Raw genomic sequence first — 72,089 nt, 5'->3', positions numbered from 1 at the left:
CGGTCACATCTACACAGAGTCAGTGTGTGTGTGTGACATTCCCTAAATACATATACGGACATTTCCATTTCTCTATACACCGTATAGAGGTGTCCGATTCTCAAACAGTATTGTATATCTACTGTTCTTATTACGGTCACATCTACACAGAGTCAGCGCGTGTGTGTGACATTCCGTAAATACATATACGGACATTTCCATTTCTCCATACACCATATTGATCTGTCCGATTCTCAAACAGTATTGTATATCTGCTGATCTTATTACGGTCACATCTACACAGAGTCAGTGTGTGTGTGACATTCCCTAAATACATATACGGACATTTCTATTTCTCTATACACCGTATAGAGGTGTCTGATTCTCAAACAATATTGTATATCTGCTGTTCTTATTACGGTCACATCTACACAGAGTCAGCGCGTGTGTGTGACATTCCGTAAATACATATACGGACATTTCCATTTCTCCATACACCGTATTGAGCTGTCCAATTCTCAAACAGTATCGGATATCTGGTGTTCTTATTACGGTCACATCTACACAGCGTCAGCGTGTGTCTGTGAGACTCTGTAAATACATTTACGGACATTTCCATTTCTCCATACACCGTATTGATCTGTCCGATTCTCAAACAGTATCGGATATCTGCTGTTCTTATTACGGTCACATCTACTCAGAGTCAACGTGTGTGTGACATTCCGTAAATTCATATAGGGACATTTACATTTCTCCATACACCGTATTGAGCTGTCCGATTCTCAAACAGTATTGTATATCTGCAGTTCTTATTACAGTCACATCTACACAGAGTCAGCGTGTGTGTGTGACATTCCGTAAATTCATATAGGGACATTTCCATTTCTTTATACACCGTATTGAGCTGTCCGATTCTCAAACAGTATCGGATATCTGCTGTTCTTATTACGGTCACATCTACTCAGAGTCAGCGTGTGTGTGTGACATTCCCTAAATACATATATGGAAATTTCCATTTCTCTATACACCGTATTGATCTGTCTGATTCTCAAACAGAATTGTATATCTGCTGTTGTTATTACGGTCATATCTACACAGAGTCAGCGTGTGTGTGACATTCCGTAAATTCATATAGGGACATTTCCATTTCTCCAAACTGTGACGACTCCTGGAGTGGACCCTCTGGGTCGTGACACCAACCCTCCCAGGGCGAGCTGACCTAGTGAAGACCACCCCCTATACAGGGAGTGTCAGGGGCAAGCCCCAGGGGGTGAGGCACCACGACTGCTGGCACCAGGCAGCCGGCTCACAGGAGACACGAGTGGGTGAGTGTGTCTGCAGGAACGTGTAAAGCGTGGACACGGGAACAGGTGGTATACAGACACTACGTTCGTCTGGGTGTGAGTGAAGCAGGATGCGTGCAAGGAGTACGTCAGAGCACTGAGGCAGGCAGGAGGTGTGCCAGAAGGTGTAACAGAGTACAGGAGCAGAGTGTGTGCCAGAGAGCACAACTGAGCATAAGACAGAGCGCAGGATTGGTATGTGTGCCAGGAGGCACAATAGAGTAAGAGACTGAGTACAGGATCAGAGCATGTGCCAGGAGGCACAACTGAGTATGAGACAAAGCACAGGGTCCGAGTGTGTGCCAGGAGGCACAACTGAGTAGAAGACAGAGCACGGAATCAGAGTGTGTGCCAGGAGGCACAACTGAGGATGAGACAGAGTACAGGGTAAGAGCGTGTGCCAGGAGGCACAACCGAGTATGAGACAGAGTACAGGGTCAGAGCGTGTGCCAGGAGGCACAACCGAGTACGAGACAGAGCACAGGGTCAGAGCGTGTGCCAGGAGGCACAACCAAGTACAAGGCAGAGTGCAGATTCAGAGCGTGTGCCAAGAGGCACAACAGAGTGCAAGGCAGGGGACCTGAATACAGCGCACAGCCAGGCAGGGACACGGCAGACCAAGCCAGGAAGCACAACAATAATCAGGCACTGCCCCTAGGGGGAGGTCGTCTGATATAGCACATGACTACTACTGGTTCCGGGTCAGGACCTAGCCAGAAAGCACATGACCACTACAGGTTCTGGGTCAGGTCCTCCATTACCATAGAGAGGACCGAGCCCTATACAGCACTGACAGGAGCGCGCAAGCGCAAACGTGACATGGAGGAGGAGACCCGGGGACAAGAGTTGCGCGTGCGCACCCGACGGGACCCCCGGAGTGACCGCAGCTCCGGAAGAGATGACGTCGGGACCGAGGTCCCGCCCCCAGGTGAGCGCGGCGTGACAATACCCCCCCCCCTTTACGCCCCCTCTTTCTAAAACTGGAGAGGAACTTAGACAAAATCTGGGGTGCGTGGATATTCTCCCTGGGTTCCCATGACCTCTCCTCGGGGCCAAAACCCTTCCAATCGACCAAGAACATGGATCTCCCCCTTACCTTCTTCATGGCCAAAATGTCATTCACCTCAAACTCATCCCCCATGCCAACAGGCTGGGGTGTGTGGCCTGGAGAAGGATGAAAACGGTTAAGAACCACAGGTTTAAGGAAAATATTCAGGATTGAGAGTCCTCAGTAGTTGATACCTTTTAATGGCTAACTGAAAAGACGGTAATACATTGCAAGCTTTCGAGACTACTCAGGTCTCTTCATCAGGCTAGACTAATACAAAATCTGAAGTCACATATTTATGCACAATACAGCCTAGAAAAAATGCAATAGATAAGACAAGTGACGTGAAGCAGAACTATCAATATGGGAGAGGGAGAAACATAAATATAAACATTGGACCAGTTCATAGATAAGGAGTCTGGATGTTTTATGGTCCTCTGATTGGGGTCTAGTTCTGTGTTGCCCCACAAGGTTTTAAAAGGAAATTCCTTAATTGATGTAAAAAGACATAAATCCATGCGACACATTCACTCCAGCACTGAGAGTGTCAAAGTTCGTCATAAATTTGTACTCCCAAACTCGTCTCTCTCTCTGAGATGTGAAGTTACCTTTCAATACCAGTAATTTCATATCCATGCTGCTGTGATCAGGGATACAGAAATGTTTTGCCACAGGTAGATCCATTCTTTTTTCTCTTATTGTGTGACGATGAGCATTCATCCTTGTTCTAAGCTTTTGCCCTGTCTCCCCCACATACAGACCCCCAGTTGGACATTTAGTACAAATAATTAAGTACACCACATTAGATGTAATGCAGGTGAAAGTACCAGGGATCTTGTAGTCCTGATGTGAGTTGGGGATCTTTATCTTGTCCGTGGTCATTATAAATGGACAGGTTTTACATTTTTTCTGGTTGCAAGGAAAGGTTCCTGCAGCTGTTGGAGAGGACAGGGAGCTTCTGACAATGATGCTTCTTAAATTTGGGGGCTGCCTAAAACACAGCAGTGGGGGGTCTGGAAAAATGGATTTTAATCGGGCATCTTTTTGTAGTAAAGGTTGTAATTTCCGTGCAGCTCCCCTTAGCACCTCCAGATTTGGGTTGTAGGTGACGACTAGAGGCACTCGGTTATTTTCTTCTTTAGCTTTGTAATGTAGCAGGTGATTCCTTGACAATCTGGTGGCTCTTGTAATTTGGTTTTCAATTGTTCTGCTTGCTGACAGGTTTAAGGAGAGACACATGGAAGGAATTAGGAATACAGAGTGAAGGAGGCAGCTTCAATTTGTAAGCAACATCATTAATCCGCCTGAGGACCTCAAAAGGACCAATGTAACGGGGACCCAGTTTGTAAGATGGTACCTTAAGGCGGATGTATTTGGTGGAGAGCCACACCTTGTCACCAGGGAGAAATGGAGGAACGTCCAGGCGCCTCTTGTCAGCGTGTAATTTCATTCTGTCCCGTGCTTTCTCGAGAGCGATTTTGGTCTCCTGCCATACCCTGGAGAACTCCACAGACAGAGAATCGGCAGCAGGTACCCCCGAGACAGGAAGTACCGGTAGAGGCACATTGGGATGCTGACCAAAGACGATGAAGAAAGGAGACTTGGTAGACGATTCACTGGAGTGATTATTGTAGGCGAACTCAGCCCAAGGAAGTAGACCGACCCAGTCATTCTGATGAGCATTAGAAAAATGCCGGAGGTAGGATGTAAGGATCTGGTTGGTACGTTCCACCTGCCCATTGGTTTGGGGGTGATAGGCGGAAGAGAAATCCAATGACACTTTCATGAGTCCGCATAGAGCTCTCCAGAACCGGGAGGTGAATTGGACCCCTCTGTCTGTCACGATGTGCTGGGGAAGCCGTGAATCCTGAAGATATGGGAAATGAAGATCTTCGCCAAGTCAGGAGCAGAGGGTAGTCCGGGAAGAGGAATGAAGTGGGCCATCTTTGAAAATCGGTCTACAACCACAAAGACAACAGTACAACCGTAAGAGCAAGGCAGATCAGTAATGAAATCCATGGCTATTTGCTGCCATGGAGCCGACGGAATGGGAAGCGGGAACAGAAGACCGGACGGTGGTTGTCTGGATATCTTGTTCTGGGCACAGGACGGGCAAGATGCTACAAAGTCTTTAACATCCTGGGAGAGTGAAGGCCACCAATAATGGCGAGAGATTAAGTCCAAAGTCTTTTTGACATCAACGTGGCCGGCAATCTTGGACGAATGTCCCCAATTTAGCACTCGTTTTCGGTTATTCTCAGCCACAAAGGTTCTTCCCGGAGGTAACGTGGTTAACTTGACAGGAGCCACAGTAATTACTTTGGATATATCAATGATATGAGAGGGTTCTTCCTCTGCATCAGATGACAGGAATGATCTCGACAACGCATCCGCTCTAACGTTTTTATCGCCGGGCCGAAAATGTAGCTCAAAGTCAAAGCGGGCGAAGAATAGGGACCACCTGGCTTGCCGAGGATTGAGCCTCTGTGCGGACTGGATGTACGCCAGGTTCTTATGGTCCGTAAAGATCTTGAATGGATGTATGGCACCTTCCAGTAAGTACCTCCACTCCTCCAAGGCCAACTTAATGGCCAATAGCTCTTTCTCGCCAATGGAGTAGTTCTGCTCAGTGGAGGAAAATACTTTAGAAAAGAAGCCACAGGTGACAAAATGTTCAGAAGAGGATTTCTGCAGAAGGACTGCACCAGCCCCGGTAGAGGATGCGTCCACCTCGAGAATGAAAGGTCTACTAACCTCAGGTCGGTGAAGCGCCGGAGCAGCGGCGAAGGCTTGTTTCAATGACTGGAAGGCCTCTTCAGCCTCAGAGGGCCAAGCCTTTGGGTTAGCTCCCTTGCAGATAAGGGACGAGATGGGGCGAACCAACGAGGAGAAATGAGGAACGAACTGTCGGTAGTAATTCGCAAAACCAAGGAAGCATTGGATTGCCTTCACCCCCATGGGGCTGTGGCCAATCGAGGACGGCGGACACCTTTGCCGGATCCATGCGTAGACCTGATTCTGAGATAATGTACCCCAAGAATGGCAGGGACGTTTGCTCGAAGGCACATTTCTCGAGCTTGGCATAAAGGCGGTTCTCCCTCAGGTGCTGGAGGACTTGACGCACGTTCTTTCTGTGGGCGGAGAGGTCTGGAGAAAAAACGAGGATGTCATCCAGATAGACTACCACGCAGGAGTGCAGCATATCCCGGAAGACGTCATTCACGAACTCCTGGAACACCGCTGGGGCATTGCAGAGGCCAAAGGGCATGACCAAGTACTCGTAGTGACCATCTCTGGTGTTAAAGGCGGTCTTCCACTCATCCCCGGAACGAATGCGGATCAAGTTGTAGGCCCCACGAAGATCCAGTTTGGTGAAAATTCGAGCTCCTCTAAGTCGGTCAAAGAGCTCCAGGATCAATGGCAATGGGTACTTGTTCTTGACCGTGATATCGTTCATGCCTCGGTAGTCTATGCAAGGACGGAGGGAGCCGTCCTTTTTTACAAAGAAAAATCCCGCTCCCGCGGGCAAGGAGGACTTACGGATAAAACCTCTCGCAAGGATCTCCTGGATATACTTAGACATAGCTTGGGTCTCAGCAAGGGATAGCGGGTATATCCTACCCCTGGGTGGCGTAGAACCAGGAATGAGGTAAATCGGACAGTCATATGGCCGATGGAGGGGCAGAGTCTCGGCCTCCTTCTTGTCGAAGATATCTGCAAAGGACCAGTAAGCCGACGGCAGACCTGTAGGTGCCGGGGATGGATCGGCAGACTTCATCGGATGGACGGGCAACAAGCACTTCTCCTGACAGAACGGTCCCCACTGGAGTATCTCGCCCGACCGCCAGTCCAGGGTTGGCTCATGAGTCCGTAGCCAAGGGAGGCCTAGAAGAAGGGTGTAAGACATGGTAGACAAGGAAGGAGATCTTCTCCCGGTGCAGGGCTCCGATCTGCAGCTCGATCTCTTCGGTGGCCTGGGTAACGGTCTACTGCACGGACGTACCATTGACCGAATCAATCAACCGAGGAGTCTCCAGGGATCTGACAGGAATCCGGTATTTTTTAACCGCCTCGAGTGTGATAAAATTCCCCTCCGCGCCAGAATCCAGAAAAGCCTCCTCAGAATAACGCTTGGCACCGAGATTCAATAATACGGACACGAGCAGGGAAGGAGAGGAATCACGTACACCTAGGGAGGCCTCTCCTATCAACCCTAGGCGGAGAAGTTTCCCGGCTTCTTGGAGCAGGAACGGAGGAGGTGAGAGGAGCTCCTCTCTTTGGCTAATTCACGGGCACGTTCCTGAAACCGCAGGTCAATGCATGTCGCCAGAGAGATCAGATCCTCTAAAGAGGTGGGAGTATCCCGACCTGCCAGTTCGTCTTTGATCCGACCGGACAGGCCACGCCAAAAGATCCCTACGAGAGCCTCGTTGTTCCAACCGAGTTCGGAGGACAAGGTACGAAAACGGATGGCATACTGTCCCACCGATAGCGTACCCTGATGGAGGTTAAAGAGGGACTCGGTGGTAGAAGCCAGACGACCCGGCTCGTCGAACACCTTGCAGAAGGTGTCAAAAAAGGTGGAAAGCTGAGATACGAGTGGGTCATTGCGCTCCCAGAGGGGGTTCACCCATGCTAACGCCTCCCCCTCTAAGTGTGAAACAATAAAGGCAATTTGGGCGCTCTCAGTGGGATAGTGCTGCGGCAAAAGCTCAAAATGTAACCGGCCTTGGTTCAGAAATCCTCGACAAAACTTAGGGTCCCCGCTATATCGGGGTGGCTTGCCGAGGCACGGCATCGGGTGCGGGACCGAGAACTGGGCAGAAACGGATTGTATGGAAAGAAGCCGACTGTCTACCGACGCCATATAGTTGAGGATATGGGCCTGGGTGTCGCGTTGCTGTGTGAGTTCTTTGCTGGAGGCTGGCCAGCTGGGAAGCATTCCCAGGGTCAGAGGACTGCATGGCCGACAAACAGGACTCCATGGATTTCAAAAAGGCCGTAATCCTGGTCTGACTCTCCAGTAGGAACACCAGTTCCTTTTGGATGGAGGCGGTGGTACAGCGGGGTCCATGGCATGATTATACTGTGACGACTCTTGGAGTGGACCCTCTGGGTCGTGACACCAACCCTCCCAGGGCGAGCTGACCTAGTGAAGACCACCCCCTATACAGGGAGTGTCAGGGGCAAGCCCCAGGGGGTGAGGCACCACGACTGCTGCAACAGGTGGCCGGCTCACAGGAGACACGAGTGGGTGAGTGTGTCTGCAGGAACATGTAAAGCGTGGACACAGGAACACGTGGTATACAGAGACTACGTTCGTCTGGGTGTGAGTAAAGCAGGATGCCTGCAAGGAGCACGTCAGAGCACTGAGTCAGGCAGCAGGTGTGCCAGGAGGTGTAACAGAGTACAGGAGCAGAGTGTGTGCCAGAGAGCACAACTGAGCATAAGAAAGAGCACAGGATTGGTACGTGTGCCAGGAGGCACAACAGAGTAAGTGACTGAGTACAGGATCAGAGCATGTGCCAGGAGGCACAACTGAGTATGAGACAAAGCGCAGGGTCCGAGTGTGTGCCAGGAGGCACAACTGAGGATGAGACAGAGTACAGGGTCAGAGCATGTGCCAGGAGGCACAACCGAGTACGAGACAGAGCACAGGGTCAGAGCGTGTGCCAGGAGGCACAACCAAGTACAAGGCAGAGTGCAGATTCAGAGCGTGTGCCAAGAGGCACAACAGAGTGCAAGGCAGGGGACCTGAATACAGCGCATAGCCAGGCAGGGACACGGCAGACCAAGCCAGGAAGCAAAATAATAATCAGGCACCTCCCCTAGGGGGAGGTCGTCTGATATAGCACATGACTACTACTGGTTCCGGGTCAGGACCTAGCCAGAAAGCACATGACCACTACAGGTTCCGGGTCAGGTCCTCCATTACCATAGAGACGACCGAGCCCTATACAGCACTGACAGGAGCGCGCAAACGTGACATGGAGGAGGAGACCCGGGGACGAGAGCTGCGCGTGCGCACCCGACGGGACCCCCGGAGTGACCGCAGCTCCGGAAGAGATGACGTCGGGACCGAGGTCCCGCCCCCAGGTGAGCGCGGCGTGACACATACACCGTATTGATCTGTCCGATTCTCAAACAGCATTGGATATCTGCTGCTCTTATTACGGTCACATCTACACAGAGTCAATGTGACGGACTCAGCTCCTGCTGAGCCCATTTTTTGAGTGGACCCTCTGGGTCATGGCACCCACCCACCGAGGGCGAGCTAACCTTGTGAGAATCCACCCCCTTTACAGGGAGTGTCAGGGGCAAGACCAAGGGGGTGAGCCACCACGACTGCTGGGACCAGACGGCCGGCTCAGGGGACACTAGACGAGTGTCTGACGACAAGGACGAGCAGGAAGCAAGACGAGACAAGACGTAGGTGCAAGGTATCTTCATTAGAATAACTCAGGATCACATACAGTGTAAACAAGCAAAACGTGCAAGGTGCGCGCGTGGGCACGCCAAGGTCCATAACCTGGTACGTGCCAGGTGGCACGCCTAGGCACATGTAATGGCATGATGGCATCGGACTCCGGACTGCTGGCAAACCGACAGGGTCCAGGGATCAGGCTGCGGACGTCAGCTCCGGACATCAGGCCGTAGTCATCTGGTTCCGGACCTCTGGCAACGGTCGGCAGGTTCCGGGCATCCGGCAGGCAAACCAGGGTTCAGGCAAGGAGGCACGACAGATATCCAAGCAGGGTGTGTGTTTAGGGAACACGCCAAGGTCCAAGGCTAGGTGCGTGTGTAGGGGACACGCCAGGGTTCAAGACTAGGTGCAAGGCAAGGTGCGTGTGTAGGGGACACGCCAGGGTTCAAAGCGAGATGCGTGTAGGGGACACGCCAAGGTTCACAAACGAGACAGGGTGCGTGTGTGGAGACACGCCAAGGCATGAGACAGAGTGCGAGTGTAGACACACGCCAAAGCATAAGATAAGACAGAGTGCGTGTAGAGACACGCCAAGGCACAAGGTACAAGACAGAGTGCGTGTAGAGACACGCCAATGCACAAGGTACAAGACAGGGTGCGTGTAGAGACACACCAAGGCACAAGGTACAAGACAGGGTGCGTGTAGAGACACGCCAAGGTTCAAGGCAATGTGCGTGCTAGGAGCGACGCCAGGGATCAAGGCAGGGTGCGTGCTAGGAGCCACGCCAGGGCACAAGGAAGGGCTGCGTGCTAGGAGCCACGCAGGGGGCACGCCACACTGGCCAGTGCACACGGCTGTACACAAACACGTGGCACTTACCACGGCACAGGAGACGGCCAGGGGGAACCCACGCCAGGGTTCAATGCAAGGACAAGGCAGGGAACAAGGCAAGGAACAAGCAGAAACAGAGCCAGGTCAGAGCGAGGACAGAGTCTAGCAGCGGAGCGTAGGCAGAAGTCCAGAGCCGGGCCAAGGGAAGACCTTGGGACTAGACATAGAAACGAGCACTAAGGAGAGGAGAAATGGTGCGTGTGCCAGGGAGCACTACAGAGCACCATAGGAGAGAGCGAGGCAGAGCAAGCAAAGACTGAGACCATAGGGAGGAACACAAAGCAAGGAATAGCAAGGCAGAGAACACAGGGAGGACTACAAGTCAAAGCATAGCAAAAGCAAGACATGGCAAAACAGGCGAGGCAGGGAACACCGGAAGGACTACAAGTCAAAGCATAGCTAAGGCGAGACATAGCAAAACAGACTAAGACAGAGAACAGCAGAAGGACTACAAGGCAAAGCAAGGCAAAGACAAACATGGCACCAGAGACAACACAAAACATGGCACAAGACAAGAGACGGAATACGAGCACGGAGCGTGTGCAGAGACGCATTACAGAGCAAAGTGCAAGGGCACAGAATAGAGGGAGCAACCCCACAGACCCAGAGCCTTGCAGGGAAGCAACACAATAATCAGGCCCTGAGCATAGGAAGAGGCGGCCTGATATAGGGCATAGCACCTCCTCCTCCAGGTCAGGACCAGGGGAGCACTTCCGGGATTCTAGACATGACGAGATGATAGCAGAACCAGACAGTGCAGGATCTTAGGAAACGTCACATGATCAGGGTTTCAGACATGACGAGATGATCACCGAACCAACTAGTGCAGGATCCTAGGAAGAACACATGATCCGGGATTCTAGACATGACGAGATGATTGCAGAACCAAACAGTGCAGGATCTTAAGAGATGTCACATGATCAAGGACTCCAGACATGACGAGAAGATCACAGAAGGCAGAGCAGAAACGCAGGCATCCTGCAGCTCAGACATGAGGTGAGTGTGCACACTGCTCTAGGGGACATGCAGGACAGCAGACAAAGCATGCGCATGCACATCACCCCAGGAGTTATTGAGACAAACAGACATGGCAGACGTGACAGTCAGCGTGTGTGTGTGACATTCCCTAAATACATATACGGACATTGCCATTTCTCCATACACCGTATTGAGCCATCCAATTCTCAAGCAGTATCGGATATCTACTGTTCTTATTACGGTCACATCTACACAGAGTCAGCGTGTGTGTGCGACATTCCGTAAATTCATATAGGGACATTGCCATTTCTCCATACACCGTATTGAGCTGTCCGATTCTCAAACTGTATCGGATATCTGCTGTTCTTATTACGGTCACATCTACACAGAGTCAGCGCGTGTGTGTGACATTCCGTAAATACTTATACGGACATTTCCATTTCTCCATACACCGTATTGATCTGTCCGATTCTCAAACAGTATTGTATATCTGCAGTTCTTATTACGGTCACATCTACACAGAGTCAGCGTCTGTGTGTGACATTCCCTAAATACATATACGGACATTTCCATTTCTCCATACACCGTATTGAGCTGTCCAATTCTCAAGCAGTATCGGATATCTGCTGTTCTTATTACAGTCACATCTACACAGAGTCAGCGTGTGTCTGTGAGACTCTGTAAATACATATACGGACATTTCCATTTCTCCATACACCATATTGATCTGTCCGATTCTCAAACAGTATCGGATATCTGGTGTTCTTATTACGGTCACATCTACACAGAGTCAGCGTGTGTGTGTGACATTCCCTAAATACATATACGGACATTTCCATTTCTCCATACACCGTATTGAGCTGTCCAATTCTCAAGCAGTATCGGATATCTGGTGTTCTTATTACAGTCACATCTACACAGACTCAGCGTGTGTCTGTGAGACTCTGTAAATACATATACGGACATTTCCATATCTCCATACACCGCATTGATCTGTCCGATTCTCAAACAGTATCGGATATCTGGTGTTCTTATTACGGTCACATCTACACAGAGTCAGCGTGTGTGTGTGACATTCCGTAAAATTCATATAGGGACATTTCCATTTCTCCATACACCGTATTGAGCTGTCCGATTCTCAAACAGTATCAGATATCTACTGTTCTTATTACGGTCACATCTACACAGAGTCAGCGTGTGTGTGCGACATTCCGTAAATTCATATAGGGACATTGCCATTTCTCCATACACCGTATTGAGCTGTCCGATTCTCAAACTGTATCGGATATCTGCTGTTCTTATTACGGTCACATCTACACAGAGTCAGCGCGTGTGTGTGACATTCCGTAAATACTTATACGGACATTTCCATTTCTCCATACACCGTATTGATCTGTCCGATTCTCAAACAGTATTGTATATCTGCAGTTCTTATTACGGTCACATCTACACAGAGTCAGCGTCTGTGTGTGACATTCCCTAAATACATATACGGACATTTCCATTTCTCCATACACCGTATTGAGCTGTCCAATTCTCAAGCAGTATCGGATATCTGCTGTTCTTATTACAGTCACATCTACACAGAGTCAGCGTGTGTCTGTGAGACTCTGTAAATACATATACGGACATTTCCATTTCTCCATACACCATATTGATCTGTCCGATTCTCAAACAGTATCGGATATCTGGTGTTCTTATTACGGTCACATCTACACAGAGTCAGCGTGTGTGTGTGACATTCCCTAAATACATATACGGACATTTCCATTTCTCCATACACCGTATTGAGCTGTCCAATTCTCAAGCAGTATCGGATATCTGGTGTTCTTATTACAGTCACATCTACACAGACTCAGCGTGTGTCTGTGAGACTCTGTAAATACATATACGGACATTTCCATATCTCCATACACCGCATTGATCTGTCCGATTCTCAAACAGTATCGGATATCTGGTGTTCTTATTACGGTCACATCTACACAGAGTCAGCGTGTGTGTGTGACATTCCGTAAAATTCATATAGGGACATTTCCATTTCTCCATACACCGTATTGAGCTGTCCGATTCTCAAACAGTATCAGATATCTACTGTTCTTATTACGGTCACATCTACACAGAGTCAGCGTGTGTGTGTGAGACTCTGTAAATACATATACGGACATTTCCATATCTCCATACACCGCATTGATCTGTCCGATTCTCAAACAGTATCGGATATCTGGTGTTCTTATTACGGTCACATCTACACAGAGTCAGCGTGTGTGTGTGACATTCCCTAAATACATATACGGACATTTCCATTTCTCCATACACCGTATCGAGCTGTCCAATTCTCAAGCAGTATCGGATATCTGGTGTTCTTATTACAGTCACATCTACACAGACTCAGCGTGTGTCTGTGAGACTCTGTAAATACATATACGGACATTTCCATATCTCCATACACCGCATTGATCTGTCCGATTCTCAAACAGTATCGGATATCTGGTGTTCTTATTACGGTCACATCTACACAGAGTCAGCGTGTGTGTGTGACATTCCGTAAAATTCATATAGGGACATTTCCATTTCTCCATACACCGTATTGAGCTGTCCGATTCTCAAACAGTATCGGATATCTACTGTTCTTATTACGGTCACATCTACACAGAGTCAGCGTGTGTCTGTGAGACTCCGTAAATACATTTACGGACATTTCCATTTCTCCATACACCATATTGATCTGTCCGATTCTCAAACAGTATTGTATATCTGCAGTTCTTATTACAGTCACATCTACACAGAGTCAGCGTGTGTGTGTGACATTCCGTAAATTCATATAGGGACATTTCCATTTCTCCATACACCGTATTGAGCTGTCTGATTCTCAAACAGTATCGGATATCTGCTGTTTTTATTACGGTCACATCTACTCAGAGTCAGCGTGTGTGTGTGACATTCCCTAAATACATATATGGAAATTTCCATTTCTCTATACACCGTATTGATCTTTCTGATTCTCAAACAGAATTGTATATCTGCTGTTGTTATTACAGTCATATCTACACAGAGTCAGCGTGTGTGTGACATTCCGTAAATTCATATAGGGACATTTCCATTTCTCCATACTGTGACGACTCCTGGAGTGGACCCTCTGGGTCATGACACCAACCCTCCCAGGGCGAGCTGACCTAGTGAAGACCAACCCCTATACAGGGAGTGTCAGGGGCAAGCCCCAGGGGGTGAGGCACCACGACTGCTGGCACCAGGCGGCCGGCTCACAGGAGACACCAGTGGGTGAGTGTGTCTGCAGGAACGTGTAAAGCGTGGACACGGGAACACGTGGTATACAGAGACTACGTTCGTCTGGGTGTGAGTGAAGCAGGATGCGTGCAAGGAGCACGTCAGAGCACTGAGTCAGGCAGCAGGTGTGCCAGGAGGTGTAACAGAGAACAGGAGCAGAGTATGTGCTAGAGAGCACAACTGAGCATAAGACAGAGCGCATGATTGGTACGTGTGCCAGGAGGCACAACAGAGTAAGAGACTGAGTACAGGATCAGAGCATGTGCCAGGAGGCACAACTGAGTATGAGACAAAGCACAGGGTCCGAGTGTGTGCCAGGAGGCACAACTGAGTAGAAGACAGAGCACGGAATCAGAGTGTGTGCCAGGAGGCACAACTGAGGATGAGACAGCGTACAGGGTAAGAGCGTGTGCCAGGAGGCACAACCGAGTATGAGACAGAGTACAGGGTCAGAGCGTGTACCAGGAGGCACAACCAAGTACAAGGCAGAGTGCAGATTCAGAGCGTGTGCCAAGAGGCACAACAGAGTGCAAGGCAGGGGACCTGAATACAGTGCACAGCCAGGCAGGGACACGGCAGACCAAGCCAGGAAGCACAACAGTAATCAGGCACTTCCCCCTAGGGGGAGGTCGTCTGATATAGCACATGACTACTACTGGTTCCGGGTCAGGACCTAGCCAGAAAGCACATGACCACTACAGGTTCCCGGTCAGGTCCTCCATTACCATAGAGAGGACCGAGCCCTATACAGCACTGACAGGAGCGCGCAAGCGCAAACGTGACATGGAGGAGGAGACCCGGGGACGAGAGCTGCGCGTGCGCACCCGACGGAACCCTTGGAGTGACCGCGGCTCCGGAAGAGATGACGTCGGGACCGAGGTCCCGCCCCCAGGTGAGCGCAGCATGACAAAACCCCCCCCCTTTAAGCCCCCTCTTTCTAAAACTGGAGAGGAACTTAGACAAAATCTGGGGTGCGTGGATATTCTCCCTGGGTTTCCATGACCTCTCCTCGGGGCCAAAACCCTTCGAATCGACCAAGAACATGGTTCTCCCTCTTACCTTCTTCATGGCCAAAATGTCATTCACCTCAAACTCATCCCCCATGCCAACAGGCTGGAGTCTGTGGCCTGGAGAAGGATGAAATCGGTTAAGAACCACAGGTTTAAGGAGAGACACATGGAAGGAATTGGGAATACGGAGTGAAGGAGGCAGCTTCAATTTGTAAGCAACATCATTAATCCGCCTGAGGACCTCAAAAGGACCAATGTAACGGGGACCCAGTTTGTAAGATGGTACCTTAAGGCGGATGTATTTGGTGGAGAGTCACACCTTGTCACCAGGGAGAAATGGAGGAACGTCCAGGCGCCTCTTGTCAGCGTGTAATTTCATTCTGTCCCGTGCTTTCTCGAGAGCGGTTTTGGTCTCCTGCCATACCCTGGAGAACTCCACAGACAGAGAATCGACAACAGGTACCCCCGAGACAGGAAGTACCGGTAGAGGCACATTGGGATGCTGACCAAAGACGATGAAGAAAGGAGACTTGGTAGACGATTCACTGGAGTGATTATTGTAGGCGAACTCAGCCCAAGGAAGTAGACCGACCCAGTCATTCTGATGAGCATTAGAAAAATGCCGGAGGTAGGATGTAAGGATCTGGTTGGTACGTTCCACCTGCCCATTGGTTTGGGGGTGATAGGCGGAAGAGAAATCCAATGACACTTTCATGAGTCCGCATAGAGCTCTCCAGAACCGGGAGGTGAATTGGACCCCTCTGTCTGGCACGATTTGCTGGGGGAAGCCGTGAATCCTGAAGATATGGGAAATGAAGATCTTCGCCAAGTCAGGAGCAGAGGGTAGTCCGGGAAGAGGAATGAAGTGGGCCATCTTTGAAAATCGGTCTACAACCACCAAGACCACAGTACAACCGGAAGAGCAAGGCAGATCACTAATGAAATCCATGGCTATGTGCTGCCATTGAGCCGACGGAACGGGAAGCGGGAACAGAAGACCGGAGGGTGGTTGTCTGGGTATCTTGTTCTGGGCACAGGACGGGCAAGATGCTACAAAGTTTTTAACATCCTGGGAGAGTGAAGGCCACCAATAATGGCGAGAGATTAAGTCCAAAGTCTTTTTGACACCAACGTGGCCGGCAATCTTGGACGAATGTCCCCAATTTAGCACTCGTTTTCGGTTATTCTCAGCCACAAAGGTTCTTCCCGGAGGTAACGTGGTTAACTTGACAGGAGCCACAGTAATTACTTTGGATATATCAATGATATGAGAGGGTTCTTCCTCTGCATCAGATGACAGGAATGATCTCGACAACGCATCCGCTCTAATGTTTTTATCGCCGGGCCGAAAATGTAGCTCAAAGTCAAAGCGGGCGAAGAATAGGGACCACCTGGCTTGCCGAGGATTGAGCCTCTGTGCGGACTGGATGTACGCCAGGTTCTTATGGTCCACTCCTCCAAGGCCAACTTAATGGCCAATAGCTCTTTGTCGCCAATGGAGTAGTTCTGCTCAGTGGAGGACAATACTTTAGAAAAGAAGCCACAGGTGACAAAACGTCCAGAAGAAGATTTCTGCAGAAGGACTGCACCAGCCCCAGTAGAGGATGCGTCCACCTCGAGAATGAAAGGTCTACTAACCTCAGGTCGGTGAAGCGCCGGAGCAGCGGCGAAGGCTTGTTTCAATGACTGGAAGGCCTCTTCAGCCTCAGAGGGCCAAGCCTTTGGGTTAGCTCCCTTGCAGATAAGGGACGAGATGGGGCGAACCAACGAGGAGAAATGAGGAACGAACTGTCGGTAGTAATTCGCAAAACCAAGGAAGCGTTGGATTGCCTTCACCCCCATGGGGCTGTGGCCAATCGAGGATGGTGGACACCTTTGCCGGATCCATGCGTAGACCTGATTCTGAGATAATGTACCCCAAGAATGGCAGGGACGTTTGCTCGAAGGCACATTTCTCGAGCTTGGCATAAAGGCGGTTCTCCCTCAGGCGCTGGAAGACTTGATGCACGTTCTTTCTGTGGGCGGAGAGGTCTGGAGAACAAACGAGGATGTCATCCAGATAGACTACCACGCAGGAGTACAGCATATCCCGGAAGACGTCATTCACGAACTCCTGGAACACCGCTGGGGCATTGCAGAGGCCAAAGGGCATGACCAAGTACTCGTACTGACCATCTCTGGTGTTAAAGGCGGTCTTCCACTCATCCCCGGAACGAATGCGGATCAAGTTGTAGGCCCCAAGAAGATCCAGTTTGGTGAAAATTCGAGCTCCTCTAAGTCGGTCAAAGAGCTCCGGGATCAATGGCAATGGGTACTTGTTCTTGATCGTGATATCGTTCAGGCCTCGGTAGTCTATGCAAGGACGGAGGGAGCCGTCCTTCTTTTTTACAAAGAAAAATCCCGCTCCTGCGGGCGAGGAGGACTTACGGATAAAACCTCTCGCAAGGTTCTCCTGGATATACTTAGACATAGCTTGGGTCTCAGCAGGTGATAGCGGGTATATCCTACCCCTGGGTGGTGTAGAAACAGGAATGAGGTAAATCGGACAGTCATATGGCCGATGGAGGGGCAGAGTCTCGGCCTCCTTCTTGTCGAAGACATCTGCAAAGGACCAGTAAGCCGACGGCAGACCTGTAGGTGCCGGGGATGGATCGGCAGACTTCATCGGATGGACGGGCAACAAGCACTTCTCCTGACAGAACGGTCCCCACTGGAGTATCTCGCCCGACCGCCAGTCCAGGGTTGGCTCATGAGTCCGTAGCCAAGGGAGGCCTAGAAGAAGGGTGTAAGACATGGTAGACAAGACGAGGAAGGAGATCTTCTCCCGGTGCAGGGCTCCGATCTGCAGCTCGATCTCTTCGGTGGCCTGGGTAACGGTCTCCTGCACGGATGTACCATTGACCGAAACAATCAACCGAGGAGTCTCCAGGGATCTGACAGGAATCCGGTATTTTTTAGCCTCCTCGAGTGTGATAAAATTCCCCTTCGCGCCAGAATCCAGAAAAGCCTCCTCAGAATAACGCTTGGCACCGAGATTCAATAATACGGACACGAGCAGGGGAGGAGAGGAATCACGTACACCTAGGGAGGCCTCTCCTATCAACCCTAGGCGGAGAAGTTTCCCGGCTTCTTGGAGCAGGAACGGAGGAGGTGAGAGGAGCTCCTCTCTCTGGCTAATTCACGGGCACGTTCCAGAAACCGCAGGTCAATGCGTGTCGCCAGAGAGATCAGATCCTCTAAAGAGGTGGGAGTATCCCGACCTGCCAGTTCGTCTTTGATCCGACCGGACAGGCCACGCCAAAAGATCCCTACGAGAGCCTCGTTGTTCCAACCGAGTTCGGAGGACAAGGTACGAAAACGGAAGGCATACTGTCCCACCGATAGCGTACCCTGATGGAGGTTAAAGAGGGTCTCGGTGGTAGAAGCCAGACGACCCGGCTCGTCGAACACCTTGCGGAAGGTGTCCTAAAAGGTGGAAAGCTGAGAGACGAGTGGGTCATTGCGCTCCCAGAGGGGGTTCACCCATGCTAACGCCTCCCCCTCTAAGTGTGAAACAATAAAGGCAATGTGGGCGCTCTCAGTGGGATAGTGCTGCGGCAAAAGCTCAAAATGTAACCGGCCTTGGTTCAGAAATCCTCGACAAAACTTAGGGTCCCCGCTATATCGGGGTGGCTTGCCGAGGCGCGGCATCGGGTGCGGGACCGAGAACTGGGCAGAAACGGATTGTATGGAAAGAAGCCGACTGTCTACCGACGCCATATAGTTGAGGATATGGGCCTGGGTGTCGCGTTGCTGTGTGAGTTCTTGCTGGAGGCTGGCCAGCTGGGAAGCATTCCCAGGGTCAGAGGACTGCATGGCCGACAAACAGGACTCCATGGATTTCAAAAAGGCCGTAATCCTGGTCTGACTCTCCCATAGGAGCACCAGTTCCTTTTGGATTGAGGCAGTGGTACCAGCGGGGTCCATGGCCTGATTATACTGTGACGACTCCTGGAGTGGACCCTCTGGGTCGTGACACCAACCCTCCCAGGGCGAGCTGACCTAGTGAAGACCACCCCCTATACAGGGAGTGTCAGGGACAAGCCCCAGGGGGTGAGGCACCACGACTGCTGGCACCAGGCGGCCGGCTCACAGGATACACGAGTGTGTGAGTGTGTCTGCAGGAACGTGTAAAGCGTGGACACGGGAACACGTGGTATACAGAGACTAGGTTCGTCTGGGTGTGAGTGAAGCAGGATGCGTGCAAGGAGCACGTCAGAGCACTGAGTCAGGCAGCAGGTGTGCCAGGAGGTGTAACAGAGAACAGGAGCAGAGTATGTGCTAGAGAGCACAACTGAGCATAAGACAGAGCGCAGGATTGGTACGTGTGCCAGGAGGTACAACAGAGTAAGAGACTGAGTACAGGATCAGAGCATGTGCCAGGAGGCACAACTGAGTATGAGACAAAGCGCAGGGTCCGAATGTGTGCCAGGAGGCACAACTGAGTAGAAGACAGAGCACGGAATCAGAGTGTGTGCCAGGAGGCACAACTGAGGATGAGACAGAGTACAGGGTAAGAGCGTGTGCCAGGAGGCACAACCGAGTATGAGACAGAGTACAGGGTCAGAGCATGTGCCAGGAGGCACAACCGAGTACGAGACAGAGCACAGGTTCAGAGCGTGTACCAGGAGGCACAACCAAGTACAAGGCAGAGTGCAGATTCAGAGCGTGTGCCAAGAGGCACAACAGAGTGCAAGGCAGGGGACCTGAATACAGCGCACAGCCAGGCAGGGACACGGCAGACCAAGCCAGGAAGCAAAACAATAATCAGGCACCTCCCCTAGGGGGAGGTCATCTGATATAGCACATGACTACTACTGGTTCCGGGTCAGGACCTAGCCAGATAGCACATGACCACTACAGGTTCCGGGTCAGGTCCTCCATTACCATAGAGAGGACCGAGCCCTATACAGCACTGACAGGAGCGCGCAAGCGCAAACGTGACATGGAGGAGGAGACCCGGGGACGAGAGCTGCGCGTGCGCACCCGACGGAACCCCCGGAGTGACCGCGGCTCCGGAAGAGATGACGTCGGGACCGAGGTCCCGCCCCCAGGTGAGCGCGGCGTGACACATACACCGTATTGATCTGTCCGATTCTCAAACAGTATTGGATATCTGCTGTTCTTATTACGGTCACATCTACACAGAGTCAGCGTGTGTGTGTGAGACTCTGTAAATACATTTACGGACATTTCCATTTCTCCATACACCGTATTGATCTGTCCGATTCTCAAACAGTATTGTATATCTGCAGTTCTTATTATGGTCACATCTACATAGAGTCAGCGTGTGTGTGTGTGACATTCCGTAAATTCATATAGGGACATTTCCATTTCTCCATACACCGTATTGAGCTGTCCGATTCTCAAACAGTATTGTATATCTGCAGTTCTTATTACGGTCACATCTACACAGAGTCAGCGTGTGTGTGTGACATTCCGTAAATTCATATAGGGACATTTCCATTTCTCCATACACCGTATTGAGCTGTCCGATTCTCAAACAGTATTGGATATCTGCTGTTCTTATTACGGTCACATCTACACAGAGTCAGCGTGTGTGTGTGACATTCCGTAAATTCATATAGGGACATTTCCATTTCTCCATACACCGTATTGAGCTGTCCGATTCTCAAACAGTATTGTATATCTGCAGTTCTTATTACGGTCACATCTACACAGAGTCAGCGTGTGTGTGTGACATTCCGTAAATTCATATAGGGACATTTCCATTTCTCCATACACCGTATTGAGCTGTCCGATTCTCAAACTGTATCGGATATCTGCTGTTCATATTACGGTCACATCTACACAGAGTCAGCGTGTGTGTGTGACATTCCGTAAATTCATATAGGGACATTTCCGTTTCTCCATACACCGTATTGAGCTGTCCGATTCTCAAAGAGTATCGGATATCTGCTGTTTTTATTACGGTCAAATCTACTCAGAGTCAGCGTGTGTGTGTGACATTCCCTAAATACATATACAGACATTTCCATTTCTCCATACACCGTATTGAGCTGTCCAATTCTCAAACAGTATCGGATATCTGCTGTTCATATTACGGTCACATCTACACAGAGTCAGCGTGTGTGTGTGACATTCCCTAAATACATATATGGAAATTTCCATTTCTCCATACACCACATTGATCTGTCTGATTCTCAAACAGTATTGTATATCTGCTGATCTTATTACGGTCACATCCACACAGAGTCAGCGTGTGTGTGTGACATTCCGTAAATTCATATAGGGACATTTCCATTTCTCCATACACCATATTGAGCTGTCCGATTCTCAAACAGTATCGGATATCTGCTGTTCATATTAAGGTCACATCTACACAGAGTCAGCGTGTGTGTGACATTCCGTAAATTCATATAGGGACATTTCCATTTCTCCATACACCATATTGACCTGTCCGATTCTCAAACAGTATCGGATATCTGCTGTTCTTATTACGGTCACATCTACTCAGAGTCAGCGTGTGTGTGTGACATTCCGTAAATACATATGCGGACATTTTCATTTCTCCATACACCGTATTGAGCTGTCCGATTCTCAAACAGTATCGGATATCTGCTGTTCTTATTATGGTCACATCTACACAGAGTCAGAGCGTGTGTGTGACATTCCGTAAATTCATATAGTGACATTTCCATTTCTCCATACACCGTATTGAGCTGTCCGATTCTCAAACAGTATTGTATATCTGCAGTTCTTATTACGGTCACATCTACACAGATTCAGCGTGTGTGTGTGACATTCCGTAAATTCATATAGGGACATTTCCATTTCTCCATACACCGTATTGAGCTGTCCGATTCTCAAACAGTATCGGATATCTGGTGTTCTTATTACGATCACATCTACACAGAGTCAGCGTGTGTCTGTGAGCCTCCGTAAATTCATATAGGGACATTTCCATTTCTCCATACACAGTATTGATCTGTCCGATTATCAAACAGTATCAAATATCTGCTGTTGTTATTACGGTCATATCTACACAGAGTCAGCGTGTGTGTGATATTCCATAAATTCATATAGGGACATTTCCATTTCTCCATACACTGTAATGAGCAGTCCGATTCACAAACAGTATTGTATATCTGCAGTTCTTATTACGGTCACATCTACACATAGTCAGCGTGTGTGTGTGACATTCCGTAAATTCATATAGGGACATGTCCATTTCTCCATACACCGTATTGAGCTGTCTGATTCTCAAACAGTATCGGATATCTGCTGTTCTTATTACGGTCACATCTACTCAGAGTCAGTGTGTGTGTGTGACATTCCCTAAATACATATATGGACATTTCCATTTCTCCATACACCGTATTGAGCTGTCCGATTCTCAAACAGTATTGTATATCTGCTGATCTTATTACGGTCACATCTACACAGAGTCAGAGCGTGTGTGTGACATTCCGTAAATTCATATACGGACATTTCCATTTCTCCATACACTGTATTGAGCTGTCCGATTCTCAAACAGTATTGTATATCTGCAGTTCATATTACGGTCACATTTACACAGAGTCAGCGTGTGTGTGTGTGACACTCCGTAAATACATATACGCAGATTGACAGTTTCACCAACAATGTATACAGCTGAACACCTCTGATACAGTACCATATAGCTGCTTGTTGGATTATGGTGAAATACATACTGGGTGAGCGTCTGTGACTCATAAAATATATACGGAGATTTCACTTCTTACATACACCTTACACAGCTGTCCGCTACTCATGCAGTACCATTTCTCTGCTGCTTTTTTTGGTACATTTACCCAAACATGAGGAAGTCTGGTGGAATAGGCCGTGGATGTGGGCAGGGGGGCGAGCTGGTTCTGATGGTGGTGGTGGTGCATCAGCAGGTTCTGGCAAAAGCACAATAGCAGCTAAGGCAGGGGAGGTGTTGAGCCTGCGTCATCGTCTGGCACAAGAAGACCTTTAAGGTTCCCTTTCTGGGAGGAGGTAAACTGCTTTTAAAGCCGGAGCATCAGGAACAGGTTTTGGCTTACATTGCCGAAACAGCCTCCAGCTCTGTTGCCTCCTGTTCTGAAGTTACAAAAACTGCAAGCACAGAGTTGTCAGTGCAGGCTTCTGGTCAGGAACAACACCTTTCCTTGTGTCCTTCACCCACACCAAAAGTGAAGCACACAATTCAGATTACTCCATGGAGCTCTTTTCACATACCATTCCTGGGTTATCAAGTCAAATCCTGAATTCCCCAGTCCAAGATGAATCTGACATGGAGTGCACTGATGCACAGCCACTGCTAGATGATTCTGCTGGTACATTCACCCACAGCACTACATTGCCCTCGCAGTCTACTGAGCCCGAATCAGACCCTGATGAAACTCAGGTGCCCCTTCCTGCATACTATAAAACCTTACACGGTGACACAGAGGAAGGTGCAGATGACATTGAAGACGAGGTCATCGATGACCCAGTTGTTGACCCGGATTGGCATCCATTGTGGGAAGAGGGTGTCGGTGACAATAGGTCAGAACAGGAGAAGGATCCGCAGCAGGCATCGTCATCGCAGCAGCGGTTATCCGGCAGGCCCGTAGCTGTCAAAAAACTTGTTAAGAAAACTAAAAGAGTTGCAGGACAGCTTTGCCAAATGGTCAAATTAGCACAGCGTGCAAGTCCTGAAAATTTGTACCGTAGTAGGAAGAGTGCAGTGTGGCACTTTTTTTAACAAAATCCTACTGATGACGCAAAGGTTATCTGTGAGAAGTGCCGAAGGACCTTTAGCAGAGGGAAAATCTATGAAATTTGAATACCAGTTGCATGCTTAGACATTTAACCTACATGCACTTGCAAGCGTGGACGGACTACAAAACCTCAGGTAGCACATGTGCACCTGCTCCAACTGAAGTTAGCCGGCAACGCTCCATCACTTCCCCCACTGTAAGGCCAACGCAAAGCACACCACCATCAAGAAATGTTGAGGTGTCGTCGCTAGGCCAAAGCAATCAGGCAATCACGATATTTTCATGAGGAAACACTGAATCTAGGCCATCAACACCCTCACCATCACCAACCCCTTCTCAGTCCATCATGTCCAATGCTAGTTCCCCCATATGCAGCTCTCAAGTCCAGCTCACCCTACCAGACACTCTGAGTAGGACAAGAAAGTACTCATCCTCTCATCCGCGTACACTGGCTTTGAACTCCTACATTACCAAACTGATCTCATTAGAGATGATGCCCTTCCATTTGGTAGAAAGCGAAGCTTTCCAAGAGCTCATGGCCCACGCTGTCCCACGCTATGACCTACCCAGTCGGCACTTCTTTTCTCGAAAAGCCATCCCTGCCCTCCACCGGCATGTGAAAGACCGCATTGTCCATGCACTAAAACAATCAGTGAGTGGAAAGGTGCACCTCACAACAGATACATGGGCCAGTAGGCATGGCCAGGGCCATTACGTGTTCATCACTGCACACTGGGTTAATGTGGTGGATGCAGGCTCCACAGGGGACAGCGGCAGTGGAACAGTGCTCCCTAGACCTCGGTTTAGGAAACAGTTGGCTGTAGGCGTTCGACCCTCCTCCTTCTCCTCCAGAAGCGAAAGCTCGTCGACAGAGCACACGAGGTGTCCCACTATCGAACAGCTAGTGGTAAGCGGCAGCAGGCTGTTTTAAAAATGATATCTTTGGGCGACAGCAGACACACCGCGGAAGTACTGGCCGACTACTTGCATCGACAAACTGAGTCATGGCTGGGCAGTCTACATCTTGAGCCAGGCAAGTTAGTCAGTGATAATGGACAGAATTTTGTGGCAGCCATAGCCCTTTCAAAACTCAGACACATACCTTGCCTGGCTCACACCTTGAACCTGGTGGTGTAGTGCTTCCTAAATAATTATCCGGAGTTAACAGCCCTGCTCCATAAGGTGCGAAGACTGTGCTCGCACATCCGTCGCTCAACCATCCACTCCAGTCGTATGCAGAAGCTGCAGTGATCACTTCACCTCCCCAAGCACCGCCTAATCATAAACGTTGCTACAAGATGGAACTCTACCATGCACATGGTTGGGAGGCTGTGCAAACAGAGGCAGGCTGTAATGCATTTGTGGGAGGATACCCAGGCAGGCAGTTTGAGGGCAGACATAGAATTTTCAGGTGTGCAGTGGTCAAAGTTGAAAAGTCCATCAGTGTTTTGAGGAATGCACACGGCTGGTAAGCTCAGACGACGCCATCATAAGCATGAGCATACCACTTATGCGTCTGCTCATGCAAACTTGGACGCACATTAAGGATCAGGCGTCTGCAGCTGAGGATCAACAGGAGGAGGAGGAGGAGGAGGGAAACCTTGATGACAGTCAGCCATTGTCTGTTCAGGGAACTGGCATGGACGAGGTGGAGGAGGATGAGGGGGATGATTATTTTGGGGAGGATGCTTCTCAGGGGGCAAGAGAAAATGTGGGCATGCCAAGGTCAGGTACAGGGTTTGTGCGAGACTGGAGGGATGTGGATTTGCCAGAAAGTGCTCCTCCACCCACCACTGGCAGTGCATCATTGGCACCTGGAACATTGGCCCACATGTGTGACTATGCCTTGCGGATCCTAAAAAGGGACCCCCGCATTGCTAAAATGATGAGGGATGATGACTACTGGTTGGCCAGAATCCTCGATCCACGCTATAAAGGCAAATTACACAGCATCATGCCACAGGAGAACCTAGAGCTAATATTGGCTAACAAAAAAAAGCAATTCTGGTAAACCGGTTGTTTGAGGCATTCCCAGCACACAGCAGCGGAGCTGGTTCACGAGCCATAGTGGGCAAAATGGAAGAGGTGTTCGTGGTGCACACAGCCAAACTGGCATTGGAGACAGGGTTTTCCTGACCATGTTGTGGTCTGATTTTGCAAGTCCCGCGCACACGACAGCTAATACAGAATTGATTGCAAGTGACAGGAGACAGCTGTTGTCAACTATGGTTACAAACTACTTCTCCTCCCATATCGAGGTTCTCCCTCACAGGTCATTCTCCTTTGATTATTGGGCCTCAAAACTGGACACATGGCCTGAATTGGCACACTATGCCTTACAGGAGCTCACTTGCCGTGCTGGTAGTGTGCTATCTGAAAGAGTCTTCAGTGCTGCTGGATCAATCCTGACAGAAAAAAGGACCCGTCTGTCGACCCAAAATGTTGATGATCTGACCTTCATTAAAATGAATCATGCATGGGTTTCCAAAGATTTTGTCCCACTCTCCCCTAATAACACACAGGTTGCCAGAAAAAAGGCTCGCTTTTGTCCTCTTCCTCTGGCTTCTCCAATTCCTCCATTTGCAGCAGCTGAAAGTCCAGCCTACACATCAACATATGCCATTTTTTTAACCTCCCTAATGGGCTGCACCCCCCACCCCCCACCCCAGGACCGGGGTCACCACCTGCCGCACCCGGGCAAGTGCTGTTGCCCTGAACACGTGTGTGGCCCCACCCTTGGGTGACGGCACTGGCACAGGGCCTCTCATAGTACAATAAAGTGTCTCTGACGGTGGGGGGCCCACTCGCCGTCAGACACACTGGCGTACTATGAGGGGCCCTGTTCCAGTACCGCCGCCCACAAGTGGGTGCCCCCTGCTTGCTCAGGGACACAACACTTGCAATACTTACCTCTCCCTGCTCCACCGCTGTGTAGTCTGGCCAGTTAAATCCTTCACAGGGACTGCCACTACAAATTTGGTGTACTGATCGATGATGGTTAAGATGTAGCTCTGTCCTGTCCAGGTGGCCTCTACCTTCAGATTACCAATGGCTCCCATTTGTAATAGACGTCAACTCCCAATTGGATGCAGTGGTGCTTTATGATCACCTTTCACATTTTTCATAGTCACAGACGTGTGACATTCCTGCCACCATTTTTCAATGTCTCCTCTCATGGCAATCCAATAGAATCCCCTACGGTCTGTGGCTTCTGTGTTTTGCACTCCAAAATGACCAGACAGGTCATGATAGGCAGTGTGGACCATGTGTACAGCTCTCTCTGTGTCACAATTTGAAGGAGACGAGTAACGGTGATGGGATTGACGCTACTGCGATACAGCAACCCTTTCTTCACTAATTTGCATTTTAGCTGTATCCACAATAAAAGTTATTGAGGGTCAGCATCGCCTCTGCGAATTCTCCCGGGAGGTTTTCCCATGAATAGTAATTCCAACACTTCTGAAATCACTCGACTTTACATCTGTACTTTTATCCAACTAGCTTCCTCTAGCGGAGAGTCTGGACTGGCTGACTGACACTGAAATATAAAAGAAGATCTCAAAATACTCCAACACTGTATACTGGTGTACGTTTCGAATATATTTCCCTTTTTCTCCTTTTTATATTCTGGTGTAATCCATACTGAGCCAGTGAGAGTTTGTGTCTTACTCTGGTAAAATAAAAGGAGATTTAAAATGACACCAACACTGTATGCAGCAGAACGCTTGTAAATCATTACCCTTTTTCAAGTTTTTATATTCTTATGTAATCCATACTGCGCCTGTGATTGTCTTTGTCTGAAGCCTGAAGTATAGATGGAGATTTACAATTACCCCTAGACTGGAAACACCTGGGATCTGCTGATACAGTACCTTTTTCCAACATTTTGTTTGACGGTTAAATCCATACTGACTGATAGATCGACCAAATGTCATGATCCAGGTTGGATTATGACAGATAAATGCACTAGTAACCTTTTTTTCCTTCAAGCCTTTGGCTTTAAGGTAGCTTTGCCCCCGGTGGCCATTAGGGTCATTGCACTCAGGTTACTTTAGTTTAGTGCACGTGATTATCGCTTACAGGTGAGATTGCCCTGGTTTAACTATATAGGTGTGTCTTGTTCTCTCACTCACTGTTGGTGATAGTGGTCATTTCAACCATTCTTGGTGGAGGAAGGATCGAGAGGGAGTTCCTTACAGCTCAGTCAGAGTCCTGGTGTGGAAGGAGCCAGAGAGGAGTTCCTTTCAGCTCTGACAAAGCTTGGTGAAGGAGCAGCTATTCAGGAGGAAAGCTGCTGTCAGAGACACCACACTGCACTTGCTCATAGAGCCAGTGTGCGTGTCCTGAGAACAGAAGCAGTGCTAAAAGATACCTGTAGAGACGGGCAGCAGAGGTGACCATGCGTGCTTCAGGCTAATAGTGTCAGGGTCCAGTCAGCGCTGGAAGGTAAAGAGGCATAGGACCTGCGGACACTGAAACTGAATAATCTGTACGTGACCTATGGTCATGTGACTGCAAGGGGGCGGGGCTTAGCGTCCTGTATTCAGATGGGACAGGACACCATACAACAACTCAGAGTCAGGCAAAACAGAGGTCACAGCAGTACGGGCAAACGAGGTACAGGAGGGACGAACAGACGGGTAGTCAGACAGAGCCAAAGGTCATACACAAGAGGGCGACGTGGTACCAAAGGGACGAGCAGAGACAAGTCAGGTCACAAGCAGAGAGTCATACACGAGAGGTAGCGCAGTACAAGAGGGTCAGGCAGAACTCGTAACAGGGACAGAACCAGATCACAACCGAACAAGCAAGCAAGATATCAGGCACAAGGCACACGTATACAAGAGATCACTTAACTCAGCCGAGGGCAGGAGTATAAATGACACTGGGCCCAGGTCCAGTGAGCACTAAATAGCCTCCTGCTGCCAGAGAGAGGCAGCACAATTAACCCATAGCCTAACCAGGACGGGTCAAAGCGAAATCCCGTCCTGGATCATGACAGTACTCTCCTCTCAATGGGGGGCCACCGGACCCCCAGGTCTCTCAGGGTACTTGGCATGAAAGGCTCGGATCAACCGATCCGCATGAACTGATCGGGCAGGAACCCACGAGCGTTCCTCAGGACCATAGCCCTTCCAATGTATCAGATACTGAAGGGCGCGACGGACCAACCTGGAGTCGACAATTCGTTCCACCTCGTACTCAGCCTGCCCATCTACCAGAACCGGTGTCGGGGAAGATGATGATCCCTCCCCACTGGACCTCACAGGTTTCAAAAGGGCCTTATGGAAAACATTAGGGATCCTTAGAGATGGCGGAAGACTCAACCGAAAAGCCACCGGGTTAACTGCTTCGGTAATTACATAGGGACCTATAAACTTGGGTCCAAGCTTCGCAGAGGGGACCTTGAGCCTTATATTTTTGGAGGATAACCATACCTTATCTCTGACCTGAAACACTGGACCCACGGATTGTTTTTTGTCCGCAAAAAATTTAAATTTGTCCTGGGCCTTCGTAATGTTATTCTGGACCTCTCGCCATACCTCCCCCAACCGCTGGATCGTCTCGTCTGCCCCAGGACACACAGAATTCAAGCGGGAAAATTCTCCAAAATGAGGATGAAACCCATAATTGCAAAAAAAAGGAGATGTACCCGTAGACTGGTTAGTGCGGTTGTTAAAAGCAAACTCAGCCAATGGTAACACAGAACACCAATCATCCTGTCGGGCTGAGGTCAAACAACGCAGAATTTGCTCCAGAGACTGATTGGTCCGCTCAGTCTGCCCATTAGTCTCTGGATGGTAGGCGGATGAAAAGGACAGACCAATACCCAACCTCCTACAAAAAGCTCTCCAAAATCAACCGCACCACATGCTTCACAAACAATCTGGACAATGTTTCCGCATTAGGTAGAGCTGCCAAAGGTACAAAATGTGCCTGCTTACTAAACCTGTCCACTACGACCCAGACCACGGTATTACCCTTGGAAGGGGGAAGGTTGGTGATGAAATCTATGGACAGATGAGTCCATGGTCTCTCAGGAATTGGCAGTGGTACCAATTCCCCGGCCGGCCGGTTATGGGGAGTTTTCGCACGGGCACAAACCTCACACGCAGACACATACTCCCCAACATCAGAGGCTAAAGAAGACCACCAGAATATTCTAGCAATGGCCTTCCGGGTCGCTGAGATCCCTGGATGTCCACCCAGAACTGAGTCATGGAACTCCTGGAGGACCTTGAGACGAAACTGAGCTGGCACAAAAAGTTTATCCACGGCTTAGCTGGAGGTGCAAGAGCCTGGGCTTCTCGAATCTCCCGTTCCAACACATTAGAAACCTCTGCCACCACCACCCCAGGCTGAAGAATGAAGGATGGAGGTTCCGGGGGGGACACCGGATCAAGACTGCGTGACAACGCATCCGCTCTGATATTCTTGGATCCTGGTCGAAAAGTGATCGAGAAGTTGAATCGGGAAAAAAAAGTGACCATCTAGCCTGTCTGGGAGTCAACCTTTTAGCTGACTCAATGTAAGCTAGGTTTTTGTGGTCCGTGATTACCGTTATAGGATGAACAGCCCCCTCCAAAAAATGCCTCCATTCTGCAAAAGCCAACTTTACGGCCAGAAGTACCCGATTCCCCACATCATAGTTTCTCTCCGCAGGGGAGAACTTCTTTGAGAAAAAGGCGCAAGGTCTTAAATTGGTCAAAGTGGCGGGTCCCTGGGACAATACCGCCCCCACCCCCACCTCTGAGGCGTCTACCTCAACAATAAATGGTTCAGAGGGGTCCGGTTGGATAAGAACCGGGGCCGACATGAAACATTTTTTCAAAAACTGAAATGCCGCTACCGCTGCGGTTGACCAATTCTTGATATCGGCCCCCTTTTGAGTCATGTCTGTGAGGGGTTTAACCACCTGTGAGAACCCCCTTATAAATTTCCGATAATAATTAGTGAACCCTAGGAAACGTTGCAGACCCTTCAAATCACACGGTTGAACCCACTCGAGAATGGCCTGCACCTTATTAGGATCCATGCGATACCCTTCAGCAGACACGATGAACCCCAGAAAGGACAGTTCCTGAACAAAAAATAAACATTTTTCAAGTTTATCAAACAGACAGTTCTCCCTGAGCCTTTGGAGAACTGCCCGAACATGACCAATGTGAGTCTGTTTATCAGGCGAGTAGATTAAAATGTCATCCAAATACACCACCATAAAACGTCCAATCAAATCGGAGAACACATGATTTATGAAATTTTGGAAGACCGCTGGAGCGTTGGTCAGGCCGAAGGGCGTGACCAAATTTTCAAACAACCCTTCAGTAGTGAGAAAAGCGGTCTTCCATTCATCTCCGTCCCGGACTCGGATAAGGTTATACGCTCCCCGTAGATCTAATTTCGAAAACCACTTAGCTCCGGACAACTGATTGTATAAATCAGGAATAAGTGGAAGGGGATAAGTATTCCTCACAGTTATTTTATTTAACTCACGAAAATCGAGGCATGGGCGCAAACCACCGTCTTTTTTTTTTACAAAAAAGAACCCTGCCGCCACAGGAGAAACAGAAGGACGAATATGTCCCTTACGGAGGCTCTCGGAAATATATTCCTTCATCGCAGCCCGTTCCGGACCCGAGAGGTTATACAGGCGGGCTTTGGGCAATTTAGCACCTGGAACCAGGTCAATGGCACAATCAAATGGGCGGTGTGGTGGTAAAACCTCAGCCTCTTTTTCGGAGAAAACGTCAGTATAATCTATCAGGCACTCCGGAATGCCTTCTAGACCCATGGACGACACAGACACAGAAACAAGACATTTCTCAGAGCAATAGGGACCCCATTTAACAATATCCCGAGATTCCCAATTAATCACAGGATTATGCAGCTGTAACCAGGGGAACCCCAACACCAGTCCCGCAGGCAGGTTGTTCATTACAAAACAAGAAATACATTCCTGGTGTAAGGAACTCACTTTAAGGAGAAACTCTTCAGTACAAAACACAATGTCATTCTTAACCAGTGGTGTTTTGTCAATAGCAACAAGGTGAATCGGAGTCTCCAACCTAACTGTCCCTAACTTACACCTGGCCACCAAGTCAGAGTCAATAAAGTTCAATGATGAACCGCAATCCACGAAGGCAGAAGTGGATGTGGAGACACCCCCACAACAAAGTTCCACTTGAAATGACATTTTAGAAAATGCAGAAAAGGGTACCTGAGAGCCTGGGAGACCTCCACGATAATCACCCGGGCTCAGTCGCTTGTTGGTTAGTGGCCGGGAGGGGCAATCCTTTTTCCCATGTCCAGACTCGCCACTGTGAACACAGCATTATCTCACGTGCCGTTGTCTCCTTTCTTCCTCCTTAAGGTTGATGGTTCCCATCTCCGTGATTTTCAATGAAGAACTGGCTCCCCTTCCTTGGGAGAATAATGATGTCTCGGTTTGTATCACTCCCCTTGCCCGTAACCTGCGATCCATTCGGACGGCCTGTGTCATAGCTTCCTCCAGGGCATCAGGTGGGGGGTGGATAGCCAAGGCGTCTTTCAGATGCTCAGACAAGCCTCTACGGAACAACCCCCGGAGAGCGCCGTCGTTCCAGCAGACCTCAGCAGCCCAGCGTCTGAACTCTGAGCAAAACCACTCGGCTGAGTGTTTCCCCTGGCAAACATTCATCAGCCTGTCCTCAGCCATACGCACCCGATCAGGCTCATCATAAGTATGCCCCAGGGCCTCAAAAAATGCATCCACAGTCATACGCTCAGGGGCCGTGGTAGGAAGGGAGAAAGCCCAAGCTTGGGGGGCTCCCCTTAACAGAGACATAATGACCCCCACTCTCTGACTTTCATCCCCAGAAGAGTGTGGTCTTAAGGAAAACAAAAGCTTACAGCCCTCCTTGAAAACTCTGAAGTCATTTTTATCTCCAGAAAAGGTATCTGGTAACTTCACTGGAGACTCAGGGGAAATTAATGTAACATCCCGAGCCCCCAATGAAAGAACCCCCTGCAGAGTGTCGGCGATCAGCTGCTGAGACTGAGCCAGGACTTTGTTCTCCAAAGAGTTTCTGAGACATCTGCGTCAGATGCTTAACCTGTTCAGAAAGAGCGTGCATAGGATCCATCACACACACAGGTGAATGGGAGCAGAGAAAAAAAAATGGTATGGGTCAGTTATAATGTCAGAGACACCGCACTGCACTTGCTCATAGAGCCAGTGCACGTGTCCTGAGAACAGAAGCAGTGCTAAAAGATACCTGTAGAGACGGGCAGCAGAGGTGACCATGCGTGCTTCAGGCTAATAGTGTCAGGGTCCAGTCAGCGCTGGAAGGTAAAGAGGCATAGGACCTGCGGACACTGAAACTGAATAATCTGCACGGGACTAGTGATGGGCGAGTCCTAAATTACTCGGAATCGCTTGACTCTAGCGAGTCCGAGCCCGGGACTCGCTACTCGTTGCGAGTCTAGCGAGTCCAATGTTAATGAATGGGGAAGCGAGTCTTAGCGAGTAATGTGCGATTTACAAATCGCAGATGTATCTCGGAAAGCGCTTGCATTGGCGATTTGTAAACCCCACTCGCAACAGTTTGTTGCTGCTGTGTCCGAGTCCAAATTCGCATTTGTTTGTCTTATTTAGCGCCGATGAGGCGAGGGAAGCGATTTTCTCTAGCACACACCATGCTTTGAGCAAACAGGAAATAATCCGAGTCGAGTTGACATACGCACACACACACAGAGCAATACAGAGCAATCATGGCCCGTGTCACTGTCAACACGCTGCAGTTGATTGATCTGGTGGAGGCTCGGCCCCTGCTTTGGCTCCCCACTGACCCTGCCAATGGGCATAACATCCAGCGGACTACAGCCTGGAGGGAGATCGCTCAAGTGATGTTCCCTGAACTGCTACGGCCACGACCTCATCCCTTTGCAACCTCTTTTTTGGGAAATTGTTGTTTTTGTGACATTGTTGACAAATGCACAGTCACCGAGATGGAGTTAGGTGGTGCTGTAGGCGTCACTTGCTGGCGGGTTAAGTGTGTGTGCTTCACCTAGCAGTGAAGCTGCACACTAGTCCCTGCACTGTGCACTGCACTGTAAGGCTTGATCCTCCCTGCCTGCCTGCCTACAGTCTACACAGTACTCCTCTGTCCTCCTGGTAGCTCTCAGAAGAGCTGTTTGGGTTTAATATAAGGAATCTTGAAGTTTCCCTACACTAACTGACAATCCCTATGATCTGCTCAAGCATCTACCTCACCCTGCTCTATCTCAGATCTCTCAGGAATGTGAGGAAATGGCGGTGGAAAAGGCTTATATACAGCCTCGCCTCTCATACATGACATAGGCATCACGATGGACAGAAGCCAATCATAGTCCTGCCACAACCAACATTACTGAATATGATTGGCTAACATGCTTGTCCATCTAAAAAAGTTTTCTGACCTAACACACTAGGCTGTCTCGGAAGCTTTGTAGGAACATAACAGATTCTATATTTGCGAGTCCCGAATCCAGTATACAGGACTCGGGATTCGTAGACTCGCTCAGACTCGCTCACAATCGCTGTGTGTTGACATAGGCTGTCTTGGAAACTTGTAGGAACATAACAGATTCTGTATAAGTGAGTCCCGAATCCAGTATACAGGACTCGGAATCGTAGACTCGCTCAGACTCGCTGTTGACAGCGATGTGATATAGCGAGTCTAGCGAGTGAGAAAAAAAAACTCTGACAAAACTAGGATTGCCATTGACGCATTGGACTCGTTACTGTGCGAGTAATCACTGGGAGACTCGCCGAGTAACGAGTCCAGCGAGTCCCTTACTATTCGCCGAGTAACGAGTCCTAGCGAGTAGACTCGCCCATCCCTACACGGGACCTATGGTCATGTGACTGCAAGGGGGCGGGGCTTAGCGTCCTGTATTCAGATAGGACAGGACACCATACAACAACTCAGAGTCAGGCAAAACAGAGGTCACAGCAGTACGGGCAAACGAGGTACAGGAGGGACAAACAGACGGGTAGTCAGACAGAGCCAAAGGTCATACACAAGAGGGCGACGTGGTACCAAGGGGACGAGCAGAGAGAAGTCGGGTCACAAGCAGAGAGTCATACACGAGAGGTAGCGCAGTACAAGAGGGTCAGGCAGAACTCGTAACAGGGACAGAACCAGATCACAACCAAACAAGCAAGCAAGATATCAGGCACAAGGCACACGTATACAAGAGGTCACTTAACTCAGCCGAGGGCAGGAGTATAACTGACACTGGACCCAGGTCCAGTGAGCACTAAATAGCCTCCTGCTGCCAGAGAGAGGCAGCACAATTAACCCATAGTCTAACCAGGACGGGTCAAAGCGAAATCCCGTCCTGGATCATGACAGCTGCATTCTGGTGTTGGACTCTGTTGCTGGGAGCAAGAGCAACAGAGCAAAGCTAAGTGGTGTTACCCCTGTTTTGTAACTTTCCTCTTGTGTGTTTCAGTGCAGTGGTGGGATTAGTTTCTGCACCGTCCATTTCATTAGAAAGGGCTAGGTGCAGGGCGAGCTAGGGTTCTTAGGTTCCAGCTCAGCGACAGGTCCGTAACCTGTATAGGGACTGTTAGGAGTGTAGAGACTGGCTCAGGGGAGTGCAGGATATCTCCACGTTCCCTATTGCAGGGCCCTCCATTGTATCGGTTTCCCTGGTGTTTCCCTTTATTATTTAAATTAGCACTGCTGGAGGCGGTGTATCCAGATACGCATGTAATTCTGAAATTCACCTGCTGGAGGCGGTGTATCTGGCTGCACGTTATATTATTTAAGTTCGCCCGACTGGAGGCGGTGTATCCAGGGTCACGTGTGCCATAGAAATTCACCCTGCTGGAGGTGGTGTGTCCAGTCACACGTTGACCATCACACCAAGTAATACTAGACAGAGATGCCCGTATGAAAGGTTCTTCAGCCCCGAGACCACCTTACAAAGCCCGGCAGGACTCAAAGAAACCCACTTCTTCCGCATCCGGGGACAATTACCGAAAACGCTACCACTCTTAACGAGATCAAGAATCAGCAATGGAATTCCTAATACCTGCCACCTGAGAAGCCGTCACATGAGCATTAAGCGTTAAACAAGTCAAAATTAAGTGCTGCAGGACTCGAATCACTGGAGGAGAGTACGCCGTCAAGCTGTTAATGGAACACACAACTCCCAGCTTGTCACAATTAAAACGGATCCTTCTGTCCCGAAACTCCTCCTTCCATAGGTTCACAGCCACCAGTATAGGCAAAATATCCAACAAAGCAATATTCCTAACAAGGCCCAGCTGAAACCACTCCTCAGGCCACAGGCCCCTAAAATATGACCCAAAACACACTCCATAACACGCATCTGTGAACAACTCCAAGTCATCATTTACAACTGCTTCCTCCATGAGCCAAAATCGTCCGTTGTATAGCTCTAAAAAATAGTCCCACAATTAAAAATCAGCCTTAAGTTCACTGTAAAGCCGAACAAAATGATGCGGAGCCCGCACTCCCGCCGTAGCGCTCGACAACCGTCGAGAAAAGACCTGACCCATTGTAATAATGCGACAAGGCAGGGGAATGTGGAGACCACATGAATCACGACCAATAGATCCGAAGGTCAAAAAATGGTAAATACTTTATTTGGAAATATACACAGAACAGGAAATGGGGAACATGTATACAGAGAATACAAGGTGCTGCAGTGCAAAAGGGACGCGCGGTACAACCCCAGCCATAATGTCTTTATATATACATCAATCTGTAGGTCCAAGAAATGGCACAATTACCAGCCCCACTCAGAACAGAGACTAACCTAATAGCCTCAGGTATGTTATAAATAGCATCCCTTAACCTACATGTGTATATATATATCCACATTATTTTAACAAAAAGATAATCAGTAATTCTTTATTATATATATAGGAAACGACTAAATCACAATGTGACTCAGTCATACATGCATAGGCAGTATGATCTGCAAGGGATTTGCAAATGAAAAGAGTATCCACCCCTATGTATCACCATCAATCCACCCACCCATAAAGGAATGAGCGGTACCAGGGCAGAACATACCTCAGAGTGGGGAGAACCAAAGTGGCCAGGCGGTCCGCGCGTCACCCCGACGCGCGTTTCGGAGAGGTTCTCCTTCGTCAGGGGGCATGTAAACAATTATACCGGCGTGTTTAAATATCCCCGGACCGGAAGTGCCCGTGACGCGGACCGGAAGTGACGCGGGCGCCGCCTTGGGAACCGAGAACGCTGGACGGCCGCGGCGTCATGGGGCAGGGAGGGACCTCCAAAGTCAGCCACTCCCACACCACATGGAGACGCTAAGATCAACCAGCGCACCGGGACATGGCCCACCCGCTTTCAAAGTCAGCGGCACGTCAGCTCCATTGACATGTAATGATGGAAGGGAATATCATGGGACACAGTAGAATTATCCCATACGCAAAACTGGCTCTGCTGCGTCCAAACGCCCATATGCAGTATATAACTACCGGACTTTTCCCATCATTATATTAGAAAATTATACCATTATAGTATCAAAGCCTCATGACACATGTAATACAATATAGTACCAAACATGGTAAGTGAATGAATAACTGCATCATACTAGAGACAAATATAATATTATTGATGAGGCAAAGATGGTATCCAAATCGGTATCTATCCATATATCATCATATAGGCGAGGGACAGAAGGAAAAAACAGAGTATATATATATATACATATATGTATACCTCCAAATGTCACTCATAGTAAACATAACTCATGAATATGCAAAAACATACAAAAAATATACAAAAAATATATGTTGCGGCTATCAAGAGAAACTTATTAACTATCAACTACATAGATGCTATAATGCTAGTTAATAAGTAAAGTATGATTACTGGGCCTCAGGCCACACATCAATTTGATATACGCAACACATGAAAAATGTAACATGTGATGGGGAGGGGGGTGGGGAGAAGGAAAGGGGAGGGAAGGGGAGGTGGAGGGAAACAGGACTGAGGGAGGGGAAGGAAAAATCTTCATCTGTGACAAAAGGATGAGAGCCAGGAACTTCCATATTGCTCCAATCCAGACCAAAGGAAAGATTCTAAAGACAACTGAAACACAAAAACATATTAAAATCACTAAAATCAAAAAACTGCTGCACACTGTATAACCATACACTGCTCTAAACAGAGTGGTGATCACAAAAATGGAACATATGATAGATTCTCATTTAATCCCAAGGGATGCACCGTGTCCAGTGTCCATATCCATCGTGTCTCTTTCTGGGCCAATCTTTGAGACACTCTCCCACCCCGAATCCCCACCTCAATCATGTCAATTCCCTTCACCTTTAGACCACTACCATCACAACCATGATGGATTTTAAAGTGTCTAGGTAGGGTTTTCAATATATTTAGATCATCTTCCTTCGCCGCAGCTTGTATGCCTAGCACGTGCTCCCTGATCCTCACTTTTAATTGTCGAGTGGTCAACCCTACATAAATCAAGGAGCAGGGGCAGGTGGCATAATATATAACATTGCGAGAGGTGCAAGTAATGGATTGCCTGATCTTAAATTCCTTATGGCCAGAGGAATCTACAAAAGTATCCCCCTTAACCATATTGATGCACACCACACAATGACCGCAGGCCTTACTTCCACCCCTATCTTTTGGGGCATAATCATACAAAAATGTTCTGGGTGGTTCCCCTGTATAGTGGCTGCGCACCATGTGGTCACCTAAGTTTTTAGCTCTCCTAAAGGTGATTTGCGGTTTGTTCGGGATGATCTTAGCAAGGATGGGGTCCGTTTTCAAAATGGCCCAAGAGTTATTCAGAATCCCACGCATCTGTTCTGATCGTGCATTAAAATTGGTGATGAATCTCACCATGTCTGACTTCCCATTTATATCCTTGCTTTTATACAAGAGGGAATCCCTATCACTATGCTTGGCACGAAGATATGCTCTTTTTATTGAGCGATTGCTGTATCCCCTTTCCACAAAACGATTTCTCAGATCAGAGGCCTGGGATTCAAATTCCTCTATTGTTGAGCAGATACGTCGAATACGTAAAAACTGTCCGACTGGTACAGATCGTACCATGTGTGCTGGATGGGAGGAAGTTGCATGTAGGAGTGCATTCGTAGATGTCGGTTTACGAATTACAGATGTTTGAATCAAACCTTCTTTTCCCCTCATTAGAGAGACATCTAGAAATTCTGCCCTATCTCCATCAATTGCGGCAGTAAGATGAATGTTCCGGTCATTGTCATTAAGTACTTCTATGAAGTCTTCCAATGATATGGTATCACCCTGCCAGATAACCAGAATGTTGTCTATGTAGCGCGTCCACAAGAGGATGCGCTCCATAGACGACAGACGGTCTGACATAAGGAGATCCCTTTCCCACAGCCCCAGGAACAGGTTAGCATAGGAGGGCGCATAGGCCGCTCCCATGGCTGTACCCTGGAGCTGCAGGAAAAAGGACCCCCTAAAAACAAAGAAGCTATGCGTGAGAGCAAATTCCAAAACCTCTAGGATAAGAGCCTTTAATCCCAAAGGAAGGTCAGACGTGGACAGAAAGAATTCCGTGGCGGATGCTTGTGTACAACGATTCCACGTCCATGGTGACCAAAAGGGTATCCCTATCCAAGAAGAGACCATCCGTCTTACGCAGCAGTTGGTTGGTGTCCTTTAGGTATGAGGGCATAGTCTCAACCAACGGCTGCAAAAGTGAGTCCAGCCATTTATTGACACACTCCAGATAGCTCCCCCGCCCTGAAACTATGGGCCTACCCGGTGGCGTTTGTATATTCTTATGGGTTTTAGGGAGTAAATAAAAAGTAGGAATCGTTGGTTCTGCTACAATTAGGGCAGAAAAAAGCTCTTTAGAGATAACATTGGCTTCCATGGCCCGCGTCAGGATCTCCCTGAGTTGTCCACAAAAGGCGGACAGGGGGTTGAATGTCAGCTTCTTGTAACAGGTATTATCTGAAAGCTGACGCATGGCTTCTTTCTCATAGAGCTGTTTGGGCCATATAACAATATTCCCCCCCTTGTCCGCCGGCTTGATCACAACCCCAGGGAGACTCTTCAGATAGATAAGACGCCTTCTCTCCTCCAAAGTTAAGTTATCTCTCTGAATATATTGAGGTACTTTTAAGAACTCCTTACTCACCACTTTTACAAAAAGATCTATAGCATTACAGCTTGAGAGAGGGGGGAATTTTTTGGAGTGTGGTCTGATTGACGGAGGTATCTTACCTCCCACTGATGTTGAGTGCTCATCAGACAAGTCCTCCAATATCCTCAAAGCTGAACGTTCTTCCTCTGTAGGAAATAATTCATGCACATTATTGTCAAAGAAGAAACGTTTGAATAAAAGGGACCTGGCAAAAATGTGTAAGTCCTTAATAGCTGTGAACCTATCAAAACCCGCCACTGGTGAAAACGACAGGCCTCTATATAAAAGTGTGCAATCCGCTCGTGTAAGAGTGTGAGTGCTAAGATTAATTACCTTCTTGCCCCTATCGTAGCCTCCAGGTGACCGATTCTTATTCCTTTTATACGGATGGAAATTATGACTCCTTATCCTTCCATGATTAATCCCAGATCGGGTGACTATTGAAGAGGCCGAGACATCAGACTGCGTACTATATGATGACATCGAAGTGTTGGACACACTACGATGCATAAGAGGTAGTTGTGTAGTAAATTTCTTCCACTGATATACTGATTTGTTTTGATAGTCCTTTTGATCCCTATTGAATTTTGAAATCTGTGTCTCGTTGATTTTCTTTACGGTTGCATCAACGGCTTTATCAAGAGTCTCTTCATACATTTTCAGTCGTTCGACTGAACAAGTAGTCCGGAGATCAATCAATGCCTGATCAATCTCTTTATCCAAACAATTAATGGATTTGGTGTTATGTCCCACCAACAGCTTCATAAGAGAAGATGAGCAAGTCCCACATGCATCCTCCCATCCAGCCACAAATTCTGCATCATCAATAGGAAAGGTGGGCAACACACGGACACGGAGACCCCGTGGTATCATATTTTTTGTGATATATTTCTCTAGAAAGATTCTATTCCACCATATCTTCGTACGTTTAATGAGCATTTTCTTTATAGAATCAAATAGTGCATCATTATTAAGATCACCAGCCTGTACACCACTGATCCCGTCCTGACCAAACACATCATCGATTTTTTCCCAGCCAGGATTTTTCTCTGGCCTTGTAATCCATTTGACCTATGCCAAGACCTGTGCAGAACACAGAATAGTAACAATAGAAAAAATAGAAAAAACAGGCAAAGGTATAAAACAGCATTCTGTATCTACACTGCTGATATTAATGGATAATCATAGGATCGGTCGTACATAATACATAGCAGGGGAATGTGGAGACCACATGAATCACGACCAATAGATCCGAAGGTCAAAAAATGGTAAATACTTTATTTGGAAATGTACACAGAACAGGAAATTGGGAACATGTATACAGAGAATACAAGGTGCTGCAGTGCAAAAGGGACGCGCGGTACAACCCCAGCCATAATGTCTTTATATATACATCAATCTGTAGGTCCAAGAAACGGCACAATTACCAGCCCCACTCAGAACAGAGACTAACTTAATAGCCTCAGGTATGTTATAAATAGCATCCCTTAACCTACATGTATATATATCCACATTATTTTAACAAAAAGATAATCAGTAATTCTTTATTATATATATATAGGAAACAACTGAATCACAATGTGACTCAGTCATACATGCATAGGCAGTATGATCTGCAAGGGATTTGCAAATGAAAAGAGTATCCACCCCTATGTATCACCATCAATCCACCCACCCATAAAGGAATGAGCGGTACCAGGGCAGAACATACCTCAGAGTGGGGAGAACCAAAGTGGCCAGGCGGTCCGCGCGTCACCCCGACGCGCATTTCGGAGAGGTTCTCCTTCGTCAGGGGGCATGTAAACAATTATACCGGCGTGTTTAAATATCCCCGGACCGGAAGTGCCCGTGACGCGGACCGGAAGTGACGCGGGCGCCGCCTTGGGAACCGAGAACGCTGGACGGCCGCGGCGTCATGGGGCGGGGAGGGACCTCCAAAGTCAGCCACTCCCACACCACATGGAGACGCCAAGATCAACCAGCGCATCGGGACATGGCCCACCCGCTTTCAAAGTCAGCGGCACGTCAGCTCCATTGACATGTAATGATGGAAGGGAATATCATGGGACACAGTAGAATTATCCCATACGCAAAACGGGCTCTGCTGCGTCCAAACGCCCATATGCAGTATATAAATACCGGACTTTTCCCATCATTATATTAGAAAATTATACCATTATAGTATCAAAGCCTCATGACACATGTAATACAATATAGTACCAAACATGGTAAGTGAATGAATAACTGCATCATACTAGAGACAAATATAATATTATTGATGAGGCAAAGATGGCATCCAAATCGGTATCTATCCATATATCATCATATAGGCGAGGGACAGAAGGAAAAAACAGAGTATATATATACATATATGTATACCTCCAAATGTCACTCATACTAAACATATAACTCATGAATATACAAAAACATACAAAAAATATACAAAAAATATATGTTGCGGCTATCAAGAGAAACTTATTAACTATCAACTACATAGATGCTATAATGCTAGTTAATAAGTAAAGTAAGATTACTGGGCCTCAGGCCATACATCAATTTGATATACGCAACACATGAAACATGTAACATGTGATGGGGAGGGGGGTGGGGAGAAGGAAAGGGGAGGGAAGGGGCGGTGGAGGGAAACAGGACCGAGGGAGGGGAAGGAAAAATCTTCATCTGTGACAAAAGGATGAGAGCCAGGAACTTCCATATTGCTCCAATCCGGACCAAAGGAAAGATTCTAAAAACAACTGAAACACAAAAACATATTAAAATCACTAAAATCAAAAAACTGCTGCACACTGTATAACCATACACTGCTCTAAACAGAGTGGTGATCACAAAAATGGAACATATGATAGATTCTCATTTAATCCCAAGGGATGCACCGTGTCCAGTGTCCATATCCATCGTGTCTCTTTCTGGGCCAATCTTTGAGACACTCTCCCACCCCAAATCCCCACCTCAATCATGTCAATTCCCTTCACCAGCTTCTTTGTTTTTAGGGGGTCTTTTTTCCTGCAGCTCCAGGGTACAGCCATGGGAGCGGCCTATGCGCCCTCCTATGCTAACCTGTTCCTGGGGCTGTGGGAAAGGGATCTCCTTATGTCAGACCGTCTGTCATCTATGGAGCGCGTCCTCTTGTGGACGCGCTACATAGACGACATTCTGGTTATCTGGCAGGGTGATACCATATCATTGGAAGACTTCATAGAAGTACTTAATGACAATGACCGGAACATTCATCTTACCGCCGCAATTGATGGAGATAGGGCTGAATTTCTAGATGTCTCTCTAATGAGGGGAAAAGAAGGTTTGATTCAAACATCTGTAATTCGTAAACCGACATCTACGAATGCACTCCTACATGCAACTTCCTCCCATCCAGCACACATGGTACGATCTGTACCAGTCGGCCAGTTTTTACGTATTCGACGTATCTGCTCAACAATAGAGGAATTTGAATCCCAGGCCTCTGATCTGAGAAATCGTTTTGTGGAAAGGGGATACAGCAATCGCTCAATAAAAAGAGCATATCTTCGTGCCAAGCATAGTGATAGGGATTCCCTTTTGTATAAAACCAAGGATATAAATGGTAAGTCAGACATGGTGAGATTCATCACCAATTTTTATGCACGATCAGAACAGATGCGTGGGATTCTGAATAACTCTTGGGCCATATTGAAAACGGACCCCATCCTTGCTAAGATCATCCCAAACAAACCGCAAATCACCTTTAGGAGAGATAAAAACTTAGGTGACCACATGGTGCGCAGCCACTATACAGGGGAACCACCCAGGACATTTTTGGATGATTATACCCCAAAAGATAGGGGTGGAAGTAAGGCCTGCGGTCATTGTGTGGCGTGCATCAATATGGTTAAGGGGGATACTTTTGTAGATTCCTCTGGCCGTAAGGAATTCAAGATCAGGCAATCCATTACTTGCACCTCTCGCAATGTTATATATTATGCCACCTGCCCCTCCTCCTTGATTTATGTAGGGTTGACCACTCGACAATTAAAAGTGAGGATCAGGGAGCACGTGCTAGGCATACAAGCTGCGGTGAAGGAAGATGATCTAAATATATTGAAAACCCTACCTAGACACTTTAAAATCCATCATGGTTGTGATGGTAGTGGTCTAAAGGTGAAGGGAATTGACATGATTGAGGTGGGGATTCGGGGTGGGAGAGTGTCTCAAAGATTGGCCCAGAAAGAGACACGATGGATATGGACACTGGACACGGTGCATCCCTTGGGATTAAATGAGAATCTATCATATGTTCCATTTTTGTGATCACCACTCTGTTTAGAGCAGTGTATGGTTATACAGTGTGCAGCAGTAGAGTTGAGCGAAACGGGTCGAACAATTTCAAAAATCGCCGACTTTTAGCAAAGTCGGGTTTCATGAAACGAAACCCGACCCTAGGATGAGGTCGGCCACGAGGTCGGCGACTTACGCGCCAAAGTCGCGTTTCAAAAGTTTGTTTAGCGCTCTTTTTCAGCCAATCAGGATCCACGGACACTGTGGGCAACGTGATGACATAGGCAGGGGTCGCCACCATCTTTCAGAAGGGCATGCAAGTGATTGGCTTGCTTTGGTGGGCATCACAGGGGTTATAAAAGGGCGTGCACGCCGACCGCCATCTTACTTCTGCCGATCTTAGCATAGGGAGAGGTTGCTGATTCTGTAGGGAGAGCGTTAGGCAGGGAAGAAGAAAAAAAAACTGCTTCTGCTGCTAGCGATTTTGCCTGTGCAACACACCAGTCACTGTGTGTGCAGTGCAAGGGGAGGCTATATTGTGGTGGATCAGCGGTGATGGTTGTTAGGCTGCCTTCTAAGGCTTCCTGACAGCTGCATTGCTGTTTCCCCACTGCTCTGCAAACTGCTTTTTTAAAAGCAATCCCAATTTTTTTTTTGTCCTGCTAAGGTACTGAGCGTGCATTTATTCACACCATACAGCGGTGTACGCTCCTCACACAGTACCGTGTAACGGCTGTTATCACAGCCACAGTGAAGCTATCTGTGTGTCACTGTGGAGGACTTGTTCCGTTCTTACAGACCTACACTCTAGGGAGATTCCTATTCTGCCCAATTCTACAATTCACTTTTTTCACACCTGTGCCATCGAGCCTGTGACATAGCGCTCTGATATTCAGTGGGCCTCACACAATCCAAAAGTGTCCAGTGTCTGCAGAAATTCAAAATCTCCCTTATCCTGTAGTCACTTTTTTCACACCTGCTGCATCGAGCCTGTGACATAGCGCTCTGATATTCATTGGGCCTCACACAATCCAAAAGTGTCCAGTGTCTGCAGAAATTCAAAATCTCCCTTATCCTGTAGTCACTTTTTTCACACCTGCTGCATCGAGCCTGTGACATAGCGCTCTGATATTCATTGGGCCTCACACAATCCAAAAGTGTCCAGTGTCTGCAGAAATTCAAAATCTCCCTTTTCCTGTAGTCACTTTTTTCACACCTGCTGCATCGAGCCTGTGACATAGCGCTCTGATATTCATTGGGCCTCACACAATCCAAAAGTGTCCAGTGTCCACAAGTGTCTGCAGAAATTCAAAATCTCCCTTATCCTGTAGTCACTTTTTTCACACCTGTGCAATCGAGCCTGTGACATAGCGCTGTGATATTCAGTGGGCCTTACACAATCCAAGTGTCCAGTGTCCACAAGTGTCTGCAGAAAATCTAAATCTCCCTTATACTGTAGTCACTTTTTTCACACCTGTGCCATCGAGCCTGTGACATAGCGCTGTGATATTCAGTGGGCCTCACACAATCCAAGTGTCCAGTGTCCACAAGTGTCTGCAGAAATTCAAAATCTCCCTTATCCTGTAGTCACTTTTTTCACACCTGCTGCATCGAGCCTGTGACATAGCGCTGTGATATTCAGTGGGCCTCACACAATCCAAGTGTCCAGTGTCCACAAGTGTCTGCAGAAATTCAAAATCTCCCTTATCCTGTAGTCACTTTTTTCACACCTGCTGCATCGAGCCTGTGACAGCGCTGTGATATTCAGTGGGCCTCACACAATCCAAGTGTCCAGTGTCCACAAGTGTCTGCAGAAAATCTAAATCTCCCTTATCCTGTAGTCACTTTTTTCACACCTGTGCCATCGAGCCTGTGACATAGCGCTGTGATATTCAGTGGGCCTCACACAATCCAAGTGTCCAGTGTCCACAAGTGTCTGCAGAAAATCTAAATCTCCCTTATCCTGTAGTCACTTTTTTCACACCTGTGCCATCGAGCCTGTGACATAGCGCTGTGATATTCAGTGGGCCTCACACAATCCAAGTGTCCAGTGTCCACAAGTGTCTGCAGAAATTCAAAATCTCACAGAAATTCAAAATCTCCCTTATCCTGTAGTCACTTTTTTCACACCTGTGCCATCGAGCCTGTGACATAGCGCTGTGATATTCAGTGGGCCTCACACAATCCAAGTGTCCAGTGTCCACAAGTGTCTGCAGAAATTCAAAATCTCACAGAAATTCAAAATCTCCCTTATCCTGTAGTCACTTTTTTCACACCTGTGCCATCGAGCCTGTGACATAGCACTGTGATATTCAGTGGGCCTCACACAATCCAAGTGTCCAGTGTCCACAAGTGTCTGCAGAAATTCAAAATCTCCCTTATCCTGTAGTCACTTTTTTCACACCAGCTGCATCGAGCCTGTGACATAGCGCTGTGATATTCAGTGGGCCTCACACAATCCAAGTGTCCAGTGTCCACAAGTGTCTGCAGAAATTCAAAATCTCCCTTATCCTGTAGTCACTTTTTTCACACCTGCTGCATCGAGCCTGTGACATAGCGCTGTGATATTCAGTGGGCCTCACACAATCCAAGTGTCCAGTGTCCACAAGTGTCTGCAGAAATTCAAAATCTCCCTTATCCTGTAGTCACTTTTTTCACACCTGCTGCATCGAGCCTGTGACATAGCGCTGTGATATTCAGTGGGCCTCACACAATCCAAGTGTCCAGTGTCCACAAGTGTCTGCAGAAATTCAAAATCTCCCTTATCCTGTAGTCACTTTTTTCACACCTGCTGCATCGAGCCTGTGACATAGCGCTGTGATATTCAGTGGGCCTCACACAATCCAAGTGTCCAGTGTCCACAAGTGTCTGCAGAAATTCAAAATCTCCCTTATCCTGTAGTCACTTTTTTCACATCTGTGCCATCGAGCCTGTGACATAGCGCTCTGATATTCAGTGGGCCTCACACAATCCAAAAGTGTCCACTAGTGTGTGCAGAAAATCTAAATCTCCCCTGTCCTATAGACACCTTATACCTTGTTTTACATTACTATATAGTTTGTTGGATTTTGTCTACATTTCTACCAAAAATGAGGAAGGCTGGTGGAAGAGGCCGTGAAATTGGGCGGGGGTTGGCAGCTGGTAATGATGGTGTTGGTGGTGGATCTGATGGTAGTGGCAAAAGCAAAATAGGACCGAATGCAGGAGGTGTTGAGCCTGCGTCATCGTCTGGCTCCATAAGGCTTCGAAGGCTTAGTTTTCTAGGAGTTGGCAAACCGCTTTTAACGCCAGAGCATCAGGAAAAAGTTTTGTCTTACATTGCTGACTCAGCCTCCAGCTCTATCGCCTCCTCTTCTGAAGTTGTAAAAAGTAAAAGCACTGAGTCGTCATTGGAGGCTTATGTTCATGAACCACACCTTTCCTTGTGTCCTTCACCACAACCAAGATTGAAGGATGACGCAGGCCATACTACTGATTACTCCATGGAGCTGTTTTCACATACCATGCCTGGATTATCAAGTGAAATGGTGAATTACCCAGGCCAAGATGAATCTGACATGGAGTGCACTGATGCACAGCCGCTGATAGATGATTCTGCTGGTACATTCACTCAGAGCACTACATTGTCCTCGCAGTGTACAGAGCCAGATTGTGACCCTGATGAGACTCAGGTGCCCCTTCCCGCACACTATACCACCAAACACGGTGACACAGAGGAAGGTGCACATGACATTGAAGAGGAGGTGATGGATGACCCAGTTGTTGACCCAGATTGGCATCCATTGGGGGAAGAGGGTGCTGCTTCCAATAGCTCAGATGAGGAGCATCCACAGCAGACATCAACATCGCAACAGCTGTTATCTGGCAGGTCCGGAGCACTCCAAAGACAGGTTCCAAAAATCAAAAGAGTTGCTGAACAGCTTGTCCAGAGGGTCAAAACATCACAGCGTGCTAGGCCGCAAAATGTCTGCCAAAGTAGGAAGAGTGCAGTGTGGCACTTTTTTGAACAAAATCCTCATGATCAGGCCAAGGTTATCTGTAAGAAGTGCGCAAAGACCTTTAGCCGAGGGAAAAATCTGAAAAATTTGAATACCAGTTGCATGCTTAGACATTTAACCAGCATGCACTTGCAAGCGTGGACACAACACCAAACCTCAAGTGCCACATGTGCAACTGATCACAAAGAAGGTAGTCAGCAATGCTGCATTGTTTCCCCCACTGTAAGCCCACCGGTTAGCACAGCAGCAAATGTTGAGGTGTCGTTGCAAGGCCACAGCAGTCAGGGAATCCCACTGTTATATCAACGAAAGACTGATTCTAGGCCATCAGAAAGAACACCAACTCCATCACCATCATCAACCCTCTCTCAGTCCGCCCTGTCCACTGCTACTTCCACCATATGCAGCTCTCAAGTCCAGCTCACCCTCCCAGACACTATGAGTAGGTCAAGAAAGTACTCAGTCTCTCATCCGCGTACACTGGGTTTGAACGCCCACATTGCCAAACTAATCTCGTTTGAGATGATGCCCTATCGGTTGGTGGAAAGCGCATCTTTCCGTGAACTCATGGCCTATGCAGTACCACGCTATGACCTACCCAGTCGCCACTTCTTCTCTCGCAAAGCCATCCCAGCCCTCCACCATCATGTGAAAGACCGCATTGTCCATGCACTCAAGCAGTCAGTGAGTGGAAAGGTGCACCTCACAACTGATGCATGGTCCAGTCGGCATGGCCAGGGCCGTTACGTGTCCATCACTGCGCACTGGGTTAATGTGGTGGATGCAGGGTCCACAGGGGACAGCGGTGGTGGGACAGTGCTGCCTAGCCCACGGTATAGGAAACAGTTGGCTGTAGGCGTTCCACCCTCCTCCTCCTCCTCCTCCTCCAGAAGCGAAAGCTCGTCCACAGAGCGCAGTTGTACGAGCACTCCATCTGCAGCTGCCGCTGTTGCACACGAGGTGTCCCCCTATCGAGCAGCTAGTGGAAAGCGTCAGCAGGCTGTGTTGCAGATGATGTGTTTGGGCGACAGACACACCGCCGAGGTGCTGGCAGAGTACTTGAAGCGACAAACTGAGTCATGGCTGGGCTGTGTACATCTTGAGGCAGGCAAGGTAGTTAGTGATAACGGCCGTAATTTTGTGGCAGCCATAGCCCTTTCAAAACTCAGCCACATACCTTGCTTGGCTCACACCTTGAACCTGGTGGTGCAGTGCTTCCTCAAAAATTATCCGGAGTTAACAGCCCTGCTCCAGAAGGTGCGAAGACTGTGCGCGCACATCCGCCGGTCGCCTGTACACTCCGTTAGTATGCAGAAGCTGCAGCGATTGCTCCACCTTCCCAACCACCACCTCATTATCGACATTGCAACAAGGTGGAACTCCACCCTGCACATGGTGGAGCGGCTGTGCGAGCAGAGGCAGGCCATAATGCATTTGTGGGAGGATACACGGCCAGGCACTTTGAGAGCAGACATGGAGTTGACAGGTGTGCAGTGGTCGAAGCTGAAAGACCTCTGTAAAGTGCTTCAGTGTTTTGAGGAATGCACACGGCTGGTAAGCGCAGACGACGCCATCCTAAGCATGAGCATCCCACTTATGCGTCTGCTCATGCAAACTTTGACGCACCTTAAGGAGCAGGCGTCTGCAGCCAATGTTGACGAGGAGGAAGAGGTGGAGGGAATCCTTGATGACATTCAGCCATTGTCTGCTCAGGGACCTCTCCTGGACGAGTTGGAGGAAGAAGAGGAGGAGGAGGATGATGATGGGGATGATTACTTAGGGGAGGAGGATACATCTCGTGGGGCAAGTGAAAATGTTGGCGTGGCAAGGTCTGGTACAGGGTTTGTGCGTGACTGGAGGGATGTGGATTTGCCAGAAAGTGCTCCTCCAACCAGCACTCGCAGTGCATCATTGACACCGGGAACATTGGCCCACATGTCAGATTATGCCTTGCGGATCCTAAAAAGGGACCCCCGCATTGCCAAAATGATGAACGATGACGACTACTGGTTGGCCAGCATCCTGGATCCACGCTATAAAGGCAAATTACAAAACATCATGCCACAGGAGAACCTTGACCTAATATTGGCTAATAAACAAGCAACTCTGGTAAATCGGTTGCTTGAGGCATTCCCAGCACACAGCAGCGGTGATGGTTCTCACACGAGCCGTACGAGCCGGGGGCAGCTTGGCAGAGGTGTTCATGGTGCACACAGCAGAAGTGGCGTTGGAGACAGGGGTTTCATGACAATGTTATGGACTGATTTTTCAAATACCGCTCACACAACTGGTAATACTGCATCGATGGAAAGTGACAGGAGACAGCAGTTGTCAACTATGGTTACAAACTACTTTTCCTCCCATATCGATGTTCTCCCACACAGGTCATTCCCCTTTGACTATTGGGCTGCTAAACTGGACACCTGGCCTGAATTGGCACAATATGCCTTACAGGAGCTCGCTTGCCCAGCTGCAAGTGTGCTATCGGAAAGAGTCTTCAGTGCAGCTGGATCAATCCTGACAGAAAAAAGGACCCGTCTGTCAACCCAAAATGTGGATGATCTAACCTTCATTAAAATGAACCATGCATGGGTTTCCAAGGATTTTGTCCCACCTTCCCCTGATGACACATAGGGTGACAGAAAAATGGCTTGCTTTGGTCCACCTCTTCCTGGGACTTGACCTATTTCGCCTTTTGCATCAGCTGAATGTCCAACATCAGCATATGCCACTTTCTAAAACTCCCTATCTGTGCTGCCTCCCCCCCCCCATGGCCGGGGTCACCACCTAGCGCACGACACCGTGCGAGTGCCGTTGCCCTGGACAGGTGGGTAGGCCGACTCCTGGGCGCGGGCACTGGCACAGGGTCCCTCATAGTGCAATCAAGTGTCTCTGACGGTGGTGGTGCACACCCGCCGTCAGACACACCGCCGTACTATGAGGGGCCCAGTGCCAGTACCGACGCCCACGAGTGGGCCCCCCTTGCTTGGGCAGGGCCCCAGCATTTGCAATCTTTACCTCTCCCTGCTCCTCCGCTGTGTAGTCTGGGCCGTCAAATCCATACTGGGCCTTACACCGTCTGAGCCTGCCTCCTGATGTATAGACATATCTTTTGAATGTGTACGCTATCCATACATGTTATCCGGGGATACGGTACCCTTTCTCACCTTTGTGCAATCACTTGCAAGCCATACTGGGCCTAACACCGTCTGAGCCTGCCTCCTGATGTATAGACATATATTTTGAATGTGTACGCTATCCATACATGTTATCCGGGGATACGGTACCCTTTCTCACCTTTGTGCAATCACGTGCAATCCATACTGGGCCTAACACCGTCTGAGCCTGCCTCCTGATGTATAGACATATATTTTGAATGTGTACGCTATCCATACATGTTATCCGGGGATACGGTACCCTTTCTCACCTTTGTGCAATCACGTGCAATCCATACTGGGCCTAACACCGTCTGAGCCTGCCTCCTGATGTATAGACATATATTTTGAATGTGTACGCTATCCATACATGTTATCCGGGGATACGGTACCCTTTCTCACCTTTGTGCAATCACTTGCAAGCCATACTGTGACTGACACCGTCTGAGCCTGCCTCCTGATGTATAGACATATCTTTTGAATGTGTACGCTATCCATACATGTTATCCGGGGATACGGTACCCTTTCTCACCTTTGTGCAATCACGTGTAACCCATACTGGGCGTGAGAACGGCTGGCGAGCTGTTAAGCAAGTTACAGCACCTGTGGTTTGCACACGTAAGTTTTTCATTTTTTTCAGGAATGACGGTTAGGCCTAATTCCGGAACTGCGGTTGACCTGCACTTACTGGGAAATCATCGTTCGCAAGTAATAATTGTAATCAGTGATCCCCATCACTAACGTTGTTCAGCGGGTTATCTGCACCTGTAAGCGACAAACGCTGGCCTTTTCAGTGTAGCGCACATGCAGCCACGGACATGTAAGGGCATGACACACAAGTTATTGGCCCATCTCATGTGCCAGAGCCTCACGTGTCCCTCTAATAAGCCGGACTCGGACCGCGGGGCATGACGGAGTCTCGTTCGTTAACGGAATTAAGCTTGCAATGTGTGCATCTGTTCTGTAGCTGGCATGGTTGAGGTTTCCCAGGTGGAGTCGAATTTAACCGTATGCTCCACTCCTGGTGGTGCCCTTCTGGACATTCCTTTAAGGTTCCACTTTGCAACCATACTGCCCACATAAAACAAACACTTTGCCTTCATGAACGCTGTTTGGAGGGTCATGACTCGTGGGAATAACGCCGCCCAATCAGTTAACCTGCTAGAGAGATCCTTCGTTGCTCCCAAGCAAGACATCACACTCCCTAGGAGGAAGGTAATGCCACTGTGGCGACCGTACTCCTGGGGGCGACACAAGTGCACTAATGCCCAGCCACTGCTCGATGAATCTGCTGGTACATTGACCCAGACCACTACATTCCCCTCGCACGCTACACGGCCTGAATCTGACCCTGATGAAACTCAGGTTACCCTTCCCATATACAGTTCCATCTTACACGGTGACAAAGAGGAAGCTGCAGATGAAAGTGCAGGTTCGGCCCACCCGCCATCAGACACACCACCGTACTATCAGGGGCCCTGTGCCAGTGCCGTCGCCAACGAGTGGGCCCCCCCTGCTTGCTCAGGATCACAGCACTTGCAAGGTTGAAATACTGTGCAGTGAGATGGAAGATGGGGACGACGAGGAGTCCAGACTAGTACATGGATTCCCTAGCGAGGAGACTTATTTGATTGTTTTCAATGTTGGGACAGCAATTTTTGGGGAGCACTATACTCTGGAGAATGATAGATGGGGCCCACCATACACTGGAACATTCCAAAGGTGGACATCAGACACTGGAGCAGCATTTACAGGGCCCATTATACACTAGAGCATTAGAAATGGGGCCCATTATGTTTGGAACATTATTTGGGCCCATAAGACAGTGGAGCTTCATCCATGGGGACCAACATATACTGTAGCATTATGTGGAGCTCATCATATACTGTTTCAAACATTATATGGGACCAATGATTCTGTATGGAGAAATAGATGGGCCTCGTCATGAGATGTAAAAAGTGAAGTATTTTTCATTGTACTATACCGCTATTTCTCTGCCGTATCGGAGCATAATGAGTTGTGGTATTATGTGTTAAAGGGGCGCTCTTTCGCCCAGGGCACATGAAAACCTGGAGCCAGCCCTACCCCCCCACAACTTTAGCCAAATAACCCCCATTTTTCAGTGCGTAACTTGTATTATGAAGTTAATTAAGGTTGACCAGCTTAAGTAAGAAGAATTGATGCTTTTGGCATTCAAATGAGCACTGTAGGTGTGTTTCCTGTCCTCCTCTCACTGCCGACTTTTATTCCCCATTGACTTACATTGGGTTTCGTGTTTCGGGACGACCCCGACTTTTCCCTATAATCGGCCGATCTTGCTCGACCCGACTTTTGGAAAAGTCGGGTTTCACGAAACGAAACTCGACCATAAAAAACCAAAAGTCGCTCAACTCTATGCAGCAGTTTTTGGATTTTAGTGATTTTAATATGTTTTTGTGTTTCAGTTGTTTTTAGAATCTTTCCTTTGGTCCAGATTGGAGCAATATGGAAGTTCCTGGCTCTCATCCTTTTGTCACAGATGAAGATTTTTCCTTCCCCCCTTCGGTCCTGTTTCCCTCCACTTCCCCTTCCCTCCCCTTTCCTTCTCCCCACCCCCCTCCCCATCACATGTTACATGTTTCATGTGTTGCGTATATCAAATTGATGTGTGGCCTGAGGCCCAGTAATCTTACTTTACTTATTAACTAGCATTATAGCATCTATGTAGTTGATAGTTAATAAGTTTCTCTTGATAGCCGCAACATATATTTTTTGTATATTTTTTGTATGTTTTTGTATATTCATGAGTTATATGTTTACTATGAGTGACATTTGGAGGTATACATATATGTATATATATATATACTCTGTTTTTTCCTTCTGTCCCTCGCCTATATGATGATATATGGATAGATACCGATTTGGATACCATCTTTGCCTCATCAATAATATTATATTTGTCTCTAGTATGATGCAGTTATTCATTCACTTACCATGTTTGGTACTATATTGTATTACATGTGTCATGAGGCTTTGATACTATAATGGTATAATTTTCTAATATAATGATGGGAAAAGTCCGGTATTTATATACTGCATATGGGCGTTTGGACGCAGCAGAGCCCGTTTTGCGTATGGGATAATTCTACTGTGTCCCATGATATTCCCTTCCATCATTACATGTCAATGGAGCTGACGTGCCGCTGACTTTGAACGCGGGTGGGCCATGTCCCGGTGCACTGGTTGATCTTGGCGTCTCCATGTGCTGTGGGAGTGGCTGACTTTGGAGGTCCCTCCCCGTCCCATGATGCCGCGGCCATCCAGCGTTCTCGGTTCCCATGGCGGCACCCACCTCACTTCCGGTCCGCGTCACGGGCACTTCCGGTCCAGGGATATTTAAACACGCTGGTATAATTGTTTACATGCCCCCTGACGAAGGAGAACCTCTCCGAAAAGCGCGTCGGGGTGACGCACGGACCGCCTGGCCACTTTGGTTCTCCCCACTCTGAGGTATGTTCTGCCCTGGTACCGCTCATTCCTTTATGGGTGGGTGGATTGATGGTGATACATAGGGGTGGATACTCTTTTCATTTGCAAATCCCTTGCAGATCATACTGCCTATGCATGTATGACTGAGTCACATTGTGATTTAGTCGTTTCCTATATATATATAATAAAGAATTACTGATTATCTTTTTGTTAAAATAATGTGGATATATATACATGTAGGTTAAGGGATGCTATTTATAACATACCTGAGGCTATTAGGTTAGTCTCTGTTCTGAGTGGGGCTGGTAATTGTGCCATTTCTTGGACCTACAGATTGATGTATATATAAAGACATTATGGCTGGGGTTGTACCGCACGTCCCTTTTGCACTGCAGCACCTTGCATTCTCTGTATACATGTTCCCCATTTCCTGTTCTGTGTACATTTCCAAATAAAGTATTTACCATTTTTTGACCTTCGGATCTATTGGTCGGGATTCATGTGGTCTCCACATTCCCCTGCTATGTATTATGTACGACCGATCCTATGATTATCCATTAATATCAGCAGTGTAGATACAGAATGCTGTTTTATACCTTTGCCTGTTTTTTCAATAATGCGATAAGCTAAAGTCAAATTCACAAGTAGTGACTGCACCTATGTCAATGACAATTTCTTCAATCATCTTGCCCAAGACACCTCATCCCGCAACGCCTTCACCTTATCCTCTGTCAAATGGAACTCACATTTTAACAAATCAATCATGATTCACAAAAACGATAGGCACGTACAAGGCCCCTCTGTTTTACCGGGAGCAAGCGGTACAACGAAACGCTCCGCCACCCATTCCACCGCTCTAAGTAACCTCTCCCAACAACCAGAATTAGCCCAGCCGATACACAAACAATCATCCAGGTAATGAATCAAGAAATCAAAAGCCGACACTTCACGGACAACCCATTAGAGAAAAGAACTGAATGCCTCTAAAAACGCACAAGACACTGATCAATCCATTGTCAAACACCTATCAACCCAAAAGGCATCACCCCAGTAACACACCAACAACTTAACACTATCCGGATGAACATGGATCAACATAAACGCTGACTCAATATCCGTTTTAGGCAAAAGCGCCTCCTTCCAACATTTCTGGACAAACTTTTCCGACTCCTCAAATGACTTATAAAACAAAGAGCACAACTCCGGGTCAATTACATCAGTCACCGACCTACCACGAGGGAAAGACAGATGATGAATGAGCCTGAACTTATGCTGCTGTTTCTTAGGCACTACACCCAGGGGCGAGACTACCAAATCCTCAAACAGAGGATCCCTAAACGGCACAGACATCCTTCACAACTTAACCTCCTTCCCCAAACTGTTACGACACCACCCCAGCATATTGGTCAGCTGACCTCAGATTGTTAATCACTCGTGGTATCTGAAAAGGAGGGGTGGGAATTTTAAACACGTCACTGAAAACGGACAACAACAGTTCCTACTTATCCCCATCCGGAAACCTACTTACATAACGGACCATCACGGCCAGTTTCAATGGCGTCTACCCCTTTTGAATTAGCACTCTCACTCTACTTCTCCTTTCTGCTTCCTAAAGCATATGGAAGCACCATGAGAGGTTCCTTTGCAATGGGATCAAAGGTGCTTGAATTTGCCGCAATGTAGCCCCAAATTTACAGTGGCCATCTTTGAACTGCCAGCAGAGACCCTGCTTCTGACTGACCGATTGCCCCGACTGACCCCCTTGCCCCTTGTCCACTGCTTTGTGCATTTCACAAACTGGCACCCCTGGCACCCCCAGGAAAGGAATGGCCGAACTTAGTTGGTGTCATAACCTTCAACCACAGACGGATGTCTTTCTTTTCCCACTGAATTGCCGGACGAACCGCCTTCCTATGCCTAAACTGTTTGTCATAACGGAGCCAAGCCTGAACCCCCTACACCCTGTAAGCCTCCCCAATCGAATCCAAAAAAACAAAAAAGAGGAGAAGAATTGTCAGGCGTCTTCTCTCCAAACACGCTAGTCAAAATATCAAATGCCTGTAGCCAATTAGATAATCTGTGCGGAATCAATCGCCATCTCCGTTTTTCCTCCTCCTCTATTTGGCTATCATCCTTCTTCCCTTCGTCAAAGTTCAACTTTTCCTAAGGAAACAGTGACAAAATCACGACATATTCGTCCTTCTATATCATTTCCTGCACCTCCTTCTTGCGATGAGCGCCCAGTGGGCCCTCAAAGCATCCATATACCTCCCCATGCGCCCTGTCATCTACATTGATCTGACATTCTTTTTCCTTCTCAGTCTGAACTGAAACAGACACAGGGTCAGCTCGGCCAACTGACACCCCGGTAACCGCCCCCGACAAACTGGTCCTTCGCTCCTGCGACACCACCAAAGCTGCTAAATGTGCCAGGAGCGCTCCAAATCACTCCATCCGCGCCAACAAATCCCGCATGGAAGTCAACATCTCCCCCAGCCCCCCAATCCATGAAGGAACTTGGTCCACAACTTCTGACCTAACGCCACCGGCCGGCCCCCCAACCCACTCCCTACCACAGGGGACCTCACTACACTGTGTTCCAAATTATTAAGCAAATGATATTTTTCTCTGATTTTCCTAAATAGTCAGTACAAATGACAGTCAGTCTAATAAAGGTCATCACCGATTAGAGTATACATCAAATTATATTGACGAAACCTCTCAATGATAACAATATAATCTCCAAAATGAATAAAACCTCAAATTGCACTGTTCCAAATTATTAGGCACATTAGAATTTCTAAACATTTGATATGTTTTAAAGAACTGAAAATGCTCTTTTGTGGAATTTGCAGCAGTAGGAGGTCACATTCACTGAACAAAAAAGCTATTTAACTTCAAAACATCCTAACAGGCCAAGTTACATGTTAACATAGGAACCCTTCTTTGATATCACCTTCATAATTCTTGCATCCATTGAAATTGTGAGTTTTTGGAGAGTTACTGCATGGATTTCTTTGCATGAAGTCAGAATAGCCTCCCAGAGCTGCTGTTCTGATGTGACCAGCTTCCCACCCTCATAGATCTTTTGCTTGATGATACTCCAAAGGTTCTCCATAGGGTTGAGGTCAGGGGATGATGGTGTCCACACCATGAGTTTATCTCCTCTTATGCCCATAGCACTCAATGACTCGGAGGGATTCTTTGCAGCATGAGATGGTGCATTGCCATGCAGGAAGATGATTTTGTTGCTGAAGGCATGTTTCTGCTTTTTATACCATGGAAGACAGCTGTCAGTCAGAAACTCTATATACTTTGCAGAGGTCATTTTCACACCTTCAGGAACCTTAAAGAGCCCTACCAGCTGTTTCCCCATGATTCCGGACCAAAACATGACTCCTCCACCTCCTTGCTGACGTCGCAGCCTTGGTGGGACATGGTGGACATCCACCAACCATCCACTACTCCATCCATCTGGACCATCCAGGGTTGCTCGACACTCACCAGTAAGCAAGACTGTTTGAAAATTAGTCTTCGTGTATGTCTGGGCCCACTGCAACGCTTTCTGCTTGTGAACACTGTTTAGGGGTGTCCGAATAGTAGATTTATGCACCACAGCAAACCTTTGAAGGATCCTACACCTTGAGGCTCAAGGGACTCCAGAGGCACCAGCAGCTTTAAATATCTGTTTGCTGGTTTGTAATGGCTTTTTAGCAGCCACTCTCTTAATCCGATGAACTTGCCTGGCAGAAACCTTCCTCATTCTGCCTTTATCAGCACAAACATGTCTGTGCTCAGAATCAACCACAAATCTCTTAACAGTACGATGATCACGTTTAAGTTTTTGGGAAATATCTAATGTTTTCATCTCTTGTCCAAGGCATTGCACTATTTGATGCTTTTCAGCAGCAGAGAGATCCTTTTTCTTTCCTAAATTCCTTGAAACCTGTGCCCTGCTTAATAATGTGGAACATCATTCTTAAGTAGTTTTCCTTTAATTGAGCTCATCTTGTAAACTAATTATCACAGGCGTTTGAGATTGATTTCGGTGGTCCAAAGAGCCCTGATACACAATACCATCTATGAGTTTATTTGAAAAACAAAAAATTACATCTTTAGGACACTTAAATCCAATTTGCATAAGAATTTGGAACACAGTGTAGAGATAAGGACAAACAAGACATGGAGCCATACTCACCGGGCTGCAATGACGCTGTAACTCCTCCAGCCGCCAATCCCGTATCCCGCTGTGCGTCGACAACGGAGCTTCCCCTCAGATCCTCTGTCCCCAGAGGTCCGCCACCTTGTGAAACAGGCTTTCTCGACGACGACACCCTCACGGGGAACTCCGTTCAGGGCTGTTTGCTTCTCTGGCCCCTGCTGAGGCAAGCGGGATGCACAGCCATGGGGGCTTCCGCCTGCGGACACCCACCCCCCACAACGCCCACTGACTGCCTGACGCACCGTCCTTGCTGATCCACCGCTGTTGTTCCGGTCAGGGTGCCCGAGGAACTGGGCATAGCTGGCAGCTTCGGGAGACTGGGGCTGCTGCCCAACGACCTCCCCTCCGAGCTGAAACTCTGCTGCAATGCGCAGCCTCTCCAATCCAGCTGATATGGACTCCATGCCGCCTGGGCATGGGACAGTCTCTGCGGCTCCGTAGCGGGAACTGAGGTAACCGCCCCATAAGCCGACTTCAAATACCCCCCCTTATTTCCATACTCCACCCCCCAGGGACAGTTAACCCCCTCCCTCCAACCCACTGTCATGTGGGCCTCTACTTACGCCTCTGGGGAGGGGGGGTTTTGGCTCGCTCTGGCCCCTGTCTTTCAGGAGACACTTAGGCCTGTAAACAGAAGTTCTGATGTGCTTGTGCTGAATGCAATTGGGTACAGTTAGGGTGCAGTCACAGGGCAGTATTTTCTTGTGTGCAGTAGCGCCGAGTATTAGCCTGCCTTATAGAAGTATTGCTGAGTGTGTACAGTGCTGTGCAGACAGCTTTTTACACAGCACTAATACTTTTATTCTTTTTTTCTGCACAGTGAACAAACGTTCATTATTTCCCACACCGTATACAGCTGTACGCTTGTGATAACTTACCCATTTACTGTTTTTATATAGTGGTCTAATCAATACTGAGCCAGTGTGAGCCTGTTTCTGAATCTGGAAATATATACTGAGCTTTACAATGACCCCTACACTGTATACAGCTGTACACTTATGATCCATTACCCTTTTACTGCTTTTTATATTGTGTAATCCATACTGACCCTGAGAGCGTCTGTGTCTGCCTCCTGAAAAAAATAAGGAGATTTATAATGTTTAAACAATACTATATGTACCTTGTATCTGGTGATACAGTAACCTTTTTTATACTTTTTATATTCTTGGCTAATGCATACTGGGACTGAGAGTGTCTGTGTCTGCCTCCTGAAAAAAAGTAAGGAGATTTATAATGTTTAAACAATACTATATGTACCTTGTATCTGGTGATACAGTAACCTTTTTATACTTTTTATATTCTTGCCTAATGCATACTGGGACTGAGGGCGTCTGTGTCTGCCTCCTGAAATGTCTATGGCGATTTAGAATGTTTAAACTATACTATATATACCTTGTATCTGGTGATACTGTACCCTTTTTCAACTTTTTAGATTATTGTGTAATCCACGCTGAGCCTGTGAGCATATGTGTCTGCCTCCTGAAATACATACGGAGATTTTTTGTAATTTAAGTATACTATATATACCTTGTATCTGTTGATCCAGTACCCTTTTGTGCCCGAAATTCATCTACACCCACCACTCAAAGTGCATCATTGACACCTGGAACATTGGCCCACATGTGTGATTATTTCTTGTGGATCTTCTTTTTATATTATGGTGTGATCCATACTGAGTCTGTGCGAGACTGTGTGTTACTCTTGAAATATATACGTAGATCGCCAAATGACCCCAACACCGTATACAGCAGTACACTTGGGATCCATTCCCCTTTTACTGCTTTTTATATTGCAGTGTAATCCATACTGGGCCTCAGAGCGTCTGTGTCTGCCTCCTGAAATAAATACGGAGATTTTGAATGTTGAAACTATACTAAATATACCTTGTATCTGGTGATACTGTACCCTTTTTCAACTTTTTAGATTGCTGTCGAATCCATACTGGCCATGACAGCGTCTGTGTCTGCCTTCTCAAATATATACGTAGATTTTTAATGAAACTATACAAAATATCCCTGTTATCTGGTGTTAAAATGAAACTCCACGCAGGGCCGGGGGTTACTCAGTACCGGGCCTTTCAGGCTCTTTAAGGGGGAAGTATGTCACGGTGGTGATTGGGACCCGGTCCGTGGCCCTGGGTGTCCAATAAAGAAGATGACCATTCAGATGAGGGGGAAGATGATATGATAATTTGGAAAAGGGGGATCATGACGGCACCCGTGGTACTCGGCTAGGGTAGCCGACGCTGCAATGCAGATCCTCTGGGCCTGTGTTAAAGCAGACAAGATGATGGTGAGTGTAGCATGTGTAGCAGGCGAGTTGTAAAAGACACCAAGGACACAGTTGGGTGCAGTTTCTGAGTTTTCCTCAAAAGTCTTTTGCACAAGGTGTCCCGCTTGGTACTGTGTCATCTGAGGGAGGGTTCCGGCAAACTCCAAGGTAGATCAGAAACACCTGTTCAAGACTCCTCCTTGTGTATCCTTTCTAGGCCGTGTCTCTGCGCTGATCTCTCCCTTCCTTCCTGCTGTGTGCCTTCGCAAACTGTGTCCCAAGCCAACAGCCATGGTTCACACCGGTCGACATGGGTCAGGCTCCGGGGTCCTTTATTCCAACTGCTGCCTTTTTGAGTATTGAATGCGGCTATGACTGAGGCGCTTAAAGTTACCTCAGCCTCCGTCTTTCTAGCTGAGCCCTGTATTTCTCCACTACCTTCAGGAGCCACCTTCCCAACGAGGCCTGGTCCTTCCTTCTCCTGAAACGGTCTTCACAGGTGGCTTATTGCACTTCCCGTGCCCCAAGGACCCTTTCCTTCCAGTCTAGGAGCTTGGACAAGATTTTTCTCTCTTCTCTGACCCTCAGCCCTCTCACTGAAATCCTGCTCTTACTGTGTCCTGTCACCGACTGACAACTCTCTAGAAAGATCCATTTACCTCAGACTAGCTCCACCCTCCAACTGTCACCTTGCTCTCTCTGATTGGATGCCCACAATCACTCCACTACCTAAGGTCCTCCCACTGTACCTACCTTCCACACTATCCCCCAGCACCCTTTCCTAGTCAGTATGGGATGAGGCCATCCTCCTGCCGGGTACACCCAGAAAGCACTGACTAACTAGTGTGTGTGTTGAATGCAGGGTAAGAAGTCCTGAGTGGTGATCCCTCCTTACCTGAGGGTGGGATACCACACCTTTCAATGAGGTGCAGTACCTCTGTGGCGACCATTCCCTCAGGGGCGCCATAGTACCCTTTCTCAAATTTCTGTATTGTTGTCGGATCCATACTGGGCCTGAGGGCGTCTGTGTTTGCCTCCTGAAATGTATTTGGAGATTCAGTATGTTTAAACTATACTATATATACCTTGTATCTAGTGATACTGTACCCTTTTGCAAATTTTTATATTATTGTCTAATCCATACTGAGCCTGTGACCGATTTGTCTGACTCATGAAATATATACAGAGATATACAATTATCCCTAGACTGTATAGAGCTGTCCGCTTCTGAAACAGTACCATATATCTGCTGGTATTTTGAGTCCATTTTCCCAAAAATTATTAAGTATGGTGGAAGAGGCCACGGATGTGGGTGTGGGGGGGCCAGCTGGTACTGATGGTGGTGGGAGTGCATCTGCTGGTAGTGCCAAATGCACAATAGCAGCTAAGGCAGGAGGTGTTGAGCCTGCCTCATCGTCTGGCACAAGAAGGCCTTTAAGGCTCCCTTTTCTGGGAGTAGGTAAACTGCTTTTAAGCCGGAGCATCAGGAACTAGTTTTGCCTTACATTGCCGAAACAGCCTCCAGCTCTATCACCTCCTCTTTTGAAGTTTAAAAAAATGCAAGCACTGAGTCTTCAGTGCAGGCTTCTAGTCAGTTACCACCCCTTTCCTTGTCTCCTTCACCCCCACTAAATGTGAAGGATGCGGCAGCCCACACTTCAGATTACTCCATGGAGCTCTTTTCACATGCCATGCCTGTGTTATCAAGTGAAATTCTGAATTCCCCAGTCCAACATGAATCGGAGATGGAGTGCACTGATGCACAGCCACTGCTAGATGATTCTGCTGATACATTGACCCACAGCACTACATTCCCCTCGAACTCTACAGAGCCAGAATGTGACACTGAGGAAACTCAGGTGCCCCTTCCCGCATACTATACCACCTTACAAGGTGACACCGAGGAAGGTGCAGATGAAAGTGCCGGTTCCCTGAGCAGGTGGGGGGGTCCTACTCGTGGGCGACGGCAGTGGCACAGGGCCCCTCATGGTACAATAAAGTGTCTCTGCCGGCGGGAGGGCCCACTCGCCGTCAGACATACCATCATACTATGAGGGGCCCTGTGCCAGTGCCGTCGCCCACGAGTGGGCCCCCCATGCTTGCTCAGGGCCACAGCACTTGCAATACTTACCTCTGCCTGCTCCACTGCTGTGACGAATTCCGCCTTTCCTGACAGTGACATTCAGGTTAGAGAGCGCGATGACAGCACATCTGTATACCCTCTACTGAAACAGTACAAGTGCAGAGAGCTTGAAGATGGCAATGCTGAGGACTCCAGAGTAGAGCAGTGCCCAGCGAGGAGAGCTATTTAATTTTTTTAAATGTTGGGAGGATTTTTTGGGGATCAATATATACTGGAGAATGATATGTGGGGCCCATCATACACTGGAGCATCATCCATTTGGCACATCATATACTGGAGCATTCAAAATGGGGGACAGCAGACACTGGAGCAGCAATTACGGGGCCCATTATACACTGGAGCATTAGAAATAGGGCCCATTATATATGGAGCAAAATTCGGGCCCATAACACACTGGAGCTTCGTCCACGGGGACCAACATATACTGGAGCATTCCAAATTGGGGACATCAAACACTGGAGCAGCATTTACGGGGCCAATTATACACTGGAGCATTAGAAATGGGGCCCATTATATATGGACTCTATGGAGCATTATTTGGGCCCATAAGACAGTGGAGCATCATCCATGGGGACCACCATATACTGTAGCATTATGTGGAGCTCATCATATACTGTAGGGAACATAATATGGGACCAATTATTCTGTATGGAGAAATATATGGGGCTCATTATTCTGTATGTTGCACTAGGTGTTGGCCATAATACTGTATGGAGTAATATATTGTCCGTTTTTGGAGCTATTGTAGAGTTTAAAATATATATCAGGCATGTCATGTAAGCAGTGAAGTATTTTTCATTGGACTATACCTATATTTCCGTGCCATATCAGAGCATTATGAATTGTGGTATGTGTTAAAAGGGCGCACTGACATTCTTTGGCCCAGGGCACACAAAAACCTGGCACCAGTCCTACCCCCCCCACAACTTTAACCAAATAACCCCCAGTTTTCAATGCGTAACTATTATTATAAAGTAAATTAAGGTTGACAAGCTTAAGTAATAAGAATTGATGTTGTTGGCATTGAAATGGGCACTGTAAGTGGTTTACTGTCCTCCACTCCTTTGCTTCCCCATTGACTTGCATTGGGTTTCGTGTTTCAGTCGGACCCCAACTTTTCCCTATAGTCGGCCAATTTCGTTCGACCCAACTTTTAAGAGATTTGGGTTTCATGAAACCAGACTCGACCAGAAAAAAAGGCAAAGTCGCTCATCTCTACAGATGAGCGATTTTTTTTCACCAACCAAATCTGCACGTGAAACAAAAAATTGCAGCATGCACTAGCCTCTTTTATGTGTCGGATAAGATTCATCAAGTCTATGGATGCATGAAAAAAAATCAGATGCCATACGGAGCCATTGTATAACATCCAATCCTTACATATACATTGCATTTCTGTAACATAGGAATCTGTTAATGGGCCTGAAAATGATTAAAGGGAATTTGTCACCCCATTTTCGGCCTATAAGCTGCAGCCACCGCCATCAGGGGCTTATCTACAGCATTCTGTAATGCTGTAGATAAACCCCCGATGTAACATGAAAGATAAGAAAAACAAGTTAGATTATACTCACTGGGGGTGGGTGAGGTGGGTGTCACAGTGTGGTCCGGCGCCTCCCATCTTCTATAGATGACATCCTCCTTTTTACTTTTGCTGTGGCTCTTGTGCAGGCGTACTTTCTCTGCCCATTACAGGGCAGAGCATTGCGCTTGCACCAGAGCCACAACGGGAAGCAAAGAAAAGAATGTCATCTCTAGAAGATGGGAGGTGCCGGACCAGACGGTGACACCCATCGGACCGGACCGGACCCGGGACCGCCCCTGGATGAGTATAATCTAACTCGTTTTTCTTATCTTTCAGGTTACATCGGGGGCTTATCTACAGCATTAAAGAATGCTGTAGATAAGCCCGATTGCTGTGGCCGCATCTTATAGGCAAAAAATGGGGTGACAGATTCCCTTTAATGGCTGCTACTGTAAAAAAAAACTGTATTGCAAAAGGACTGCATAAGGCTATGGGCCCACGTAGCGTTTTAAAATGCACAATGAAAACCGGACTCCTTCCCAGAAATCGCGCATCTTTTTCCGCGCGGTTTTACCCCGATTCTGTTCGCGATTTTGCCGCGATTTTCTCAAGCACTTTCCAAGCGATTTGAAGCATCGCTTGGAAAGTGATTGACAGGTTGGTCACACTCGTCAAACATAGTGTTTGGCAAGTGTGACCAGCTTTTTTACTATTGAGGCCGCCTATGCGGCATCAATAGTAAAAGATAAAATGTTAAAAAAGAATAAAAAATAAAAAATTGGGGTATATTTACCTTCCGACGTCCCGCGCTGCCATCCCGGGCCTCAGCGTTCCCAGCGATGCCTTGCAAGACCTGTGATGACGTTGGTCTCGCGTTACTATAGCGATCTCGTGAGACCGCTAGAGTCACGCGAGACTACGTCATCACAGGACCTTGCCGCAAGGCATTACTGGGAACGCTGAGGCCCGGGAATGCAGCGCGGGACGTCGGAAGGTAAATATACACCGATTTTTTATTCTTTTTTTTACAGGGTATGGTACCCAGGGCCTGGAGGACAGTCTCCTCTCCTCCACACCGTGGGTACCAACCGCACATGAGACGCTTAACTTCCCGCATGGTGGGCATAGCCAATGCGGGAAGTAAGCGATTCTCATGCATTCCTATGGGTGCGGAATTGCGGCAATTCTTTGCGATTCCGCACAAAAGAACGATCATGCTGCGATTTTTTCCGCGATGCGATACCGCCGCGGAAAAAAGCGCAGCATTAGCACAGCATGTGCGGAATGCCATAGGAATACATGGGGTGCGTCATGTACAAGATTTTTAAACTTTTTCGCAGCATTTTCACGCCGAAAATCGAGGCAAAAATGCTTAAAAATCGCATCATGGGCACACAGCCTAAGGATGACAAGTGAGAAAAAAATCTTTAGAGTTTTTTTGACGAAACCATTGATTTTTATTATACGTTCTTATGCACTTAGCCTAATGCCACAGCCTACACATATTGGTAGGAATTGTGGTTCTGTGCTCTCACCTGGGAATGGATTGCGTCCGGTGCTCTCTACTCCAGTCACAAGAGCCGCCATTATCCTGACCCTTGAGGAGGAGCTACCATGCGCGCAGGGAAAACATCACAATCTTATGGAGTGTTGCGTTCTGGAGTAGTAGGATGTGTGGGGATGCGGGACACAATATCTTCCACGGATTTCACTGTCTGAGGAACATGGGATACTGTGTTCCCCGGTTGCCAGGCAACATAGGACACTGCTGTGTCTGTTACTAGGCAGTGGAGGAATTGTATCGCTGTGCAAGTTAGCAGGGACTGGTTGTCTGGGGATGCTTGCAGGGTATCCAACACCTGATTATTTCCTTCAGCAGGCGGCCTTTGTAACCCTGCTCCCAGCTCAAGTCGTTCCTGTTGTTTATTGCAGTTCCCATGTGTTGCGGTGGTAAGTAGTGCTAGCAGTATTGGTTGCTGGCTTTCAGGGTTCGTCTTCTGGTTCGTTTCCCTGTCTCTTCATGCTACCCTTCCAGGGTTTCTCGAAGGGCAATCTACCTATTCTCGACTAGGCTCCAGCCATGTCACCAGACGCCAGCTGCCTGGTTACAGCAAGCCTGGGAAGGGCTCTGCTAAAGTCACCTTCCCATTTACTGGGAGCTGGGTAAAGAGTATCCCAGCCCTTTATGGCTCATTTAGGCTAGGTTCACATTAGTGTTTGAGTCCGCAGCGTATCATCCGCGTGCGCAAGCGCATGCAAAAACACATGCAAAATGCATGTTTACACAGCATTTTTTATTCGCAAATGTGGCGCCCCCAGGAGTATGGTCGCCACAGTGGCATTACCTTTCTCCTAGGGAGTGTGATGTCATGCTTGGATGCAATGAAGGGTCTCTCTGTCAGTTAATCACAACACACAACACAGCTCCCACTCCAGGCCAGCAGAGGGAGCTCTGAACCTAAAACTGGAGGAAGAGCTGCTCTCTGGGGGCCAGGAAGGGGAAATATAGGAGTTCGTGTGAGGAGGGCAACGTGTGTGGACGTGAGGAGAGGAGCTGGAAGATTGAGCAGGGTTCAGGGCTCACTTCTAGCTATAGCGCATGATCTGGAGCCCGGTCTCCAAGGTTGTATGGATACTGATGTTCCTGCAACAGAAACCAGAGGAATAGGAAGCTGTAACTGCTCTGTTCCCATATAAGACTCGGAGGCACAACAGCAACGGGTGAGCCAGAAGAAGAAGAAGGCTACAGCTGTCTGCCATATGAGGGAGTTCTAAATGAGAACAAGCAAGTGGAACTTCAGTGTAACACCGTACTGCAAGTACCTAAAATAAGCGCTAGAAAGGAGACTACACAACCCATTTGATAGAGAGATTCCTAAGTTGCTTCCAGGCTAGCCAACCTCTGTTCCATCTGTAATCTGGAATTCTGGACTGCATTTACCAAGCAAAGTAAAGGTAAAAGAAACTGCACCCTATTGTGTCCTTGATTCCTTCCTGCACACTCTCCAGCACTGCTACATCTCTGTGCCAAACACTACACCCTCTTCCTCAACACCTATCCTCTTCATCTACTCTGCCCTGGGACTGCAGCCCTGCCTGTGGAGGGTTACAACATCATTGCTGCACATATACAGTCATGGCCAAAAGTATTGACACCCTGCAATTCTGTCAGATAATACTCAGTTTCTTCCTGAAAATGATTGCAAATACAAATTCTTTGGTATTATTATCTTCATTTAATTTGTCTTAAATGAAAAAACACAAAAAGAATTGTCCTAAAGCCAAATTGGATATAATTCCACACCAAACATAAAAAAGAGGGTGGACAAAAGTATTGGCACTGTTCGAAAAATCATGTGATGCTTCTCTAATTTGTGTAATTAACAGCACCTATAACTTACCTGTGGCACCTAACAGGTGTTGGCAATAACTAAATCACACTTGCAGCCAGTTGACATGGATTAAAGTTGACTCAACCTCTGTCCTGTGTCCTTGTGTGTACCACATTGAGCATGGAGAAAAGAAAGAAGACCAAAGAACTGTCTGAGGACTTGAGAAACCAAATTGTGAGGAAGCATGAGCAATCTCAAGGCTACAAGTCCATCTCCAAAGACCTGAATGTTCCTGTGTCTACCGTGCGCAGTGTCATCAAGAAGTTTAAAGCCCATGGCACTGTGGCTAACCTCCCTATATGTGGCCGGAAAAGAAAAATTGACAAGAGATTTCAATGCAAGATTGTGCGGATGTTGGATAAAGAAACTCCACTAACATCCAAACAAGTTCAAGCTGCCCTGCAGTCCGAGGGTACAACGGTGTCAACCCGTACTATCCGTCGGCATCTGAATGAAAAGGGACTGTATGGTAGGAGACCCAGGAAGACTCCACTTCTTACCCCGAGACATAAAAAAGCCAGGCTGGAGTTTGCCAAAACTTACCTGAAAAAGCCTAAAACATTTTGGAAGAATGTTCTTTGGTCAGATGAGAAAAAAGTAGAGCTTTTAGGGCAAAAGCATCAACATAGAGTTTACAGGAGAAAAAAGAGGCATTCAAAGAAAAGTACATGGTCCCTACAGTCAAACATGGCGGAGGTTCCCTGATGTTTTGGGGTTGCTTTGCTGCCTCTGGCACTGGACTGCTTGACCGTGTGCATGGCATTATGAAGTCAGAACACTACCAACAAATTTTGCAGCATAATTTAGGGCCCAGTGTGAGAAAGCTGGGTCTACCTCAGAGGTCATGGGTCTTCCAGCAGGAAAATAACCCAAAACACACTTCAAAAAGCACTAGAAAATGGTTTGAGAGAAAGCACTGGAGACTTCTAAGGTGGCCAGCAATGAGTCCAAACCTGAATCCCATAGAACACCTGTGGAGAGATCTAAAAATGGCAGTTTGGAGAAGGCACCCTTCAAATATCAGGGACCTGGAGTAGTTTGCCAAAGAAGAATGGACTAAAATTCCAGCAGAGCATTGTAAGAAACTCATTGATGGTTACCGGAAGCGGTTGGTCGCAGTTATTTTGGCTAAAGGTTGTGCAACCAAGTATTAGGCTGAGGGTGCCAATACTTTTGTCCGGCCCATTTTTGGAGTTTTGTGTGAAATGATCAATGATTTGCTTTTTGCTTCATTCTCTTTTGCGTTTTTTCATTTAAGACAAATTAAATGAAGATAATAATACCAAAGAATTTGTGTTTGCAATCATTTTCAGGAAGAAACTGAATATTATCTGACAGAATTGCAGGGGTGGCAATATTTTTGGCCATGACTGTATATCATTGCTTCATATATATGTGCATTGTATGGGTTTTGATACATTACTTATGTATATTCATGTACTTGTATGGCATTGTTAAAAAGACTTGAGTTCTCTACTTTTTATTACCTTAATCCTCTTTCCCACCCTTTTCCCTTTGTTAATTCCCTTTCTTTCCCTTCTTTCCCTCCCCTTTTCCCAACCCTTGTTATTTACTAAAATCCAATAAAAATGTTTGAAAACAACATCATTGCTGCACCACACCATCTGTCCCAGAGGATCTGTTTGCAGCGTCGGCTTAACATCTTCATCGCCGAGCACCACAGGTGGCGTCACGTATCATCCACTTATAAACTTTAACCAGCCACTCTTAACCCCTTTTACATGAGCGCCCAGGGCCACGGACCGGGTCACCGCTACTGTGACACTTCCCTCTGAGATATCGGCCCGGTACCGAGTACCCCACTGCCCTGGCGGGCGACCCACATCATCTTACGCATGATGGAAAAAACGCTTTTCCAGCCACTGGATGCGTGATACGTCGGATGGGAGGATACCGGACGGTCACGATGGATGGACTCCATGCGGATGTATTGGGAGAGTCTGGACATGCGCAGTGGTAGATGGGGGACGCGCTGGATTGAGGAACGCAGGCGCAATAGAGCTCTGGGGGTTTGCCTGACAGGAAGTGAAACATAAATAAGATACCTCTAGGGTTTAAGCTATCCAGCGCAGGCATACTACTGAAAGGGGAGACATGTAGGAGGTGATATTATTATGACCTTCTACTATATCATTGGTAGTAAGCGGCGAGGTAACTATAAATTGGTATTAGTGACTACACTCTGATTGACACCTGCAACCAGGCGCAACATCGGATGCTCTGTGGGAGCATTTATTGGCATCATGGGCTTCCTGATGAATTACGTGTTTAGGAGGGAAACGCGTTGAGGCGATACTTTATCAGTGATAAGCGAAGTTACATCTATATGACTTTTTGCTGGTTTTTGATTTTGGGCATAGTGCAATTCTATTGAACATGAATGGTATGGGTTAGGCTAAGTGCACACATACCGGAACTCTCGCGGAAATTACCGCAAGAATTCCGGAATTCCAGTCCGCGGGAAAATCGCATTTTAAATTCCCGCGATTTTCCCGTGGAAAAACTAGCATTTTGCAAGCGTAATTAGCTTGCAAAATGCTAGCGTTCTCCAAGCGATCTGTAGCATCGCTTGGAGAACTGATTGACAGGTTGGTCACACTCGTCAAACATAGTGTTTGACAAGTGTGACCAACTTTTTACTACTGAGGCTGCCTATGCGGCATCAGTAGTAAAAGATAGAATATAAAAAAAAAATAAAAATGGTGTTATTCTTACCCTCCGACGTCCCGCGCATCCGTTCCCAGTAATCCTTTGCGAAAATGCCCGCGATGACGTCAGTTCTCGCGGGATCGCGACGTCTCGCGGTAATTCGCGATGACGTCGCGCGAATGACCGCGAGACTTCGCGATCCCGCGAGAAGGGACGTCATCGCGAGCATTTTCGCAAAGGACTACTGGGAACGAGAGCGTGAAGAGAAGCGGGAAGGCTGCGCGGGACGTCGGAGGGTGAGAATAACAATATTTTTTATTTTAAATTCTATTTTTTACAGGGATATGGTACCCAAAGCCCGGAGGACAGTCTCCTCTCCTCCGGACCATGGGTACCATCCGCAATTGTTCTGCTTACTTTCCGCATGGTGTGCACAGCCACATGCGGGAAATAAGCGGAACAATGCATTCCTATGGGTGCGGGATCGCCGCGATTCCGCAAATTAATGAGCATGCTGCGGTTTTTACCGCGAAGCGATTCCGCCACGGTAAAAACCGCAGCATTAGCACAGCATTGCGGAATCCCATAGGAATGCATGGGATGCTTATTTTTCGCGTTTTCGCGGCAAAATCGCGCGGTTAAAACTGCCGCGGAAACGCAAAAAAAACGCCACGTGTGAACTCAGCCTTATACTGCTAATGGTTTCCTTTTCATGGGAGAATAATGTTGTTGTTAGTTGAAACCGGTATCTAAAAGGTTAAGGTTGATCTCCCATAGATATCATTGGTCACTATTGGCATATGTTATTAACCCACCCCTCATTAAGATGTATTTTTGATTTATTTGGGGGGATTTTTGTGACAGCAATATTGCTTTTTTGGCCCTATATGTACCCATATAGAAATCTTCAATATTATGGAGGGTCAGTAAGGGATAGTCCACGTGGAGCGTGGGCACCAGAACAACTTAGGGTGAAACAGCTCCGCTGCTAGGTAGGGCTATCCATAATTAGGGACTGATTGTATAGTGTAATTTGTCTCCCTACGCACTATGTTCCCATAAAA

Source organism: Dendrobates tinctorius, unplaced genomic scaffold, assembly GCF_039654945.1.
Source record: "Dendrobates tinctorius isolate UK_male_01 unplaced genomic scaffold, ASM3965494v1 ptg000160l, whole genome shotgun sequence".
NCBI classification, from domain to species: Eukaryota; Metazoa; Chordata; class Amphibia; order Anura; family Dendrobatidae; genus Dendrobates; species Dendrobates tinctorius.
The sequence above is the reverse complement of the archived record's forward strand: the minus strand, read 5'-3'. Positions refer to the sequence as shown.